This window comes from Triticum dicoccoides, chromosome 5B (genome assembly GCF_002162155.2).
Source record: "Triticum dicoccoides isolate Atlit2015 ecotype Zavitan chromosome 5B, WEW_v2.0, whole genome shotgun sequence".
Lineage (NCBI taxonomy): Eukaryota > Viridiplantae > Streptophyta > Magnoliopsida > Poales > Poaceae > Triticum > Triticum dicoccoides.
The window spans coordinates 688,303,080-688,375,168 of NC_041389.1; the positions used below are offsets into that span (position 1 = coordinate 688,303,080).

The 72,089-nt window shown below is 46.3% G+C and overlaps 2 protein-coding genes across 2 annotated transcripts; both read left to right on the forward strand.

The window, feature by feature from the left end:
- Positions 1-22,357: 22,357 nt before the first annotated feature.
- On the forward strand, positions 22,358-28,014 carry LOC119310533. Its single transcript, XM_037586252.1, has 4 exons — positions 22,358-22,656; positions 24,864-24,953; positions 27,000-27,130; positions 27,626-28,014. The coding sequence occupies exons 1-4, from the start codon at positions 22,358-22,360 to the stop codon at positions 27,796-27,798; spliced, it is 693 nt and encodes a 230-aa protein (XP_037442149.1). The 3' UTR covers positions 27,799-28,014.
- A 1,430-nt stretch (positions 28,015-29,444) lies between these two features.
- On the forward strand, positions 29,445-34,471 carry LOC119312645 (elongation factor 2-like). The gene is made up of 3 exons (XM_037588386.1): positions 29,445-29,561; positions 31,018-31,147; positions 31,826-34,471. The coding sequence occupies exons 2-3, from the start codon at positions 31,057-31,059 to the stop codon at positions 34,264-34,266; spliced, it is 2,532 nt and encodes an 843-aa protein (XP_037444283.1). The 5' UTR covers positions 29,445-29,561; positions 31,018-31,056; the 3' UTR covers positions 34,267-34,471.
- The last annotated feature ends 37,618 nt before the right edge of the window (positions 34,472-72,089 follow it).

The following is a 72,089-nucleotide window of genomic DNA, read 5'->3' on the forward strand; positions in this document are numbered from 1 at the left end:
ATTATGGCATTTCCATAGCCATTCCGAGATATATTGCCATGCAACTTCCATCATCATCATCGTGACATGCATTACTTTTGTCATATTGCCATTGCATGATCTTGTAGTTGACATCATATTTGTGGCAAAGCCACCATGCATTATTTTCCATACATGTCACTCTTGATTCATTGCACCATCCCGGTACACCGCCGAAGGCATTCATAAAGAGTCATATCTTGTTCTAAGTTTCGAGTTGTAATCCTTATGTTGTAATCAATAGAAGTGTGATGATCATCATTATTAGAGAATTGCCCAAAAAAAAGAGAAAGGCCAAAAAAAGGGAAAGGCCCAAAAAAAGAAAATAAAAAAGGGGCAATGCTACTATCTCTTTTTCCACACTTGTGCTTCAAAGTAGCACCTTGTTCTTCATGTAGTGAGTCTCATATATTGTGCTTCAAAGTAGCACCTTGTTCTTCATGTAGTGAGTCTCATAAGTTGTCTTTCTATACTAGTGGGGATTTTTCATTATAGAACTTGGCTTGTATATTCCTACGATGGGCTTCCTCAAATGCCCTAGGTCTTCGTGAGCAAGCAAGTTGGATGCACATCCACTAGTTTTCTTTTGTTGAGCATTCATAGCTCTAGTGCATCCGTTGCATGGCAATCCCTACTCCTCATGTTAACATCAATTGATGGGCATCTCCATAGCCCGTTGATTAGCCTCGTCAACGTGAGACTTTCTCCTTTTTGTCTTCTCCACACAATCCCCATCATCATATTCTATTCCACCCATAGTGCTATATCCATGGCTCACGCTCATGTATTACGTGAAGGTTGAAAAAGTTTGAGATTATTTAAGTATGAAACAATTGCTTGGCTTGTCATCAGGGGTATAGAAGTTGGGAAAATTTTTGTGTGACGAAAATGAAGCATAGCCTAACTATATGATTTTGTAGGGATGAACTTTCTTTTGCCATGTTATTTTGAGAAGACATGATTGCTTTGATTAGTATGCTTGAAGTATTATTATTTCTTTGTCAATATGAACTTTTGTCTTGAATCTTTCGGATCTGAATATTCATATCACAATTAAGAAGATTTACATTGAAATTATGCCAAAGTATCACTCCGCATCAAAAATTCTTTTTTATCATTTACCTACTCGAGGACGAGTAGGAGTTAAGCTTGGGGATGTTTGATACGTCTCCAACGTATCTATAATTTTTTATTGCTCCATGCTACTTTATCTACTGTTTTGGACTATATTGGGCTTTATTTTCAACTTTTATATTATTTTTGGGACTAACCTATTAACCGGAGGCCCAGCCCAGAATTGTTGTTTTTTGCCTTTTTCAGTGTTTCAAAGAAACAGAATATCAAATGAAGTCCAAACGGAATGAAACATTCGGGAACGTGATTTTCTCATCAGATAAGATCCAGGAGACTTGGACCCTCCATCAAGAAAGCCACGAGGCGGTCACGAGGGTGGAGGGCGCGCCCCTCCCCCTGGGCGCGCCCCCCTACCTCGTGGGCCCCTCGGAGCTCCACCGACGTACTCCTTCCTCCTATATATACCTACGTATCCCCGTATGATCCTAGGGGAGCCAAAAACCTAATTCCACGCGGCAACCTTCTGTATCCACGAGATCCCATCTTGGGGCCTGTTCCGGAGCTCCGCCGGAGGAGGCATCCACCACGGAGGGCTTCTACATCATAACCATGGCCCCTCCGATGAAGTGTGAGTAGTTTACTTCAGACCTTCGGGTCCATAGCTAGTAGCTAGATGGCTTCTTCTCTCTTTTTGGATCTCAATACAATGTTCTCCCCCTCTCTTGTGGAGATCTATTCGATGTAATCTTCTTTTTGTGGTGTGTTTGTTGAGACTGGTGAATTGTGGGTTTATGATCCAGTATTATCTATGGAAAATATTTGATTCTTCTCTGAATTCTTTTATGTATGATTGAGTTATCTTTGCAAGTCTCTTCGAATTATCCGTTTGGTTTGGGCAACTAGATTGGTAGTTCTTGCAATGGGAGAAGTGCATGGCTTTGGGTTCAATCTTGCGGTGTCCTTACTCAGCAACAGAAAGAGTTGCAAGGCACGTATTGTATTGTTGCCATCGAGGATAACAAGATGGGGTTTTTATCGTATTGCATGAATTTATCCCTCTACATCATGTCATCTTGCTTAAGGCGTTACTCTGTTTTTACTTAATACTCTAGATGCATGCTGGATAGCGGTCGATGAGTGGAGTAATAGTAGTAGATGCAGAACCATTTCGATCTACTTGTCTCGGACGTGATGCCTATATACATGATCATTGCCTAGATATACTCATAACTATGCTCAATTCTGTCAATTGCTCAACAGTAATTTGTTCATCCACCGTAGAATACTTATGCTCTTGAGAGAAGCCACTAGTGAAACCTATGGCCCCGGGGTCTATTCTCATCATATCAATCTATATCACTTTATTTACTTGCTTTGTTTTTACTTTATCTTTACTTTTTACTTTGCATCTATCTATCAAAAATACCAAAAATATTATCTCTATCAGATCTCACTCTTGTAAGTTACCGTGAAGGGATTGACAACCCCTAAGTGTTGGTTGCGAGTTGCTATCGTGTTGTGCAGGTACGAGGGACTTGCGCGTGACCTCCTACTGGATTGATACCTTGGTTCTCTAAAACTAAGGGAAATACTTATGCTATTGTGCTGCATCATCCTCTCCTCTTAGGGGAAAACCAACGCAAGCTCGAGACATAGCATTATGCTTCACAACGCTCTTTGTGAAGCCTATCCTCCTAACTGCACTGTAGGCCACGACACCTCGTGCTTCAGAATGGATTATGGACAGTGGATGCACCAATCACATGACTGGCGATCGAAGTCTTCTGATGGATTCAACGCTGCGTCCATCAGACAAGAGCCACATCACATTTGCTGACACTGGTAAAAGCAAGGTATTGGGTCTAGGTAGAGTTGCAATCTCAAGGGATCAGCACATGGACAAAGTGATGCTTGTTGAATCCCTTGGTTTCAACTTAATGTCTGTCTCAATGCTTTGTGACTTAAACATGATTGTGCTGTTTGGAAAATATCGCTACCTTGTACTGATGGAATCTGACAAGTCTCTAGTCTTTGAAGGATATCAAAAAGATGATCTGTATATGGTAGATTTCTCAGCAGGTCCATAGATGGCCGTATGTCTTCTTGCAAAAGCTTCAGAATGTTGGCTTTGGCATCGAAGGCTAGGGCATGCTGGCATGAGGAACTTGTACACTCTCGCGAAGAAGAAGCATGTTGTGGGCATCGAAGGCGTCAAGTTCAAGGAGGATCATTTGTGTGGCGCCTGCGAAGCTGGAAAGATGACAAGAGCCAAGAATCCCTCGAAGACTATCATGACCACGTCTCAACCCTTCGAGCTGCTGCATATGGACTTATTTGGCCCCACTCACTATTCCACTCTCAATGCTACTACCTGCCTCTATGGCTTCGTCATTGTTGATGATTACTCTCGATACACTTGGGTGCATATAATCCTCTACAAGACTGAAGTACAGGATGTCTTCAGATGTTTTGCCAACCGTGCCATGACGAACTACGGTGTCAAGATCAAGCACATCAGAAGCGACAACGACACTAAGTTCAAGAACACCGGCCTCGACCTCTACCTGGATACCATGGGTATCACTCATGAGTTCTCTGCTCCTTACACACCTCACCAGAATGGCATCACCAAGCGCAAGAACAGAACTCTTATTGAGATGGCTCAAACGATGCTTGATGAGTATAAGACTCCGCGAAAGTTCTGGCCTGAAGCCATTGACACTGCATGCCACATCATCAACTGTGTTTATCTTCACAAGCTTCTGAAGAAAACTTCCTACGAGCTTCTAACTGGTAAGAAGCCAAATGTAAGCTACTTCAGAGTATTTGGTGCTAGGTGCTGGATCAAGGATCCACATCACACTTCAAAATTTGCACCGAAAGCACATGAAGGTTTTATGCTTGGTTATGGAAAGGACTCGCACTCCTACAGAGTCTTCAACCTCTTTCACTATAAAGTGGTTGAAACTGTGGATGTGCGGTTCGATGAAACTAACGTCTCGCAAAGAGAGCACCTGCCAAATGTGCTAGATGAATTATCCCCTAGTGAGTCAAGCAAGCAAATGGGAACTGGCGAAATCATACCATCTGAGAGTCTGTCTGAAGAGAAACTTGTCATTTCCGCACCTGATCAACCTGAAGACAATGCTCAGCCTGAAGACAATTCCCAAAACAATGACAATGATCAGCAAGAGCAAAATCTTCGACCTGCTCATCCTCGTGTTGCAAATGAAGTATAGATTGAGAAGATGATTGATAGCCTCAATGCACCTGGTCCACTCACTCGTTCAAGAGCCACACAAAGAGCAACACAACTCACCAATTTTTGTGGACACTTTGCATTCGTCTCAATCTCAGAACCCACAAAAGTGACTGAAGCTTTCATGGAACCTGAATGGATTCAAGCCATGCAAGAAGAACTCCAACAGTTTGAGATGAACAATGTGTGGGATCTGGTCAAGCGTCCTGATCCTTGGAAGCATAATATCATTGGCACCAAATGGATATATCGCAACAAGCAAGATGAACATGGTCAAGTGGTCAGAAACAAAGCTCGTCTAGTTGCTCAAGGCTACACTCAAGTGGAAGGGATTGACTTTGATGAAACTTTTGCTCATGTGGCAAGGCTTGAAGCTATTCGCATACTGCTTGCCTATGCAAATCATCACAACATTCTCCTCTATCAAATGGATGTGAAGAGTGCTTTTCTCAATGGAAAGATAGAAGAAGAAGTATATGTTGCACAACCTCCTGGCTTTGAAGATCCAAAACATCCTGATATGGTGTACAAGCTCAACAAGGCACTGTATGGCCTCAAACAAGCCCATCGCGCTTGGTATGATACGCTCAAAGACTTCCTGAAGAGCAAAGGCTTCAAACCTGGTTCACTGGACCCTACTCTCTGTTGGGTAACGTTGCAGAAAACAAAAAAAAATTCCTACTCGTTTCACCAAGATCATCTAGGAGTTCATCTAGCAACGAGTCATTGGATGCATCTACGTACCTTGTAGATCGCGAGCGGAAGCGTTCAAAGAACGGGGATGATGTAGTCGAACACGACGTGATTCGAATCACTGGAGATCCTAGCACCGAACGGACGGCACCTCCGCGTTCAACACACGTACGGAACAGCCACGTCTCCTCCTTCTTGATCCAGCAAGAGAGGGAGGAGAGGTTGAGGGAGATGGCACCAACAGCAGCACGACGGCGTGGTGTTGATGGAGCTGCAGTACTCCGGCAGAGCTTCGCTAAGCAATAAGGAGATGGAGGAGGTGTTGGGGAGGGAGAAGGAGGCAACCAAAGGCCAAGGACTCAAGGTATGAAGTCCCTCCTCTCCCCCACTATATATAGGGGTGCCAAGGGGGGGTGGCCGGCCCTAGGAGATCCAATCTCCTAGGGGGTGCGGCGGCCAAGGGGGGTTTCCCTCCCCCCCAAGGCACCTAGGAGGTGCCTTACCCTCCTAGGACTCTTGCCCCCTTGAACCCTAGGCGCATGGGCCTATGTGGGGCTGGTGCCCTTGGCCCAAGCAGGCCAAGGCGCACCCCCTACAGCCCATGTGGCCCCCGGGGATGGGTGGCCCCACCCGGTGGGCCCCCGGGACCCCTCCGGTGGTCCCGGTACAATACCGATAACCCCGAAACTTGTCCCGATGCCCGAAACAGGACTTCCCATATATAAATCTTTACCTCCGGACCATTCCGGAACTCCTCGTGACATCCGGGATCTCATCCGGGACTCCGAACAACATTCGGGTTACTGCATATACATATCCCTACAACCCTAGCGTAACTGAACCTTAAGTGTGTAGACCCTACGGGTTCGGGAGACATGTAGACATGACCGAGATCGCTCTCCGGTCAATAACCAACAGCGGGATCTGGATACCCATGTTGGCTCCCACATGCTCCACGATGATCTCATCGGATGAACCACGATGTCGAGGATTTAATAACCCCGTATGCAATTCCCTTTGTCAATCGATATGTTACTTGCCCGAGATTCGATCGTCGGTATCCCAATACCTCGTTCAATCTTGTTACCGGCAAGTCACTTTACTCGTACCGTAATGCATGATCCCGTGACCAAACACTTGGTCACTTTGAGCTCATTATGATGATGCATTACTTGAGTGGGCCCAGTGATATCTCTCCGTCATACGGAGTGACAAATCCCAGTCTCGATCCATATAAAACAATAGATACTTTCGGAGATACCTGTAGTGCACCTTTATAGTCACCCAGTTACGTTGTGACGTTTGATACACCCAAAGCACTCCTACGGTATCCAGGAGTTATACGATCTCATGGTCGAAGGAAGAGATACTTTGACATTGCAAAAACTCTAGCAAACGAACTATACGATCTTGTGCTATGTTTAGGATTGGGTCTTGTCCATCACATCATTATCCTAATGATGTGATCCTGTTATCAATGACATCTAATGTCCATAGCCAGGAAACCATGACTATCTATTGATCAACGAGCTAGTCAACTAGAGGCTTACTAGGGACATGTTGGTGTCTGTTATTCACACATGTATTACGATTTCCGGATAACACAATTATAGCATGAATAAAGACAATTATCATGAACAAAGAAATATAATAATAATGCTTTTATTATTGCCTCTAGGGCATATTTCCAACAGTCTCCCACTTGCACTAGAGTCAATAATCTAGTTACATTGTGATGAATCGAACACCCATGGAATTCTGGTGTTGATCATGTTTTGCTCTTGGGAGAGGTTTAGTCAACGGATCTGCTACATTCAGGTCCGTATGTACTTTACAAATCTCTATGTCTCCATCTTGAACATTTTCACGGATGGAGTTGAAGCGACGCTTGATGTGCCTTGTCTTCTTGTGAAACCTGGGCTCCTTGGCAAGTGCAATAGCTCGAGTGTTGTCACAGAAGAGCTTGATCGGCCCCGACGCATTGGGTATGACTCCTAGGTCGGTGATGAACTCCTTCACCCATATTGCTTCATGTGCTGCCTCCGAGGCTGCCATGTACTCCGCTTCACATGTAGATCCCGCCACGACGCTTTGCTTGCAACTGCACCAGCTTACTGCCCCACCATTCAAAATATACACGTATCCGGTTTGTGACTTAGAGTCATCCAGATCTGTGTCGAAGCTAGCGTCGACGTAACCTTTTACGACGAGCTCTTCGTCACCTCCATAAACGAGAAACATTTCCTTAGTCCTTTTCAGGTACTTCAGGATATTCTTGACCGCTGTCCAGTGTTCCTTGCCGGGATTACTTTGGTACCTTCCTACCAAACCTACGGCAAGGTTTACATCAGGTCTGGTACACAGCATGGCATACATAATAGAACCTATGGCTGAGGCATAGGGGATGACACTCATCTCTTCTATCTCTGCTGCCGTGGTCGGACATTGAGCTGAGCTCAATTTCACACCTTGCAAAACAGGCAAGAACCCTTTCTTGGACTGATCCATTTTGAACTTCTTCAAAATCTTATCAAGATATGTGCTTTGTGAAAGACCTATGAGGCGTCTTGATCTATCCCTATAGATCTTGATGCCTAATATATAAGCAGCTTCTCCAAGGTCCTTCATTGAAAAACTCTTATTCAAGTAGGCCTTAATGCTGTCCAAAAGTTCTATATCATTTCCCATCAAAAGTATGTCATCTACATATAGTATGAGAAATGCTATAGAGCTCCCACTCACTTTCTTGTAAACACAGGCTTCTCCATAAGTCTGTGTAAACCCAAACGCTTTGATCATCTCATCAAAACGAATGTTCCAACTCTGAGATGCTTGCACCAGCCCATAAATCGAGCGTTGGAGCTTGCACACCTTGTCAGCATTTTTAGGATCAACAAAACCTTCCGGCTGCATCATATACAATTCTTCCTTAAGGAAACCATTAAGGAATGCCGTTTTGACGTCCATTTGCCAAATTTCATAATCATAAAATGCGGCAATTGCTAACATGATTCGGACGGACTTCAGCTTCGCTACCGGTGAGAAAGTCTCATCATAGTCAATCCCTTGAACTTGTCGATAACCCTTAGCGACAAGCCGAGCTTTATAGATGGTCACATTACCATCCGCGTCTGTCTTCTTCTTAAAGATCCATTTATTTTCTATGGCTCGCCGTTCTACGGGCAAGTCAGTCAAAGTCCATAGTTCGTTTTCATACATGGATCCTATCTCGGATTTCATGGCTTCTAGCCATTTGTCGGAATCCGGACCCGCCATCGCTTCTTCATAGTTCGAAGGTTCACCGTTGTCTAACAACATGATTTCCAAGACAGGGTTGCCATACCACTCTGGTGCGGAACGTGTCCTCGTGGACCTTCGAATTTCAGTAGGAGCTTGATCAGAAGTATCTTGATCATTATCATTAATTTCCTCTCTAGTCGGTGCAGGCACCTCAGGAACATTTTCTTGAGTTGCGCCATTTTCCGGTTCAAGAGGTAATACTTCATCAAGCTCTACTTTCCTCCCACTTACTTCTTTCGAGAGAAACTCTTTCTCCAGAAAGGACCCATTCTTGGCAACAAAGATCTTGCCTTCGGATCTGAGGTAGAAGATATACCCAACAGTTTCTTTAGGGTATCCTATGAAGACGCATTTTTCCGATTTGGGTTCGAGCTTTTCAGGTTGAAGTTTCCTGACATAAGCATCGCATCCCCAAACTTTTAGAAATGACAGCTTAGGTTTCTTCCCAAACCATAATTCATACGGTGTCGTCTCAACGGATTTCGACGGGGCCCTATTTAAAGTGAATGCGGCAGTCTCTAAAGCATAGCCCCAAAAAGATAGTGGTAAATCGGCAAGAGACATCATAGATCGCACCATATCTAATAGAGTGCGATTACGACGTTCGGACACACCATTACGCTGAGGTGTTCCAGGCGGCGTGAGTTGTGAAACTATTCCACATTTTCTTAAGTGTGTACCAAACTCGTGACTCAAGTATTCTCCTCCACGATCTGATCGTAGAAACTTGATTTTCCTGTCACGTTGATTCTTAACTTCACTCTGAAATTCCTTGAACTTTTCAAAGGTCTCAGACTTGTGTTTCATTAAGTAGACATACCCATATCTACTCAAGTCATCAGTGAGGGTGAGAACATAACGATAGCCACCGCGAGCCTCAACACTCATTGGACCGCACACATCAGTATGCATGATTTCCAATAAGTTGGTTGCTCTCTCCATTGTTCCTGAGAATGGAGTCTTGGTCATTTTTCCCATGAGGCATGGTTCGCACGTGTCAAATGATTCGTAATCAAGAGACTCTAAAAGTCCATCAGCATGGAGCTTCTTCATGCGTTTGACACCTATGTGACCGAGGCGGCAGTGCCACAAGTATGTGGGACTATCACTATCAATCTTACATCTTTTGGTACTTACACTATGAATATGTGTAGCATTACGCTCGAGATTCATAAAGAATAAACCATTCACCATCGGAGCATGACCATAAAACATATCTCTCATATAAATAGAACAACCATTATTCTCGGATTTAAATGAGTAGCCATCTCGAATTAAACGAGATCTTGATACAATGTTCATGCTCAAACTTGGCACAAAATAACAATTATTGAGGTTCAAAACTAATCCCGTAGGTAAATGTAGAGGTAGCGTGTCGACGGCGATCACATCGACCTTGGAACCATTCCCGACGCGCATCGTCACCTCGTCCTTCGCCAGTCTCCGTTTATTCCGCAGCTCCTGTTGTGTGTTACAAATATGAGCAACGGCACCGGTATCAAATACCCAGGAGTTACTACGATTACTGGTAAGGTACACATCAATTACATGTATATCAAATATACCTTTGGTTTTGCCGGCCTTCTTGTCTGCTAAGTATTTGGGGCAGTTCCGCTTCCAGTGACCACTTTCCTTGCAATAAAAACACTCAGTCTCGGGCTTGGGTCCATTCTTTGGCTTCTTCCCGGCAGCTTGCTTGCTGGGCGCGGCAACTACCTTGCCGTCCTTCTTGAAGTTCTTTTTACCCTTGCCCTTCTTGAACTTAGTGGTTTTATTGATCATCAACACTTGATGTTCCTTTCTGACTTCTACCTCTGCTGATTTCAGCATAGCAAATACTTCAGGAATGGTCTTTTCCATCCCCTGCATATTGAAGTTCATCACAAAGCTCTTGTAGCTCGGTGGAAGCGACTGGAGGATTCTGTCAATGACCGCATCATCCGGGAGATTAACTCCCAGCTGAGTCAAGCGGTTATGTAACCCAGACATAGTGAGTATGTGCTCACTGACAGAACTATTTTCCTCCATATTACAGCTGAAGAATTTGTCAGAGACTTCATATCTCTCGACCCGGGCATGAGCTTGGAAAACCATTTTCAGCTCTTCGAACATCTCATATGCTCCATGTCTCTCAAAACGCTTTTGGAGCCCCGGCTCTAAGCTGTAAAGCATGCCGCACTGAACGAGGGAGTAGTCATCAGAACGTGCCTGCCAAGCGTTCATAACGTCTTGTTCTGCAGGGAGAACAGGTGCATCACCTAGCGGTGCTTGTAGGACATAATCTTTCTTGGCAGCTATGAGGATGATCCTCAGGTTCCGGACCCAGTCCGTATAGTTGCTGCCATCGTCTTTCAGCTTGGTTTTCTCTAGGAACGCGTTGAAGTTGAGGACTACATTGGCCATTTGATCTACAAGACATATTGTAAAAATTTAGACTAAGTTCATGATAATTAAGTTCATCTAATCAAATTATAATGAACTCCCACTCAGATTTGACATCCCTTTGGTCATCTAAGTGTTACACGATCCGAGTCGACTAGGCCGTGTCCGATCATCACGTGAGACGGACTAGTCATCGTCGGTGAACATTCTCATGTAGATCGTATCTTCCATACGACTCGTGTTCGACCTTTCGGTCTCCATGTTCCGAGGCCATGTCTGTACATGCTAGGCTCGTCAAGTTAACCCTAAGTGTTTTCGTTGTGTAAAACTGTCTTACACCTGTTGTATGTGAACGTAAGAATCTATCACACCCGATCATCACGTGGTGCTTCGAAACGACGAACTGTAGCAACGGTGCACAGTTAGGGGAGAACACTTCTTGAAATTTTGTAAGGGATCATCTTATTTACTACCGTCGTTCTAAGTAAACAAGATGCATAAAACATAATAAACATCGCATGCAATTATATAAAGTAGTGACATGATATGGCCAATATCATATAGCTCCTTTGATCTTCATCTTCGGGGCTCCATGATCATCTTGTCACCGGCACGACACCATGATCTCCATCATCATGATCTCCAGCATCGTGTCTTCATGAAGTTGTCACGCCAACGACTACTTCTACTTCTATGACTAACGCGTTTAGTAATAAAGTAAAGTAGTTTACATGGCGTTCTTTAATGACACGCAGGTCATACAAAAATAAAGACAACTCCTATGGCTCCTGCCGGTTGTCATACTCATCGACATGCAAGTCGTGATTCCTATTACAATAGCATGAACATCTCATACATGACATATAGATCATTCATCATTCATCACAACTTTGGCCATATCATATCACAAAGCACTTGCTGCAAAAACAAGTTAGACGTCCTCTAATTGTTGTTTGCAAGTTTTACGTGGCTGAAGTAGGGTTCTAGCAAGAACGTTTTCTTACCTACGTGAAACCACAACGTGATTTGTCAACTTCTATTTACCCTTCATAAGGACCCTTTTCATCGAATCCGCTTCAACTAAAGTAGAAGAGACAGACACCCGCCAGCCACCTTATGCAACTTGTGCATGTTAGTCGGTGGAACCGGTCTCACGTAAGCGTACGTGTAAGGTTGGTCCGGGCCGCTTCATCCCACAATACCGCTGAAGCAAGATAAGACTAGTAGCGGCAAGAAAGTTGACAAATCTACGCCCACAACCAATTGTGTTCTACTCGTGCAAGAAGAACTACGCATAGACCTAGCTCATGATGCCACTGTTGGGTAACGTTGCAGAAAACAAAAAAAAATTCCTACTCGTTTCACCAAGATCATCTAGGAGTTCATCTAGCAACGAGTCATTGGATGCATCTACGTACCTTGTAGATCGCGAGCGGAAGCGTTCAAAGAACGGGGATGATGTAGTCGAACACGACGTGATTCGAATCACTGGAGATCCTAGCACCGAACGGACGGCACCTCCGCGTTCAACACACGTACGGAACAGCCACGTCTCCTCCTTCTTGATCCAGCAAGAGAGGGAGGAGAGGTTGAGGGAGATGGCACCAGCAGCAGCACGACGGCGTGGTGTTGATGGAGCTGCAGTACTCCGGCAGAGCTTCGCTAAGCAATAAGGAGATGGAGGAGGTGTTGGGGAGGGAGAAGGAGGCAACCAAAGGCCAAGGACTCAAGGTATGAAGTCCCTCCTCTCCCCCACTATATATAGGGGTGCCAAGGGGGGGTGGCCGGCCCTAGGAGATCCAATCTCCTAGGGGGTGCGGCGGCCAAGGGGGGTTTCCCTCCCCCCCAAGGCACCTAGGAGGTGCCTTACCCTCCTAGGACTCTTTCCCCCTTAAACCCTAGGCGCATGGGCCTATGTGGGGCTGGTGCCCTTGGCCCAAGCAGGCCAAGGCGCACCCCCTACAGCCCATGTGGCCCCCGGGGATGGGTGGCCCCACCCGGTGGGCCCCCGGGACCCCTCCGGTGGTCCCGGTACAATACCGATAACCCCGAAACTTGTCCCGATGCCCGAAACAGGACTTCCCATATATAAATCTTTACCTCCGGACCATTCCGGAACTCCTCGTGACGTCCGGGATCTCATCCGGGACTCCGAACAACATTCGGGTTACTGCATATACATATCCCTACAACCCTAGCGTAACTGAACCTTAAGTGTGTAGACCCTACGGGTTCGGGAGACATGTAGACATGACCGAGATCGCTCTCCGGTCAATAACCAACAGCGGGATCTGGATACCCATGTTGGCTCCCACATGCTCCATGATGATCTCATCGGATGAACCACGATGTCGAGGATTTAATAACCCCGTATGCAATTCCCTTTGTCAATCGATATGTTACTTGCCCGAGATTCGATCGTCGGTATCCCAATACCTCGTTCAATCTTGTTACCGGCAAGTCACTTTACTCGTACCGTAATGCATGATCCCGTGACCAAACACTTGGTCACTTTGAGCTCATTATGATGATGCATTACTTGAGTGGGCCCAGTGATATCTCTCCGTCATACGGAGTGACAAATCCCAGTCTCGATCCATATAAAACAATAGATACTTTCGGAGATACCTGTAGTGCACCTTTATAGTCACCCAGTTACGTTGTGACGTTTGATACACCCAAAGCACTCCTACGGTATCCAGGAGTTATACGATCTCATGGTCGAAGGAAGAGATACTTTGACATTGCAAAAACTCTAGCAAACGAACTATACGATCTTGTGCTATGTTTAGGATTGGGTCTTGTCCATCACATCATTATCCTAATGATGTGATCCCGTTATCAATGACATCTAATGTCCATAGCCAGGAAACCATGACTATCTATTGATCAACGAGCTAGTCAACTAGAGGCTTACTAGGGACATGTTGGTGTCTGTTATTCACACATGTATTACGATTTCCGGATAACACAATTATAGCATGAATAAAGACAATTATCATGAACAAAGAAATATAATAATAATGCTTTTATTATTGCCTCTAGGGCATATTTCCAACACTCTCTTCACGAAGACTTATGACGGTGAACTGTTTGTGTGCCAAATATATGTGGATGACATTATCTTTGGTTGCACCAACAAGAAATACAGTGATGAGTTTGGTCATATGATGCAAGAGCAATATCAGATGTCCATGATGGGTGAGTTGAAGTTCTTTCTTGGTCTTCAAATCCGTCAGCAATGCAATGGCATCTTCATATCTCAAGAAAAATATCTCAAAGATTGCCTGAAGAAGTTTGGAATGCAAGACTGCAAAGGATACACGACGCCAATGCCAACCAAAAGTCATCTGGGTCCCGACGACAATGGTAAAGAATTCGACCAAAAGGTATACCGCACCATGATTGGTTCTTTGCTCTATTTATGTGCATCTAGGCCAGATATAATGCTTAGTGTTTGCATGTGTGCCTGATTCCAAGCGGCACCAAAGTAGTCGCATCACTTAGCTGTGAAGCGAATACTTTGATATTTGGCTTACACCCCAACACTAGGATTATGGTATCCAAAGGGCTCAGAGTTTGATCTAGTTGGATTCTCAGATGCTGATTATGCTGGTGACAAGGTTGATCGCAAGTCCACGTCAGCCACATGTCACTTTCTGGGATGATCACTTGTTTGTTGGTCTTCAAAGAAGCAGAACTGTGTATCTCTCTCCACTGCTGAATCCGAATACATTGCTGCTGGATCATGATGTGCTCAGCTTCTCTGGATGAAGCAAACTCTCAAGGACTATGGTATACATCTGAAGAATGTGCCTCTCTACTACGACAATGAGAGTGCCATCAAGATTGCCAACAATCCAGTTCAGCACTCGAAGACAAAGCACATTGAGATTCGTCATCACTTTCTCAGAGACCATGTTATGAAGGAAGACATTGATATCATCCACGTCAAGACAGAAGAGCAGTTGGCTGATATCTTCACTAAGCCCTTGGATGAGAAAAGATTTTGCAAGTTGCGGTGTGAGCTAAATATCTTGGAATCCTCGAATGTCCTGTGATTAGGCACACATCCTAACACTTATGCATTTTGATGACTTAGATGTGCAACACACGAAGTAACGTATATCTTCAATCAATGAAGACATACACTCTTAGTGTGAATACATTAATGCGGAATTTGACTTCGGAGCGCCACAATAATTGTGCGCCGTGTCTGGGTCTAATACTTCCTATACGGTGGGTAATGTCACCACCAAAATTTTGTTTGAAGTGTTTCTCTTGGCGTTATGTTTGCAAAGTCTTCATAATTGATTTGTCTTCATCCCTGACTTGTATTCAAGTTTATCTTCATATGGTTGATTTGGCCTTAAACTAGTTATATACTAGTTGTGTTCTGTCCTCTACAGCATTCACTTATAGCTATGACTTCTTGTTGAATCTTTTGATCTAAGTGAATGTGATCGGACCCTAATCTATCTATGCTTCTACCTCAACTCTATCTATCCAAATCATATGCATTCTATTGAAAACCGTCAATTGTCTTCACTGAACCATGTCAGCTGAAGTCAATCTGACAAACATTTATGTCTACTTTTAATGCCATATCCTTTTTGCCTGAAACTCGGAGAATTTGGAATGACCACCCCAACAATCCAGGCGTGCATGGGAACATGGAACAACTTCCAAGGTGTTGCATGCTTGCCACGTGTTCATCAGATGTGAACCGCCAGGGGCACCTGCGTAATTACACTGTGTTGTCCCTTTCCTTATAAATGCACATCCCATTGCTGTCAAAATCTTTCTTCCACATCACCACCTCTCGAAAACCCTAGCGCCACCGCTAGCACTCAACGACGCCGGCGACGAAGCGCTTAGCTGCCGCGACTTCTCCGACGCCGTCCTCACGCCGACTGCGGACCTCATCTTCTTCGCCGCCGCCGTAGCTGTCTCTCGTCGCCAAGTTAGGGCACGGGAGATCGAACTGCTCGGCATCCATCTTCGCTCCGTCTAGCAGTTCTTCATGTGGTAATAAAAGTTTACTTTTTACCGTCTTTTTGATCTGATAGATTCATCCCTTCCTACCAAAAGTGGTTTCTAGATCTTCGAACATGAATCTATCTCGTTCTGCATCTCGTATTTTGCCTAGTATATCCACTTATGCTTCTTCACAAGTTAGATTCCTCACTTGTACTTATTCTTGGATTTGTACAACTCTGGAACCAACTCTCATCATATAAGTGAATGTCTTCACAATATGAGGTCAATGTCTTCAAACTGATTTATCTTCAAAATCTTCTGAGAATGCATATGACCTCTTCCCCTTCCCTCGCACCTTTAATGCTATCACAGGTACATGTCCGTGGGAGAATCCCTTGGTTCTCATAGTCTGCATTCGTTTGCAGAATTCTTGCAGAGTCACATAAACTCACCTGAAGCGAGTTCCTATCAGTCCAGCCGTTTGAAGCCTTTGAAAGTACTAAAGCCTTTCAGTTTACACTTCATGGCTACTGGAAAATCAGCAAGAAAGGGAGGCAGACAGCATCGTGGTGACACCTCCAAGGACTTACCTCCAGATTTGCATGAGATGTACAAAACTGATCTAGAAGAAACCTACACTGAACGCAAAAATCGAATCCAATGGATTCGAAGATATTGGGCAGAAGAGTGGTTCAGGTACCACTTCATCACCAAGGAATATGCAGAGAAGAATGCCATCAAGGCACCCTAGAGTGATATTCTGTACAGAAATCTTCCACCCAGAAATCAAGCTGAAGCTATTGAGCAAGGCTTCTATCCTTGCATGGTGCGCGGACCATAGCCTGAGAATGCTGATCCGTCCTCACTACTCTGGTGTCGTGACGACAGTCTATTCAAGCGCAACTACCAGTTCGCCAAAGACTCAGCCAAAAAGAACAAGAAGGATCTGGGGCTTGACTTCAACCCTGGTCCCTCCTCTCCTTGGGACAATGGCACCCGTGAAGCCAATGAAAACAGAATTGGCCCCTTCTACAACCTTGCTGGCCTCATCACTCACATTACTGTTCAAGGTGCCAAAGTGGATCATTCTGATGATGATTCTGACACCGACGATGCTCCTGCTCCAAAGCCTAAGAAGCACAAGAAGGGTAAAGCTTCAAAAGCATCTGCTGCTCCAAAGACTTCAAGAGTGAAGCCATTGGAAACTGCCCCTTCTGCTCCCAGCAATAACTCTGAAGATCTCTCTCGCGTCTCCAATAAGCGTGAGAAGCCGCAGAAGAAACATGTTCAGAAACTTAGCCAAGCACTGACGCCTGCAGCCATTCTGAGGAATGAAACTGAACCGATTGACTTGTCTTCTGATGAAGAATTTGGTGAAGATGCTCTGGAACAGCTGATCAAGAGCAAGCAAGAGGCGGAGATCTTCAACGATCTTCCCCTCTTTGATGTAAACATTCTGAAAAACTTCATTGATGAGTGGTTTGATAATCAAGAGCTCAGCTTTGATGACCTTCAGCTTCCCATTGGCGTCAGCGTTGCTTTCCAAGGCGCCATTGCTCCTGAACTTGCTCTGGCTCAGCGCATCATTGAACTGAAGCGAAAGATCGACTTCGAGAAGGAACAGTTCAAGAAGCATGTAGCCAGGCTGAATGTGGCTGATGTGCAAAAGTTCAAGGTGATGCTCAATGAACTCAAGGAGTCATTTCGGAAGAAATGCGAGGAAGCCAAAGGCTCAAGAGAGCGCATGAAAGAACTCGATGACAAATGCATTCAAGCCTACAATGAAGCTGAAAAGCGCAAGGCACTTGGGCGTCCTGGTATTGACCCCAAGATGGCTGCCAAGCAAAAGAAGAAGTCTACTGTGGCCCCCACTGAAGCTCCAAGGCGGGAGGAACCTTGCATTATCTTCCCTGCTAGCATGACCGGCTCGAAGCCTAAGGTCTCCACAGTGGCTTCAGAACAAAAGAAAACCAAGGCAGCTGAAGCCGAAGCCAGGAAGAGGAAAGCCAAGCGCACCACTGATGAAGCACCACCCCCTAAGAAAAGAAAAACCAAGAAGAGAGATCGGGCTGCTCCCAGAGAGCCCCTTGTTGTTGAACCCCTTGCCTTTATTCCCCCTCCGTCTGCAAACCAAGATCGTCAGTTGATTGTACATGAGCCTGCTTCCACAGAGGCTCCTAAAGAACAAGAAGTTCCAGTCGTCAACCCCATCGCGACTGAAGACATTGGTCCCCAAGACAATGTAGAAGATGATGAAGTTCTTCCTTAGATCGAGCACCCGCCGGTATCATCGCTTCTTCAAACGAACAGTGAGCTCATCAGTATTGGTCGTCCCTTGACGCCAATATCACAAGATGCATCATGGGCTGATCGCCCCCAGCAAACTACCCCACATCAAGACTCACCAAGTACACCCCAACCATCATCTGTGCCCGTCATCAGCCCCATGTCCAATGATGACAACTACATGGAGACATCACCATCCCCAAAGGCGTCGCCCGTATTCCAACGACTTCGCAAAGGCCTGAAGTCATCTGTCTCCATGACCACCATCACAGAAGAAGGCTCCAACTTGTCAAGTTCAGTGGCACGTCAAGTGTTCCCTGAAGACAATCCTTCTATGACGGTCCCTGTGTCTGAAGCCAATGCTGCTGAAGACCCTCCAGCTGCATCAGCCGAAGCAACACAAGAAGAAGAGCGTGTCGCTACTCCCCCTGCAACTCAAGATGCAGTTCATGAAGAGAACCAGTCTATGCCAGAACCTCCAGCTCGTCAAGTGGAGGGTGAGAATCCTGAGGCTGCCACAACTGACATTTCTGAAGCCAATGACGTTGTCATGGCCGATACCAATGTGGAGCCTACAGTGGGCAATGTTCCAGTGGCCAATGAAGCCAATGAAACAACTGAATTCAATGCCACACCTGACATAAATCTGCAGCATGAAGTCAATGCCACTGCTCCCGTTCCGCCTCCAAGGCCACATACCATCGAGCAAGCATACAACTATGGCCAACTTGTCACTGTCAGATGGCCAATTCTGATTCCTCCGCCTGCTGCTGGTCCTCAATTTGATTACCATGACGAGCACAAGCCTCAGGTTCAGAAGCCAAAGCCACGACTGCCCAGATTTCCAGGTACTGCCACTTCACCAGGATCTTTTAATGTCAACGGCTTCATTGCACATAACACCTTCTTCGATAGCGACAAGAACCCCTACACCAGGCCCAAGATTTCATCTGGTCGGTTCTGGAGTTATTAGCGGCGCAGCTACTATTCATGCATTCTGTACAACCAAGGCCGCATATTTCCGCATATGCATCTTGATACTGAAGCCATAGCTGGCCTGCCCGGCTTGAAAGAAGCTCTCGTTTGCTTCAGAGAGGCTGGCTTACTGCATTTTGTCACTGACAAGGAGCACTGGAATGAAGAGTTGCTGCTCCAATTCTACGCCACTCTGCAAATCAGAGGCTACAACAGGGATCCGAAGACTTGGGTCCTTGAGTGGATGACAGGAAATGTCCATCATGAAGCAAATGTCCATCATGAAGCCAAAGCATTTGATGCCATTAAGCTTACTGGCCTGCCCACTCCAGGAGATCTCTATGAGCCTGGTTGTTAGCTTCACACTACAGTTGTGGAAAGCATCTTTCACAAGCCTGAACCCGACATGAGCCAGATGCTGAGCATGATGAAGCCATTGCCTCCAGATGCAGAACATCCTAAGGAGTTCTTTGTTGAAGACCTTGAGTATCTGCCACGCACGATCTATCACATCATAAGGCGAACTCTCTGGCCTATCAAAGGACATTCTCCACATGCCAAGCTAGAAGGTGCAATGAAGACATTGGTCTTCCATATTCTTCATGGCAAAAGCTTCAATGCACAAGATTTCTTCATCCGCCAACTTGTTGCATCAGGATCTGATATTTTTGGCTTAAAGTTCTATGCTCCATGGATCATGCGTCTGATCAAGCTTCACTCTGCTTTCAACTATCAACCATCTGCACGCAACCACATTGTCTTCTTGCCAGATGTTGATATGTCTGTTGAAGCCATCTATCCAGAGCCTGACAAAGAGCCACTTTATCTTCATAACGTTGATCGTCAGAGCTTCACTCAGCCCATTGAAGGTGTGCTGGCTGCCACTCGAGTCTATCCGTTGGCTGGTGCTACACGTGCACCTCACCGTGCCCCAACCGAAACCACTAACAGCACAATTGCTCAACGGCCTCGAAAGCGATCTCGTGTTCTCAATGACCGAGAGCTTCTCGGTGGCCTGCATCAGAAATAGGATAGGCATCATGATTGGCTCAAGCGCCAGATGCAAAGCATCATGACTGACGTCAATCGCATTCGCAACCTAGCAACCAAGAATGCCTTTGTCACACATGAAAACTGTCGACGCACATGGAAAGGGTTGATGCTTATGTGTGCTGAGGACAATCTTCAGGACAATGGCTTCTCAGAAAGATTCAAGTTTGATTCCACTCCGCCCAGAAAATGATGTTCTGTGGCGCACTCCATCTCTTGAAGACTCAGAGTACTCCTCTTTTGCTGCAACTGTGAATGCTCGTGTGATCGATGATCAAGATGATGCTACTTCGCCACCTCCAACGCGTATCGACACTGCTCCAAGTTCGTCTGCACTGCCAAACCTCGACACCAACCCTACACTCTCTCCTACTCCTTCTGGGAACAAGTAGAGGCTCACTGTCTTCAAACCTTTTTGGTCCTTACTGACAAAAGGGGGAGAAGCTATGAGTTGATAGTCTTCAGGTGGGTTCATATGGGCGGTTGCATTATATTTTGCCTAGTGTTTACAACTCTTGCTTTTGAAACATTTGGTTCTCTGAGTTGTAACACTTAAACTCGATGGTCATCTGCTACTTATTTGCTATTTTGTGATGCGATGATAAATTCCGCATGTGCGACGATAACTTCCGCGCTTAAATCATTTTTGCAGACGTCCATTTTTCATTATGCATGTCATTATCTTCGTTACATCAGATCATGCATGATGAATTGTCTTCATAAGTTAAAGAGGATCTCCACAAGTAGAACCTGCCATGTGCATTTGCATTCCAAAAGCAAATCATTTATATGCACATCTTCAGGGGGAGCCTTTTGCTACTTACAAAGACAATACCTCATCCTTTACAATTTCACATATTTATATCCCCGTTGAAAACTTCAACCAGTTTGTCATCAATCACCAAAAAGGGGGAGATTGTAAGTGCATCTAGTGCCACCCCTAGTTTGGTTTTGGAGTATTGACGACAAACGTGGTTGAGGGACTAATGTGTTTGTGTGAATTGCAGGATAACACATGTAGTAGTCCCTCCTTGATTCAGTTTACCTACCGGAGATGACCCCTAAAAATGTATGAAGACGTTGAAGATAATGGCGGTACGTGAAGACATTCACACTGAAGACTATGACATAAGAAGACATCGAGTGAAGACTATGGAGCGCGAAGACTTAGTAGTTTCGTTGTTTCTTTTCTTCTTTGTTGAGTCATAGGAACCACCGCACTGTTAAGTGGGGTCCAAGTGAACAAAGTCAGAGTGACTGAAGTGATGCTCAACCAAATCCTATGTCTTCGAGCGAAGACAATGAGAACAAACCTTATCCAGAGTCGGATAAGTCAGCTTTACTTGTAGCCCAAGTCAAGTTGTCGCGTGTGTTTGAGATATGACCGTTGTGACACGTGTCAGTTCCTTAGTGACCCAGGGTCATTTCGGACAAATCAGGTCGGGTTGCCCAGTGGCTATAAATAGCCCACCCCCTACACCATAAATTGGTGGCTGCTCAGAGTTAGATACGGCTTTTGTCGTTTGAGAGCAACCCACCTCCGAAGCCTTTGAGAGAGAGAATCCTTGCGAGGACAAAGCCCAAACCACCTAGAGCCTAGAGAGTGTTTGGCATCACTAAAGTCTTTCTGTCCGCGTGATCTAAAGACTTGTTACACTTCAGGACTGTGAATCCTCCAGCCGGTTAGGCGTCACGTTATGAGCATCCAAGAGTCATTGTAGATTGCCGGTGAACGAAGTCTGTGAAGGTTTGGAAGTCTACCTTGAAGACTTACCACAGTGATTGGGCGAGGACTATGTGTCCTTAGCTCAAGGGGAATAAGGTGAAGACGCGGTCTTCTGAGTTGAATCTCAGCCTCCCTAACCAGACGTACAATTGTCACAGCAACTGGAACTGGTCGAACAAATCCTTGTCTTCACAACACACTGGTTCTATCTCTTACTCTCCTTACTTACAGTTTGTCTTTGTGAAGTCATTGCCTGATTACTCTGCCTGTTTGACTTCACTGTGTGACTACTTGTTCTGATTGGCTTCATACTATCTTCCACCCTGATCCTTTCTACCTAGCTGCTAATAGTCTTCGTGCTTTCACTTCATTGAATACTTGACTATGGCTTGTCTAGTGTAGTCCTTCCGCTGCATACGAATAGTGTTGTTTCTCCTGTTAATCTTCGAAACTCCCATGTTTTGAAGACTTTCATAAAAATCGCCTATTCACCCCCCTCTAGTCGATAACTAGCACTTTCAAAGGCACTTGAGCACTTTCATAGAGAAGATATGTGTGGTTTGGGGGCAGTGAACAAAGCCCTTGTCTCCCTTCTACCAAAGAAGGCCGGGGCCATGGATATCAAGGATTTTTGCTCGGTCAGCCTTATCAGTGGCCCAATCAAAATCTTCGACAAGATACTGGCCAATAGACTTGTGGAGGACTTGCCAAAGCTAGTTGGGCAGCACCAGAGCGCTTTTGTCAAGGGTCGATCCCTCCATGATAACTTTATGCTTGTCCAATGCATGGCCAGGAGATTACATGCTCTCAAGTCCCTGACGGTTATGCTTAAGTTGGATATTACCAAAGCTTTCGACTCCATCAGCTGGCCTTTCCTGCTCGAGGTCTTAAGGAGATTTGGCTTTGGCAAAAAGTGGATAGCGTGGATATGTGGACTGCTAGCCACCTCCTCCACACGGATCATGATCAATGGATGCCCTGGAAAACCAATTCTTGCTTGTCAAGGCTTAAGGCAAGGAGACCCCCTCTCGCCCATGATCTTCATTCTCTGCATGGAGCCCTTATTTGCTTTGTTTAAGCATGCCACGGAGCGAGGGTTGCTTGCACCCTTGACTCGGACTCGGTTGCACCATAGGGTGTCAATGTTTGCGGATGATGTGATTGTGTTCTTCAAACCCAACGAGGTGGAAACAAACAATTGTGGAGCAATTCTTCATCTTTTTGGGCAAGCTTCGGGATTAGTTGTCAACATGAGCAAAAGTGCAGCACTGCCAATTCGCTGCTCCGAGGAAGAGATACAGTGGGTGTCCACCACCCTTGGATGCTCGAGCTCGCTATTTCCGTGCAAGTATTTGGGCATACCCCTCACGATAAGGAAGGCCACGGCAGCTCAACTTCAGGACTTGATGGATCATGTTGTGGATTGCCTCCCACTTTGGAAGGCGGCCATGTTGCCTAAGAGTGGCCGATTACTGCTGGTCCAATCAGTTCTTTGTGTTATACCTATTCACACTATGATGGCACTTGATCTCCCGGCAAAGACGTTGGCGGCTCTAGTCAAAATATGTAGAGGTTTCCTATGGTGCGGTAAAAAGGAGGCTGATGGGGGAAGCTATCCTGTTGCTTGGGAGGAAGTTTGCACGCCCAAGTGGGCTGGTGGACTAGGGTTGCCAAATCTACATTGGCTTAACAAAGCGCTTCGGGTGGGCTGGGCTTGGCTGAAGAAATCTGATAAGGAAAGACCTTGGGCTGACTTCCTGATTACTATACCGGTTGAGTCACAGGCCCTGGTGGATGCGGCTGCGTGGACGACGATTGGAGATGGGAAATCCACTCTTTTCTGGGAAGATAGATGGATCCAGGGCTCGCGGGTCAGAGATATAGCTTCGGTAATATACGGTCGGGTTCCAAAACGAGTGAGACAGTCTAAGTTGGTGGCCGAGGTATTGCGGGATGGTAGTTGGGCACTACATATTGGCATGGAGCTGTCACCGGAGGGATCAGTACCTCCTCCTATGGACAAGAGTTTCGGCCATTGCACTCGACGATGAAACTCCGAACGTTGTGTGCTGGGCATGGGAGAGCAGTGGATGTTTTTCAACCCGTTCGGCCTATGCAGCAAGGTTCTCCGGCGGCAGGTATCACCAACTGCGGGCTTCATATGGCAATCCAAGGCACCTCTGCGATGTCGTTTTTTCAGTTGGCTGGCTCTGAAGAATAGGTGCTGGACTTCGGATAGGCTTACTCGGCGCGGACTACCTCACCAGGCAGCCTGCCCCATGTGTGATCAGTAACAGGAGACTATGCAGCACCTGATGATGGAGTGTAGCTTTGCGAAGCAGATTTGGCTTGCGGTGAGCAGACTTACTGACAAGGTGGAGCTCCAGCCCAGACACGGGGAATCTCTTGAGCAATGGTGTTTGCGTCAGGAGGATGCCTCGGCTAACCGCAAAGCACACAGAGCTAAATGCCTTCTGGTCATGTGGATAATCTGGAAACATAGAAACGATGTGGTATTTAATGGAGCAACGCCATCATTTCAACGCTCCATGCAGCGGATTCACGAGGAAGGACAGCTTTGGGCGAAGGCGGGGCTCTTTAAGGAGGATAACCTAGGGTTTGATGTAGATCTTGTAGCGTGGAATGAGAGCAAGTAGTTGCTTTTTGTAATCGGAGGGTAGGCGATAAATCCGCATGTAAATAAGCTTGTAAAGGTGGACATGGGTTTCGTACCCTTTCTTCTATAATGAATGATACGCACTCTTCTCATGCGTATTTGAGAAAAAAAGTCTAAAAAAAGATAACCCAAACAGGCCCTAAAAATCCAATATTACAACGCTCGGTGCTTGAGCTTAAAGTGCGACCGGTTCAACACTTTGATCGGTCGTTCGTCCGTGTGCGCACAAGTTCATGATAACATCGATCCAGCTAAGGTAGTACACGGCGTGGAATGCATCGCGTGTACGCATCCATCGCGTCGTGGCAGAAGCCAAAATGAAAACACTCCACTCTTTCTTATAGAGGAAAATGAAAACACTACACTTTGGGCCAGGCCGTCATTCCATCTGGCCGGTCTCCTTCACGGCCCTAGTCCAAGATAGCACCCGTCCTATAAAGCAGACCTTCGGCCGTCGTCGTCGCCGCCGCCGCCGCCGCCTCCTCAAAGTCCTCATTTTCTCATCTCTCGGATCGGGAGAGCGAAACCCCAAGGTGAGCCAGCCCTCGTTTGACTGCTTCTTCTTCGTTGGCATATCATTCTGAACATAGTAGATCTGCCATCGTTAGTCCTGCTGCTACGTACTCCCTATGTACTCCCTTCGTTCGCATATCTAGAATTAAAATACGTCAAGATACATTCATCTTCGCGACAAGTAATTTCGAACGGAAGGAGTAGATATATAGACGCTCGTCGTTCATCCTCGTGCATTGGTCGCTAAGTTGTCGCAGATGTTCAAGACATGCCTGGATCCGTCGTTCTAGTATGGTGTTCTTTACTTTTTTTTCCTGTATATATTGCCGGTAGACTGTTCACAGTTCATTCACTTGTTCTGCCAGAATGTTCATGCCGTAGGAATATAAGAGCATCTCCAACAGGCGCTGAACACGCGGCGCGCTAAAAACTTATTTGCAGCGCGCCCATCGTCAGGTCTGGCGTGACGCGCAGCGCTGGCACCAGCAGCCGCGCTAAACTGTAGCGCGCGCTAAAATGCAGCGCGCGCTAAAATGCAGCGCGCGCTCTCTCGCACGAACATTTTTTTCGATAATTTTGTTCATAGATAAAAAATGATACATAGTTCATAGCATAGATAAAAAAACGATGCAAAGATATTTTACATAGTTCATAACATAGATAGATAGAATTACGGTGCAACTAGATAAAAAAAACTACGGTGCAACTTGATAAAACTACGGTGCAACTAAAACCTACACCCAGTCATTCTCATCATCACCATCATCCTCGGTGGTGTTGTTCGAGGTATCGAGCCACATGTCATCCCAACGATCATCGTCGGGGGAGAAGATCGACGTCCCGCCTGCCTCGACAATATCGCTCTAAAATATGGCCAGGGCCTTACGCCGACGCCTGTCGGCACGCTCCGCGCGGCGCCTTGCCGTCCTCTCCGCCCAGAAGGCGTTCTCGGCGGCAACGTCCTCCGAATGGCGCCAACGCCACTCCGCCATGGCTGCCTCGTCCTCCTCGGCGATGAGGAGGCGGTGCTGCCGCCGACGGTGGTCCTCATGGTCCTGGTCTGTAATCAAACGAGGCGGAGGGGCGACGCGCTGCGCCTGCTCGCGCGTGTAGACGTTGTGGAAGTTCAACTGCGGGCGAGGCCTCCCTAGGCGCCACGCCGCCGCGTCGTACGCGCGGGCGGCCTCGTGCGCGGTCTCAAATGTGCCGAGACCGGGGCGGACGTCGCCGGACCGAATCTCGGCGTAGTAGGCGCCGGAGGGGCGCTCGCGGACGCCGCGGTAGCCCGAAGATCCCCGGCGGCGCGGCGGCATGGTGTCGCGGTGGTGGCGGGGCGCTGAGCGGCGACGAAGCGGCGAGAAAGCGGTGAAAGCGGCGAGGAGGCGGGGGGGAAATGGGCGCGTGGCAGTGTGGTGGAGCGCGTGGCGAGCGCCGTATTTTCTAGGCGCGCGCGAAGCGGCGCGCCAAATCTACCGCGTGCCCGCCAGCTTTCTCCGCGCGCGTGCAAACGTTTACCGCGCGTGATTGTTCCCGCCGTCGCTGGAGAGCGTGAAACCTTGCCGCGCGCGCTAAATGCGCATATTACCTCGCGTGCGTGTCTTTTGGCGCGGCCGTTGAAGATGCTCTAATATAGTGTCGCTCACTTGCTTGCCTTGACCTGCTCGGTTCTGCTCTCTGTTCGTTCTCTTCTCATCGGATGCTTAGTGTAATCAAATTTTATTTTTCAAAGGGTAGATATATGCATATGGTGCGTGTTAGTACTATTCTATGTAATTTCAATTCAGGCTTTCTGCATGAATGGATTTCTGATCTGATCATTTCGTTTAAATTATTACGTGTTTTCTTTCAGTGTATGGTTGGTTGCATGTTGCATCTCTTTCAGAGTTTGACTCTGACGTCCAGTGCATCGATCGCACTGCTTGTTTTTTACCGTGGTAGTTACACGATAATAATGCTGTCAGCACTTGTGCATGCTAATACGATTCTGCTACAAAGCATGCAGCCCTCTACACCGTCTTGCCATTCGAACATTACTTACAAAAAGAATTCTGCTATTCTTTGAGTAGGAACTTATCTTACCACCGTGATAGTCAAGATGGTGAAGTGGACAGCGGCGGAGCTCCGGCGGAGCTCCGTGCAATTATGGACAAGAAGGACAACATCCGTAGTAGCTCTGTTATTGCTCATGCAGACCATGGTATGTGCCTAAACAGTGCGCAGTGGCCTCGTACTTTAAGTTTAAATTGTAGATTCTCGTTGATTGATGTCTTCATAGCATGTTCTTAATTATATTGCATTAAATCTAAAAAGTGCGTAAATTTTCAAATTTGTTATTATGAAGTACTTAATTCCATCCCTGAAAGTATCAATCCATCGTATTTTGTTTTCTTGTCATATGATTGATTTAAGGTTTAGTAAGCTAAAATTAATATAACTGCTACATATGTGCCAAGGGCTGAAATCTACCAAATTTGGAGTGTACTCACGATCATGTTTTTATTACAATTTGTAAGCTCTGCTATTTGATATGAGTAGTCAACTTATTTTGTTTCAATGTACTTCACTATTGCGCCTACTAAATTTTCAATCGTCTCTTCATATAAATTGTGTTCAGTTGTTCAAACCTGATGCTTTCATTTTGTTGAATAACAAAATTTAGCACCGTTCTTACATTTTGTTTACATATTTGCAGGCAAGTCTACGCTTACGAATACACTTGTAGAAGCTGCTCAGACTATTGCCCAGGAAGTTGCTAGCGATGTTCGCATGACCGGTACCCCTGCAGACAAGGCCGAGGGCGAGAAGGTTGTTGCTTCACCACCCCCTCAGTCAGGGTCACACGCTCACACCAAAGATCTCAAATAAGATGCTCAGCCACCGTACTAGTGTCTTCTTCTCTATTGTTGGTGTCTTGGTCCTGATGGGAGATAATAACGATTCACTAAACTAGGATCGTCCCAATGTGTCAAGAGTTACCAGACTTGTTCTTGTGATTCTTCTATGTCTTATAGACTCTATTTTTTAATGTGGTGACTTACATCTCTTGTTGCTTGTCATGCTTATCTCCTGTGTATGTGTGCATGTCATCTTTCTGGCCATCATTCGTTTCTTCATGTGTGGTGTTTGTTTTCTACCATAAACACATAACTGGCTCTCGTGGAATATATCACATTTTTTTTTGCTAACCACGTGTACCACGCGGTAATATATCACATTTATTGCATCCTCCTTTACTTATGGGATGAGTGTTTTTGAATTTTTCTCTTCGGTGGGGGTGATGAAAGAGAAAAGGGTAGGGGAAGTAGATTTAGAGACCTTTTAAAAAAATCCTGCTTGCCATGGACATATTATCTGCAATATCATTGAAAACTAAGTATATATTGAGGGAGGTTTAAAGGTATTGCTGCCTTGTGCTATTTCCTATTATCCTATATGTGTACATATTAACTCTATCCAAGTCCAAGTTGGGAGCCAACTCCAAGCGCCAAGATGACAGTTGGAGGCGAGAGGGCCAAAAATTCTCTGGCGGCGGCAGTAGCACCTTAATGAAACCCCCGCTCTAACAATGTGCAACAAAGAATATCAGATATTTTTTAGTTCGCAAAAAAATGAATATCGGATTTTTTTTTTGAGACACACCAAGAATATCATATGCAAGGGCCAACGCTTCATCACTGGGCCCGGGCAGTAGGTATTTTTTAGCCGTGTGTAGGGCGGTAGGTGGGTGGTAATAATTTTTTTCTTAGAAGAACAACGTGCTTTATTTCATTTACTCAAGTTTAGGGGGATACAAAGATAATCCGGAGGATCGATTCCATTTCCCCGCCTCTCGCTGATGAATAGGGCATGTGAGATCCACCAATGGCCACCCAAGAGGAAGAAGGGTCAGAGGGGATGCGTTGCCCACCGTCGTCGGGTTGGCACTCAGCCGCTCCAAACCCAACGCCTACGTCCTCCGGTGGGCGTTCACCAATTTCGCTAAGGATGCCGACATACCCGCGACTCCCGCCTTCAAGCTCATCCATTTCCTCACCCCGGACTGGGCGTACCACACCACATACGCTACAACTCTTTCTTCCTCATCGCTTCCACCCACTTCACTTGCTTTCGGGAGATGCTCACTATGTATTTGTGTTTGTGCTTATGCATGGCTTGGCTTCGGTGGAGAGAGGAGAAGGACGCCTCATCTCGCAAAACCACCTAAATTAATAAAACCACTCAAGGGGCAAATTTACCTGGTTTCAGATATTTCAGGGTTAAAATTGTACCAAAATCGGCTTCAGGGTGGGATTTGTCTATTGGGGAACATTTTGAGTGTGAAAAATGGACATTTTCTTTTGAGCAAGAAATTGACTTTTTTTTTGAGGTGAAAATGGACTTCTTTCTAATAAGAAAGTTCTCACACATCTGGGCCATTCATTGGGCCGGGCCTTGAGTCCACGCAGCCGCTTTCATCACTCCTGGGCCGTGGTCGCAGTCCACGCAGTCTCCCCCATTCGCACCTCACGCAGTATATCCGCAAGCAGGTCCCTTGCACCCCTCCCCTGTCCCCTAAACCCGAAGGCCCTCTCCGCCGCCGCTTCCTCATCTCATCCTCCCGGATCGGGAGGCGGAAGCCAAGCCCCAAGGTGAGACCCCCCTCTCCTCCTCCCCCGCCCTCCCCGCTCCTCCGATCGCCTCTCCCCGGACCTCCCCGCCGCGTCCGCGCCTGCTAGCTGCTGCCCAGTCGACCGGCTTCACTGGGTTCTAGGCTCTGGTTCGCCGGATTCGTCGTCGTTAGGGTTCTATACCCATCAATCCCGTGGTAGATCTGTTCCTCTCTTCGCCCCGGGGCCGATCTGTTCTCGCGTGGATGGATGCCCGTCGTTTCTCCTCCTGCGTGCGGCCACTAGTTATCGGCGGTCGCTTAGGTGGTAGGCGCCCGTGGTTTCCTATGTGGTCGACGCCGACCTGTGTTTCTTGTGCTCTTCCAGAGAGCAGTTCGTGTTCTGTTATCGTGTACTTTTGGGTTTTGGCTACTTCGCTCGGCTGTTCGTCCACGGGGATTCGTTGGAAATCGTTCGGGCTGCACGGTTCTGCTCGCTCGCTTGCTTACTTTGCTGCCTGTCTGTAACCTGGTCGATTTTGTTTTCTGCTATCATGTTCAGCGTGGGACAAAATGGAGATAAATGTCACTACCTCGCATGCTTAATCTAATTCAATGTGTAAAATGGGAGATGCCTATGTCGGTGTGTTTTGCTACTTCTCTATGTAATTTTAGTTCTGGAGTTCTGCATGAATTTTTCTCTGATCTGACCATTTCGTCTAAACTATTATGTGTGGGCATCTTCTGCGTTTTTTCTCGGTGCTCACCATGTACAATTTGTGTTTTGTCAGTGCTCCCCATGTATTAGTTTCTTTCTGATCTGATCATTTATCTGGCTTGTTTTGGGCTCTACTTGTGCACTGGTTGGCCACTCAATACTCATACATTGCTTGCAAAAGAAGTTGTTACATGTGTGCTTGCTTCCCTGTGTAATTAGGCGTCAAGCTATGCATATTGAGGAGTACTCGGTTCTGTGCTTCCGTATTTGATTATTATCATTGTGGTATAATGAAATTTAAATTACATGGCTTACTGGTCACTTAATGGTCAGCGGATACATCCTTGCTTATTCATGTACAGATCACTTTTAATAGTATCTGTACTTATTAAGCCTTTCTAACTTGATTAGATCAATTCCTGAGAAGCTTTACTATTATTCACCCCTTCGTTAGTTGTACAGATCTGGAAGTATTTTGCTTAGTTGGTGAAATCCATGCCTGTTTCTTCCTCGTAGTTTTACAGACCCTTCAATTGTGGAGGACCAGCTTTTGCAAGGACACTTTTCATGGTCGATTGCTTTTCTTGCCGTGATGTGTGTTTCTGCATTACGTGTTTGTTCTTGATTGTTTTTTAATACTAAGCACTTTTGAGTAGACAATTGTGGTTGCAGTTACTTGACATAATCATTAATTCATTATATTACATTGCTGGATATTCATGTTTAGTCATTCACATCTGATTCTTGTTCAATTCTAATAGCTTTGCCATTCTCTGAACAGAAACTTAAATTCTCGGTGTGATATTCAAAAGCAGTCAAGATGGTGAAGTTTACCGCGGAGGAGCTCCGTGGAATTATGGACAAAAAGAATAATATCCGTAACATGTCTGTTATTGCTCATGTTGACCATGGTATGTGCATGTGCCTGAACAGTGAACATTGGTTTTTGACTGCTGAGCTCATAATCTAGAAACTTGTTGATTGTTGTTTTTATAGTCTGTTCTTAATTCTGTAAACTGTTTATTTCTATAAATTGGTTTAGTTAGCTGTCAGCTTTGTTCTAATTAATTAGTTCCATCTCGTGTGTCATAGAGCTTCAGTTACCTCATTGTCCCAGGACTCAAAATAATTACGTAATAACCTTAAAATGTACTCTCTCTGTAAACTAATATAAGACGTTTAACTGTTAACTTGGGGTCCTAGGTTTCAAAATCTACCCAGTTTGGTGTATGATCATGTTAATGACTGTATTTATTACAATTTATAAGCTCAGAAATTGGCACCATTGTGCTTAATAACTTTGATTTGATGATCTTATACATGTGCTGTTTTTTTTTTTTGCTTTGTCCCAGACTCCCAGTAGATTGTGTTTAGCCATGTTACTGTACCTTGTTTGTTTTATTTTCATCTTCTCTTGTTTCTGGATTGTCTCAGTGTACTGTGCTGTTGTGTACTACTTAATTCTTAAGAAGTTAATATGTTCAGTTCTCAGTTCATATAAATTGTGTTCTACTGTTTAAAGCTGATCCTTTTTGTTTTGTTGAATACTAAAATTGTGCACTGTCCTTGTATCTTTTACATTTGTGCAGGCAAATCTACGCTTACGGATTCCCTTGTGGCAGCAGCTGGGATTATTGCCCAGGAAGTAGCTGGTGATGTTCGCATGACCGATACCCGTGCAGATGAGGCAGAACGTGGTATTACAATCAAATCCACGGGTATCTCTCTTTTCTATCAGATGACTCCTGAATCACTTGAGATGTACAAGGGCGACAGGGATGGTGATGAGTACCTGATCAACCTTATTGATTCACCTGGCCACGTTGACTTCTCTTCAGAAGTCACAGCTGCTCTTCGTATCACCGATGGTGCTTTGGTTGTTGTTGACTGTATTGAGGGTGTCTGTGTGCAGACTGAAACTGTGCTGCGCCAAGCTCTTGGTGAGAGGATTCGGCCTGTCCTCACCGTGAACAAGATGGACAGATGCTTCCTTGAGCTTCAAGTGGAAGGTGAGGAAGCATATCAGACTTTCTCCCGTGTCATTGAAAATGCCAATGTCATCATGGCAACATATGAAGATGTGCTCCTTGGTGATGTCCAAGTGTACCCAGAGAAGGGGACTGTTGCATTCTCCGCTGGTTTGCATGGGTGGGCTTTCACCCTTACAAACTTTGCTAAGATGTATGCCTCCAAGTTTGGAGTTGATGAGGCGAAGATGATGGAGAGGCTTTGGGGTGAGAACTTCTTTGACCCAGCCACAAAGAAATGGACCTCCAAGAACACTGGGACAGCTACCTGCAAGAGAGGTTTCGTTCAGTTCTGCTACGAGCCAATCAAGCAAATCATAGCCACCTGCATGAATGATCAGAAGGATAAGTTGTGGCCAATGTTGAAGAAGCTTGGTGTGACGATGAAGAATGATGAGAAGGACTTGATGGGCAAGGCTCTCATGAAGCGTGTGATGCAAACTTGGCTGCCTGCCAGTCGTGCTCTGCTTGAGATGATGATATTTCACCTTCCCTCTCCCTCAAAGGCACAGAGGTATCGTGTGGAGAACTTGTACGAGGGTCCCCTTGATGATATATATGCTAATGCTATCAGAAACTGTGACCCTGATGGTCCTCTTATGCTGTATGTCTCCAAGATGATTCCAGCATCTGACAAGGGTAGATTCTTTGCCTTTGGACGTGTTTTTGCCGGGAGGGTTGCAACTGGCATGAAGGTCCGTATCATGGGTCCCAACTTTGTTCCTGGCCAGAAGAAGGATCTGTATGTGAAGAGTGTCCAGCGTACTGTTATCTGGATGGGAAAGAAGCAAGAGTCTGTTGAGGATGTTCCTTGTGGTAACACTGTTGCTTTGGTTGGTTTGGATCAGTTCATCACCAAGAATGCAACCCTGACAAATGAGAAGGAAGTTGATGCCTGCCCAATCAGGGCAATGAAGTTCTCTGTGTCCCCTGTTGTGCGTGTTGCCGTTCAGTGCAAGGTGGCATCTGATCTTCCTAAGCTTGTTGAGGGTTTGAAGCGGCTGGCGAAGTCTGACCCTATGGTTCTCTGTAGCATTGAAGAGTCTGGTGAGCATATCATTGCTGGAGCTGGAGAGCTTCACCTTGAAATCTGTTTGAAGGATCTGCAGGAGGACTTCATGGGTGGTGCTGAAATTATTGTTTCCCCTCCCGTCGTCTCCTTCCGTGAGACTGTTCTTGAGAAGTCCTGTCGCACTGTCATGAGCAAGTCCCCCAACAAGCATAACCGTCTTTACATGGAAGCTCGCCCATTGGAGGAGGGATTGGCTGAGGCTATTGATGATGGCCGCATTGGCCCACGTGATGATCCTAAGGTGCGCTCTAAGATCCTATCTGAGGAGTTTGGTTGGGACAAGGATCTCGCCAAGAAGATTTGGTGCTTTGGACCTGAGACGACTGGGCCCAACATGGTTGTCGACATGTGTAAGGGAGTGCAGTATCTGAATGAAATCAAGGACTCTGTTGTGGCTGGGTTCCAGTGGGCATCGAAGGAAGGTGCATTGGCTGAGGAGAACATGCGTGGCATCTGCTTTGAGGTCTGTGATGTTGTTCTGCACACTGATGCTATTCACAGGGGTGGTGGTCAGGTCATCCCAACAGCCCGGAGGGTCATTTATGCTTCTCAGCTCACTGCTAAGCCAAGGCTGCTGGAGCCTGTGTACCTGGTTGAGATCCAGGCCCCAGAGAATGCACTCGGCGGTATCTATGGTGTTCTGAATCAGAAGAGAGGGCACGTGTTTGAGGAGATGCAGAGGCCTGGTACCCCGCTGTACAACATCAAGGCTTACCTCCCGGTCATTGAGTCGTTCGGGTTCTCAAGTACCCTCAGGGCTGCGACATCTGGCCAGGCTTTCCCCCAGTGTGTGTTCGACCACTGGGACATCATGTCTTCGGATCCTTTGGAGGCCGGCTCCCAGTCTGCGACCCTTGTCACGGAGATCCGCAAGCGCAAGGGTCTGAAGGAACAGATGACCCCTCTATCTGATTTCGAGGACAAGCTCTAAACTTTTAGTTCTGTTATCATATGGTCTAGTTTGCTTTTGCTGCTAAGAGAGCTGCACTATTATTTTCTGTCTATTGAGTCGTGGCTGTATTGCTATTGGAATGTACTCCTATCTGTCGTGATACTGGCACTTTGTTGTGATGTCTATCGATGTTAAAACTTAGATTATATATCTGTTATCCACTGGTAGTTCGTTGTTTGTGTTAGATCCTGCTCTGCCTGATTATTTATTGCTATTTTCTTGCTCTATATTTTTCATGTTTGTCCAGCAATCGCATCAGTGTTTTTCTTATTCATTGCATTGGTTTTCTCCCTGCTCTTATCATCATTTTACATTGATTGATGCACTCGTCCAGGTTTTATGCCCATCATAATGTGTTCCCTCCTCTAGCAGTTGTATCTTTCAATTTATCCTCAAACTTGCTTGTTTAAGCTGCAGTTTGTGTCAGTTTTTTAGTACAGTACATAATTCTCCAGTTCATACTCTACAATTTCATAGACACAAACTGATGATGAGAAATTACTCTGCAACTAATGCTATACATCAGTAGAGTTACTTGAGAATATTCTGTAGTAGAAGCATCTGTTGAGAATATTCTGTAGTAGAAGCATCTGTTGCCTGTTGGTGCTGACAATATCTGAACTTGGCATCTATTCTTTGGAATAATGAAGGGTGCATGAGAGCAAAAGTTCCCTTCTCGATTCACTTTTGGGTGTTTGGTAGAGTATATAAAGGGTGCATGAGTCCATACTAGTTTAACATAAATACACTAAGAACGCGTTTGGTTGCCTGCATTAGGCCCAACCAGACCCGCGCGGGATGAAAATAGGTTGTTTGGTAGCCTGCATTCACTTGCTGGGAACAGCCAAATCGGCTGTTTTTTACGAGCCAGGCTGAGACGAGGCACATCGAGCGCAAGGAGTGGACCCCGAGCTACTGTACGATTGTACATGATATCTTCTCCTACCTTCATTAACCTCCTCCCTAATCCCCTTCTTCCTCCTCCCTTCAAATCTATATAACGAAGCTTCGATTCAAGATAAGTTCTACACAAAAAAATGCACATCAATCTTATGGTTCTATTCAGACGATCGGTTTGTAGTTTCATCGATCGTAGATGATTAATTTTGTGTTCATGTTTGCACCTATTTTAGGCGCTCGGAAGAGCTCCACATCGTTGAGGAACGTGAGGGAGCGCGAGCGCGGCTAGACGCGGAGGCGCAATAGGCCGTGCGCCTCCCCCGCGGTGCGGCAGCAGGTGCTTGGTTGGGGGCGCGGAGAGACGCGGAGGCGCAACATGCCGACGTACAGGAGGAGATCGAGCTTCCTGAGGAGTGCTCGTTGTCGATCCGTCTCCTGCCCGTGCAAGGCAGCACATACTAGTGATGGGTGCTTGCCAAGCAGCCGGAAGCGACGGTCCGAGTGGCGTGCATCGAGTTTGACCCGAGCGAGCTCACCGATGACCGCGGCGACCTCGACATGACCGTGAAGAAGCTGACTCGGTCGGAGGCCGGTAACGACGCGTTCCCGGCGGTGACGCCGTGCGGGCGGTGGGTGGTGTTCTGGTCGGGTCGGGCGGGCCATAAGAACCTCTACATAGTCGACGCAGCGCCATGGGAAGAGATGGTATGGAGGGTCACAGACGACCAGTGGATCAACACGATGCCGAGCTGGTCGCTGGACGGGAAGCTGGCCGCACCCATCTCGGGGCCGACGGGGAGGGTCTTGAGCTTCTTGACATCCCAGTAGTCGAGCAACGAGTGGAGGTGGAGCGCGTCCGACGGTGGCCGCGGTGAACTAGTCTGACGCCAGTGTGCCGAACTAGTCCGAGTAACTATGTGTGATGTGTAAATGTTATCTCTTAATCATATCCCATGTATACAACCAAACACCGTGTAGTTGCATGTGCCGAGCCAATGCAGGACACCAAACATCGTGCAAAAACCGATCCCCTAATGCAGGCAGTCTCGATGCAAGTAACCAAACTATGTGTAGAGATTGGTTTTTTGCCTGTTTACGCTCAGTCAGGCTGAGGTGGGACAAGTATGCAATGCAGGCATTTTCGGAGATGTCAACCAAACGCGCCCTAAGAGCATGCATGAAGAGAGCATCCATGAAGAGGGATGGTGAGATGAGCATGCATGAAAAGGGAACAACTATGCTGAGATGAGAATGCAACCAAACACACTCTTACAGATTGAACCTTTGTAGGCTTGAAAGAACTTGGCATCTCTTATTTGAAATATTACAAATTGAACCTTTGTAGGCTTGAAAGAATATTTGCATGATTCTCAAGCTCAGTTACTTCTCTTGGGCCTTTTCCAATGCACCGGTGCTAACATGAGGTGCTAAGCACATTAAAAAGTTTAGAAACTAAAGCCTCCAATGCATAGGTGCTTAAGTTGTCGTAGCTAAGTATCATTTATTTAATGATTCAGCAACTAAATTTCTTCATGCATTGGTGGGCTTCTTTCATTTAAATGTTTTTCCTAGGTTCGCGCGCTTGGCATTGTTTCTTCTGGGTCACCACACTCATCTTTCTCATCTTAATTATCTCGTCACATCAGATTTTTTGCCTACACGGTACCCTTAGCACCTGTACAAGGTGGAGCATCGGGAGGGGCCTTATTCCAGGGTTATAGAAATATTGAGTTGTGAAGTTGTTCATGATAAATTGTGAAGTTATTCGTGGCAAATAACTGTTGAAGAGATTGGTAAACAGTAGCTGCTCGGTTGGTTAGCAAGTAGGGGGTTAAAAGGCTAATCAACAAGTAAATCAGCTAATTTAACAGTTTACCAGCTACTCCCTCCGTCCCAAAATAGGTGTTTTGAATTTAGTACAACTTTGTACTAAAGTTAGTACGAAGTTAAAACACTTATTTTGAGACAGAGGGAGTACTTGGTAACCGTACGAATAAAAGATCTACAAGTTAACTGGTTAATCGGCCGAGGAAATTTTAGGCATATACTTGATTTATCTAATATTTTCTTATGACTGTTACTAGATGCACATAGTTATACACATAGGCTCTATGTAATTATGACTCCTGCAAGTAAGCTACAACCTTTTAATATTTGCTAAAACAGGCGCTTAGGTAAAGTGTGGTTAATAGAACACTACATGATTCAACATATTTGTTGTCTGCCATGGCAGACGGCAAAGGCACCAAAAGCGGACGACAAAGCCCTTTGCCCTTTGCCACCGGTGGCAAACCTGCCCGACAAAGAGGGTGACGGTAAATGGGTTCTTTGTCTTCTGCTTCTTCAAAGCGGACGAGAAAGGCACTTTGTCATACGTGGCGGACGACAAAGAACATGGACGGTAACAAATAGGGCTAACGGCAGCCTTTGTTGTCTATCAGCGGGAGGCAAACACCCACATCCTTTGCTGTCTGCCACAGACGGCAAAGTAACCAAATGGTATAGCTCCCAGATTGCACAAGCTGCTGCCACGTGGCCTCTTTGCCGTTTGTGGTAGACGACAAAGGCCCCTTTGCCGTCGGTGGCAGACGGCAAAGAGGCTGCATTGCCTCTTTTTTCTGTTTTTTCCTACATTCAAGCATTTTCACAACAAATAGATGATATATATATTTCACAGGGCAAATTTAGAGCAATCATATGAGATATCCAACACATATAATTTCATCATACATGCATGGTTCCATCCAACCATACATAGCAAGTTCCACATACAGGCATCCAACCATACATATTACAATAGTTTCATCCAACCATACATGCATAGTTCATTGATACAAAAGAAACAGAGAAAGGAATAAGAAGCACTCCATCAATGCAAGCTTCTGTGAAGTGAATGAAATCTGCAAAATGGGAAATAAGAAAGTTAGAAGAAGAAGATTAGAAGAAGAAGAAGAAGAAGAAGAAGAAGAAGAAGAAGAAGAAGAAGAAGAAAATGAAGAAGAAGAAGATGTATATGACATTTATGAGCTAACTTAGGTAACAATGATATTTATGAGCTAAATTAGGTTAAAAAAAGGACATTTATGAGCTAACTTAGCTAAACTGGATCATTTCAAAACTAACCTAGTTAAAATGGATCATTTTGGAGCTAACCTAGGTATAATGGATCATTTTGGAGCTAACCTAGGTAAAATTGATCATTTATAAGCTAATTTAGCTAAAATGGATCATTTTATAGCTAACTAGGTAAAATGGATCATTTTGGAGCTAACCTAAGTAAAATGCATCATTTATGAGCTAACCTAGCTAATATGGATCATTTTGGAGCTAACCAAGCTAAACTGGATCATTTTGTAACTAACTTAGGTAAAATGGATCATTTTGGAGCTAACCTAGGTAAAATGGATCATTATTGAGCTAACCTAGGTAATTATGCCATTTTTGAGTTAACTAAGCATATTATGCCATTTTTGACATTAGTAAGCTAAGTATAGGTATTTATTGAGCTAACCTAGGTAATCATGCATATTAGAGCTAACTTAGCATATTAGAGCTAACTTAGGTCATTTTGGAGCTAACTTAGGTAAAATTGATCATTTTAGAGCTAATTAAGCTTATTATGTCATTTTTGAGGAAAATAAGGTAACTATATGACATATATGAGGTTACCAAGGTTGTTATGCCATTTCAAACCTAGGTAAGCTAATTATGCCATCTTTTACATAAGTAAGCTAAGTGTATGTCATTATTGAGCAAACCTAGGTAACTAAGCATATTAGAGATAACTTAGCATATTAGAGCTAACTTCAGTTATTTTGGAGGAAACAAAGCTAAGTATAGATCATTTTGGAGCTAAGTAATCTAATTATGTCATTTTGGAGGAAGATAAGCTAAGTCTAGGTGAGGGAGTCCTGACTAGGGGGTGTCCGGATAGCCGAACTATCATCATCGGCCGGACTCCAAGACTATGAAGATACAAGATTGAAGACTTCGTCCCGTGTCCGGATGGGACTTTCCTTGGCGTGGAAGGCAAGCTTGGCAATATGGATATGTAGATCTCCTACTATTGTAACCGACTCTGTGTAACCCTAGCCCTCTCCGGTGTCTATATAAACCGGATGGCTTTAGTCCATAGGACGAACAACAATCATACCATAGGCTAGCTTCTAGGGTTTAGCCTCCTTGATCTCGTGGTAGATCTACTCTTGTAATACCCACATCATCAATATCAATCAAGCAGGACGTAGGGTTTTACCTCCATCAAGAGGGCCCGAACCTGGGTAAAACATTGTGTCCCTTGTCTCCTGTTACCATCCGCCTAGACGCACAGTTCGGGACCCCCTACCCGAGATCCGCCGGTTTTGACACCGACATTGGTGCTTTCATTGAGAGTTCCTCTGTGTCGTCACCGATAGGCTCGATGGCTTCTTCGATCATCAACAACAACACAGTCCAGGGTGAGACCTTTCTCCCCGGACAGATCTTCGTATTCGGCGGCTTTGCACTGCGGGCCAATTCGCTTGGCCATCTGGAGCAGATCGAAAGCTACGCCCCTGACCATCAGGTCAGATTTGGAAGTTTGAACTTCACGGCTGACATCCGCGGGGACTTGATCTTCGATGGATTCGAGCCACAGCCGAGCGCGCCGCACTGTCACGACGGTCATGATTTAGCTCTGCAGCCGGACAGTACCCTGGAGGCCGCACACGAGTCCGCTCCAATCTTCAATTCGGAGCCGGCTGCGCAGATCGAGGACAGGTGGCTAGACACCGCCTCGGGGGTTGCAACCTCTACGGCGATAGAGCCGAGCACTGACCTTGTCCCTCATGCAGCTCGTGACTCCGAGGTGCCGGACTCCTCGCCGGACTCTGAACCTCCCGCGCCCCCTCCAATGGAATCCGATTGGGCGCCAATCATGGAGTTCACCGTTGAGGACATCTTTCAACACTCACCTTTCGGCGACATCTTGAGTTCGCTAAAGTATCTCTTGTTATCAGGAGAGCCCTGGCCGGACTGCGGTCAGGACGGTTGGGATGCGGACAACGAAGAAATTCAAAGCCCACCCACCACCCACTTAGTAGCCACTGTCGATGATCTAACCGACATGCTAGACTTCGACTCCGAAGACATCGACGGTATGGACGACGATGCCGGAGACGACCAAGAACCAGCGCCTACCGGGCACTGGAAAGCCACCTCATCATATGACATATACATGGTGGATATCCCAAAGGATGGGAACGGCGGAGGAACAGAGGAGGATGACCCCTCCAAGAAACAGCCCAAACGCCGGCGTCAGCGGCGCCGCTCTAAATCCCGCCAAAGGAAGAATGGAGATTCCGGCACCGGAGATAATAACACCCCAGACAGTGCCGAAGACAACCCCCTGCAGCAAGATTCAGCACAGGAGGACGGAGACACCAACCCTCACGAGAGAGCGACAGACGAAGAGGTAGAGGATGATAATTACATGCCTCCCTCCGGAGACGAGGAAAGCCTCGACGACGACGAATTTGTCGTGCTTGAGGATCCCGCCAAACAAGAGCGTTTTAAACGCAGGCTTATGGCCACGGCAAACAGCCTCAAGAAAAAGCAGCAACAACTTAGAGCTGATCAAGATCTGCTAGCCGACAGATGGACTGAAGTCCTTGCGGCCGAAGAGCATGAGCTCGAACGCCCCTCCAAAAGCTACCCCAAACGCAAGCTGCTACCCCGATTAGAGGAGGAGGCATATAAACCCGCATCACCAGAGCACGATACGGCTGACCGGCCACCCCGTGGCCGCGACAGAGAGGCCTCTAGGCCCTCCATTAGAACCGTACCCCGGCGTCGCTCGAAAAGCACAAGACCACAGGGGAACGCTTCGGACTTGCAAGACATATTGGAGGATAAGGCAAGACAATCAAGATCGATCTACGGATCGCGGGGGAGCCCCATGATACGTGACGACAACCGTCGCGCCGGACACAACAAGTCCGGCCGGGCCGAACACAGTAGACAAAACTCTTTTGAGCTTCGTCGTGATATAGCCCAATACAGAGGCGCCGCACACCCACTATGCTTCACAGATGAAGTAATGGATCATCAAATCCCCGAAGGGTTTAAACCCGTGAATATTGAATCTTATGATGGCACAACGGACCCCGCGGTTTGGATCGAAGACTATCTCCTTCATATCCACATGGCCCGCGGTGATGATCTCCACGCCATCAAATACCTCCCACTCAAGCTTAAAGGACTAGCTCGGCATTGGCTTAACAGTTTACCAGCAGAATCAATTGGGAGTTGGGAGGACCTGGAAGCCGCATTCCTTGATAACTTCCAGGGCACGTATATGCGACCACCAGACGCTGACGACCTAAGCCACATAATTCAGCAGCCAGACGATTCAGCCAGACAATTCTGGACACGGTTCTTAGCTAAGAAAAATCAAATCGTCGACTGTCCGGATGCAGAGGCCCTCGCGGCCTTCAGACATAACATCCGTGACGAGTGGCTTGCCCGGCACCTGGGACAGGAAAAGCCGAAATCCATGGCAGCCCTCACATCACTCATGACCCGCTTCTGCGCGGGAGAAGACAGCTGGCTAGCCCGCAGCAACAACCTCAGCAAAAATTCTGGCAGTTCGGATATCAAGGACCACAATGGCAGGTCGCATCGCAACAAGAACAAACACCGCATTAACGACGACAATAACGAGGATACGACAGTTAATGCCGGATTCAGAGGCTCTAAATCCGGTCAGCGGAAAAAGCCATTCAAAAGAACTACTCCGGGTCCGTCCAATTTGGACCGAATACTCGATCGCTCGTGCCAGATACACGGCACCCCCGACAAACCAGCTAATCACACCAACAGGGACTGTTGGGTATTCAAGCAGGCAGGCAAGTTAATTGCCGAAAACAACGACAAGGGGCTGCATAGCGATGACGAGGAAGAGACCCGACCGCCGAACAATAGAGGACAGAAGGATTTCCCCCCACAAGTGCGGACGGTGAACATGATATACGCAACCCACATACCCAAGAGGGAGCAGAAGCGTGCACTTAGGGATGTATACGCGATGGAGCCAGTCGCCCCGAAGTTCAACCCATGGTCCTCTTGCCCGATCACTTTTGACCGAAGGGACCACCCCACCAGTATCCGCCACGGCGGATTCGCCGCATTGGTTTTAGACCCAATCGTCGATGGATTTCACCTCACCAGAGTCCTGATGGACGGCGGCAGCAGCCTGAACCTGCTTTATCAGGATACAATGCGCAAAATGGGCATAGACCCCTCAAGGATTAAACCTACCAAGACGACCTTTAAAGGCGTCATACCAGGTGTAGAAGCCAATTGTACAGGCTCAGTTACACTGGAAGTGCTCTTTGGATCCCCGGATAACTTCTGAAGCGAGGAGTTAATCTTCGACATAGTTCCGTTCCGCAGCGGCTATCACGCTCTGCTCGGACGTACCGCGTTTGCAAACTTCAATGCGGTGCCGCACTACGCATACCTCAAGCTCAAGATGCCAGGCCCTCGAGGAGTCATCACGGTCAACGGAAACACTGAACGCTCTCTCCAAACGGAGGAACATACAGCGGCTCTCGCGGCAGAAGTACAGTGCAGCCTCCTAAGGCAATTCTCGACTCCGGCCGTTAAGCGACCGGACACGGCTAAACGCGCCCGGAGTAACCTACAACAAGACCACCTGGCATGTTCCGAGCACGCGTAGCAGTGCGGCCCCAACCCCAGCCCCTGCAAAATTTCAAGACAGGTCCTTCGCGTACATCATTACGCTCTGAAGATACCATGGGCATGGGGGGAGGGGCACGACCACGATAGGCCCAGAATGCGGCTTAACCACACCAGGGGCTCTCAAGTGTGTGGTTCTTTTTTTCTTTCTTTCTTTTTCTTATTTTTACCCACAGGACTCCGTTCATCAGAGGCCCTGTCCGGCAGCAGACCTGCCGAACTCACGATGCAACAGCCAGGGAAGGAGAAAGGCTACGACGAATATCTAGGTGGTCTCCATTACGAGCATTAAATCTGTTTTATACACCATTCCGCAGCCTACCCCTAGAGGGGGACATGTTTAATAGTCCCATCCCTTGCTTATCGCACCATTTGTATCGCTCTGCATTCACAGCAGTATCTCTTGAATAAACAATGCAGCACCTTTTTGCTTACAATTGCATTTCTTTCTTATACATATGTTCATTTATGACATGTTGCATCCGTACACTTTGGTACGGCTAAATACACCAGGGGCTTATGTTTCCCGCATCATGGTGTGGTAAGTCCGAACACTTTCACCAGTGCGGCACCCCAAACTTATAGCATTATATGCATCGGCTCCGAATCATGTCTTGGGTCAATAGTTGGGTTTTCCCGGCTCCCATGTTTTGGTACCTTATGTTCCGTTGTATCGGCTAAGGTAGCACTGGGAGAACCACTGCGATTGCTCCCCAGTTGAGCTGGGCGAGCACCTCAGTGGAGAAAGCTAAAACTGACCGTCATGATGAGGCGAGAGCCGGTCGCTGTTCGAGAGGTTTTTTGCGAGTCCCTAAAGACTTATGCCGCTTAGAGCGAGGAGCCGGCTTTGTCCGGCCCAAGCATGGATAGTGCCCCAAATTAGGCCTTCCGAACACTAGGGGCTTCGCCGAAATTTAAAATTATAGAATTCTATGGCTAAGTGAGAGTGTTCAAGCATTATAAGTCCGGTTGCCTTGTTCGTTGTGTTGAGCGCCTCCCTAGATGGACCCAAAAATGGGAACAAGAGTGCTCAAATTTATCCCGAACACCCCAGCACTCGTGGCATGGGGGCTGAAGCCGACGACTTGCCATCTCTCAGATTTGATAAACAGTCGCACAGAAGGTAATATTTTAAATTAACAAGTGTTGCTTAGCGCATATGAACAAAGTTTTTAGCGCACAGGATAACAAAATGCGAGTCTACTCAAATATTACATCTTTGGAGCACTCACCCGCAATAATGCGGGGCACCCTTCAGGACACTCTTATAATACATCTCGGGCGTGCGATACTCCTTGCCCAGTGGTGGCGCGTCCGTCACAAGCTTCTGAGCATCCATCTTGCCCCAGTGCACCTTAGCGCGGGCAAGGGCCCGACGGGCACCTTCAATGCAGGCGGAGTGCTTGATGACTTCAACCCATGGACACGAATCCACCAGCCGCCGCACCAGGCCGAAGTAGCTCCCAGGCATGGCCTCCTTAGGCCACAGCCGAACTATGAGGCCCTTCATGGCCTGTTTGGCGACCTTGTGGAGCTCGACCAGCTGCTTCAGCTGGTCGCTAAGGGGCACCAGATGTCCGGCCTCAGCATACTGAGACCAGAAAACCTTCTCCGTCGAGCTCCCCTCCTCGGCCCTGTAGAAAGCGGCAGCATCGGACATGCTGCGGAGCAGATCTGCGAACGCTCCTGGAGAGCTCCGAATTCGGGTAAGTGACAGGTAATTCACACTCACATGCTTACTCTGCATGAAAAATGCCTTACCCGCCGCTATTTTCTTCAATGCCTCGATTTCCTGGAGGGCCTTGTAGGCTTCGGCCTTAGCGGCTTTGGCACTCTCAAGAGCTGATGCAAGCTCGGACTCTCGAGTCTTCGAGTCACGCTCCAAACTCTCATGTTTTTCCACAAGAGCCTGGAGCTCTTGCTGTACCTCCGCCAGTCGCGCCTCCTGCTTCTCTCGCTCGGTGCGCTCCGCGGCCGCATTACGTTCGGCCACGGACACTGCCTCCTTCAGGGTCGCCACCTCGTTCGTGGCCCCTGCAATACCCACGTTATCCTTGTCATTTTCCTTGCAACCAAATCCTTTTGTGTAAGGTACAATTTTAATAAGGTGTTACTCACCTTCCTTGTCCTCGAGCTGCTTCTTGGCATGGCCGAGTTCGTTCTCGAACCGCTCGAGGCTTTGCTTCAAAGTATTGACCTCCGCAGTCAGTGCGGCAGAGGTCAGCAGCGCAGCCTGCAATCCCATATTGACATAATTTTTATGACTCCTGCGTATATCTTTTTAGATCCTCAGTCCGGTTTTTCTTTCCGAACACCGAACCGAGCATCAGGGGCTACTGTCTATGCGGTACTATTTTACACATATCACAATTCTTACCTCAAAGCCTGTTAGAAGGCTGCTGCAGGCTTCGGTCAGCCCGCTCTTGGCAAGCTAAACCTTCTGAATCACCGTACCCATGACGGTGCGGTGTTCCTCTTCAATGGAAGCACCGTTGAGCGCCTCCAGCAAGCTATCCGGCACCTCCGGTTGGACGAAGGCCACCGGCGTCACGGTCTTGCCCTTCTTACGAAGGGGCCGCCCGCCGGACTCCGGAGCCACTACAGGTTCCGGTGTGGAGTCCGGTGCAAAGTCCGGGAGGTTGCCCTGCGGCACCTCCGGGGCCTCCTCCTCCTGGCGGGTCCCTTCCCGGGATCCCACCTCGGCATCGTCCGCATCATGAGGGGAGGAGGCGGTCGGAAGGGAATCCATATCCGACGCACCCAAGGACCCGCTCGACAAAGCGGGAAGATCCTCCTTGGGTAGACTGCAGGGTTGTATGCGGCATTAGAAAGACTCCATGTGGCGAAAATAAAAATCATGAAGTTATTCGGAAGTCCGGATACTTACGATCTCGCCAGGGGCTTGGCCCTTGGAGGCCAATCCTCGTCGTCATCGCTGGCGTGGGCAGAGCAGTCCGGGGGAAGAGTCCTTCCCTTCTTGGACCCTTCGGCCTCCCTCGTTGGGGAGGCCTTCCTTTTCTTCCCTCCCCCTGCTGGGGGAGAGGCCTCTTTCTTCTCCTCCTCGACTTCGTGGGAGGAGTCCGCCTCGGTGTCATCATCCGATGACACCTGAAAACGGGAACTCTTTCAAGTGCCCGTGGCCTTCTTCTTGGCCTTCTTCTCCGACACCACATGGGGTGCTGGAGCCAGCAGCCCCGTTAAGCGGGCATCCGCTGGGTCTTCTGGCAAATGGGCCGGACAGATAGTCTGCTCGGCCTTCTTCATCCAGTCCTGTCAAAGGATAGGGAGTTTAGATTTCGCATAGAGTCAAATTATGGAAAACAAGCGTCCCGTAAAGGGAAAAATCACTTACCTCGCTAGCCGGACGCTGCGAGCTGAATCCGCGATCTTCGGTAGCGGATGCGGGGGCCTCGGCGCCCTTAAACAGCACCCTCTAGGCATCTTCGTACGTAGTGTCGAAGAGCCCGCTCAAAGTCTGGTGCTGCGCCGGATCGAACTCCCACATATTGAAGTCTCGTTGTTGGCATGGGAGAATCCGGCGGATGAGCATGACCTGGACTACGTTGACAAGGTTGAGCTTCCTTTTCACTAGCTTTTGGATGCAGGCTTGAAGTCCGGTCAGCTCCTCCGAATCGCCCCATATCCGGCCACTCTCCTTCCAGGAGGTGAGCCGTATGGGGATGCCAGATCTGAATTCGGGGGCCGCTGCCCATTCAGGGTCACGCGGCTCGGTGATGTAGAGCCACCCCGATTGCCACCCCTTAATGGTTTCCACGAAAGTGCCCTCAAGCCAAGTAACGTTGGGCATCTTTCCCACAATGGCGCCTCCGCACTCCGCTTGGCTGCCCTTCACAACCTTCGGCTTGATACTGAAGGTCTTGAGCCACAAGCCGAAGTGGGGCTGGATGCAGAGGAAGGCCTCACACACGACGATAAACGCCGAGATGTTGAGGATGAAATTCGGGGCCAGATCATGGAAATCCAGCCCGTAGTAGAACATGAGCCCCCGGACAAAGGGATGGAGTAGGAAGCCCAGTCCGCGGAGGAAATGGGAAAGAAATACTACCCTCTCATGGGGCCTGGGGGTGGGGATGAGCTCCCCCTCGTCGGGGAGCCATTGCGCAATGTCGCTGGACAGGTATCCGGCGCTGCGCAGCTTCTGGATGTGCCCCTCCGTAACGGAGGAGGCCATCCACTTGCCTCCCGCTCCGGACATAGTTGGAGAAGGTTGAGGTGAGATGTGCGGACTTGGGTGCTGGAGCTCGAGTTCGCAGAGATGGATAGGCAAAGGAGGAAGAAGGCGTAGGTAAAAGGGTATATCTTTATCCCCTTATATGGGCGGACGAAACCATGCGTCCCCACCGGCCTGATAAAACTCGCTTATCTCCCAAGCGCTGCAATCAATGGCGTGGTTGGGTTACCCACGTCCGTATTGATGAGAATCCCGGGATAAGGGGAACACGATCTCTGCTTCGACAAGACGTGCCAAGGAAACCGCTTCGCTAGACGCGTAGAGGTGGTATAATAAAAACGATTCGAGTAAAGGCTTGGTTGTGGTGTGACGTCACGCCACAAAATACGTCAGCAGATTGAACTTGTGTAAATATTATTCTCTCTACGGTGGTATGTGGAATTTATTTTGCAGAGCCGGACACTATCCTGGTGTTCACAATCTTCTATAAATTATTCGGAGGAGGAACCCGCCTTGCAACGCCGAAGACAATATGCGCGCCGGACTCGTCGTCATTGAAGCCTGGTTCAGGGGCTACTGAGGGAGTCCTGGACTATGGGGTGTCCGGATAGCCGAACTATCATCATCGGCCGGACTCCAAGACTATGAAGATACAAGATTGAAGACTTCGTCCCGTGTCCGGATGGGACTTTCCTTGGCGTGGAAGGCAAGCTTGGCAATACGGATATGTAGATCTCCTACTATTGTAACCGACTTTGTGTAACCCTAGCCCTCTCTGGTGTCTATATAAACCGGATGGCTTTAGTCCATAGGACGAACAACAATCATACCATAGGCTAGATTCTAGGGTTTAGCCTCCTTGATCTCGTGGTAGATCTACTCTTGTAATACCCACATCATCAATATCAATCAAGCAGGACGTAGGGTTTTACCTCCATCAAGAGGGCCCGAACCTGGGTAAAACATTGTGTCCCTTGTCTCCTGTTACCATCCGCCTAGACGCACAGTTCGGGACCCCCTACCCGAGATCCGCCGGTTTTGACACCGACACTAGGTCATTATGGTAAGTATTTTGGAGGAAATAAAGCTAAGTCTAGGTCTTTATGCATTTGGTAAGCAAAACACTAGAGAAAACTTACCGTCATCACGGAGGTGAAGCACTATGGTGGCTCGTGCCGGTACCACCACCTGGAGAAGGATTGTGTGATGCTTGTCTGGAGGAACACTGCACCAAAGATCATTTGCAATGTCTCGTTAGCATGACGACACTCAAATGTTAATATTAGTAACTAATGACCATTCAAATTAAACTCACCGTGGTCCCCGGAGCAATCTCTGGCATCGGCGGAGGGGTCTGACCGGCCTTCTAGCACACAGACTTCACATTTGATTTTCACGGGTCAGTCATACTAGTTAGTAATGAAAAGAACATTAAGTGAATGATTTGTCTAATATGCAGAAGAAACTTACCACGAGGAGCTTGTACATGGCCCGGTTCTGCATGTCAATTCGTGCCCTCTCCTCCTCCATCAATCTTGCCGTCCTCTCCTCCAACTCCCGCTGCTTGTCCTCCGCCTCCTGGTCCCTCTCTGCTAGAAGCGCCTGGGTTCTATCTCTCTCACTCTGAAGAGCAGCCTGCAACACCACTCCTCGTTAGCATTGTAATTATCGATGGCTGCACACACAATGTAATGCTTGAAAGAAATCTGAGTCTGTAGAACTAACCTGGAAGGCAAGCTCGATTGGCCATGGACGAGGCCTTATCTCAGAATCTGAGCTTGTTTGGCGCGCCTTGATCTCTGGGAGAGTGCAAGGACAACAGACAAGTCCATCTCCAATGGCTATCGAGCCATGGGACCTCCCACCACCAGATATCATCACCAGCTCCAGATCAAACTGCCCGCTCGGGTTAAAGTCCTCCCCTTTCCTCGCCTTCCCCACATCTCTGTACCTCACGAGCTTGTTGTGGGAGGAGATGTTGGTGAAGTTCTCTGGATGATCAAGGTCAGACGCAGAGAATGCCTTGGCCTTCTTGTACGGGGCAGTATGGTCCATGGCATAGAGGTCGAACACCTCTGGCACCGGTGCCATATTGTATCCCGCCTAAAAGAGAGGCACATAGTATTAGTAATTAAAGGGCTCAAGCTAGCATGATAGAATGAATTGCATGAATCATGAAACAAACCACATGCCCAGTTCCGCTCGTATTGATATAAGTTGGCGCTGCCTTGATGGTGTGGCACACCTATCATTTGGGCACGCTTGTCCTTGGCATCTTTGTGGATGGCCCTCCATGTGTCCGAGCTCCACTCATCAATCAATGCCTCCCCAACAATCCATCTTATCGGCACACCATGTCTGGGGCACCTAAGTCAGTAAAGAGAAACTTGAGCGCTACGCCTACGAATCAAATCAACAAAAATAAGAACAAGGGCTTAAGAATATAGGAAATTACCGTCATGTACTCCTCCTCCTTCAGAAACTTTCCGCGACACTTCTTCCTGGGCTTCCGAACACCATGCGAGGCAAAGTAGTCTTGAACAGCCTGCACCCGAGCCTCGTGCCATAAGTTTTGTAGTAGGCGCCTGCACTCGGCATCGATAACCCATGCACAGGCCTCCTCACACCAGTAGAAGGTCTATAATCAAACGAGACAACATTGATTAGTACAATAACTAAGCTTATTCGAAGATTTTTAATTGTATAAAGAAGAAATTACCAAAAACCTTCTGATCACCATGTCGGCTCTCGTGTGGCACAAGACACCGTCGATCATCTCCTCCGGCGGGGTCGGGGCAGCCAAGTAGTGCTCCGAGGTCAATCCTAGCTCTGGAAGTTGACCCTCATCGGGCAACATGACCCACCCCGGGAAGTTTTGTGAGCAAATCACACCAAGGACTTGGATGGGCCTGCAGACATCCTGAGGGTGGTCCCAACCCCTGTAGTATGACAAGGCCAACACATTATATATTTGAGAAAACATGATGGCAAAAGGTACAAAAAGAGTAAATGCACATACCTCTTCCCATTAGGCCAAATCATCACGGGTCGCCGGCACGGACGGGAGCCGTGTACTGCCACGCTAGTAGATGGTGCCCCCTCAACCACCTCGTCCTTGTTGCTGTTATCACAAATCTGATGCCCGCCACCATCAACATGGCCAGCCGACCCCTCAGGCGGATCCTGCCAGGTACCCCATCCGGACGTCTCTTGGGACGTAGCCTGGGCCGGAGTCACGTGGGCCCAAGTGTCCTGGCCCAAAGTCTCATGGGATGAAGGCCCGTTGACCCGAGGCTCGTGGACCGGAGTCTCGTGGGCCGACGTCTCATGGGCCGAAGGCCCATCGGCCTGAGGCTCCTTGACCGGAGTCCGCCTAGCCTCCTCCTCAGACATGCCCCCTTAGCAGTCGTGTGCTCGGGTGACTCAGCTGGGGATGGCGACGAGGAAGGCGTAGGAGCCTGCCTACCTCTCCCGCGGCCACGTCCTCCCCGACCTCCTCTCTTCCTCCCTCCCCGACTCCTCTCCCGGTGGGCATCGACACCGACAAAGAAGCGCCCACCGGTGAAGCCATACCCTCGTGCAACGCTCTCCGGAGAGGTACGTGTGGAATGGAAGTACCACTTGTTGGGGAACATAGCATGCAATTTCAAAAAAATTCCTACGCTCAAGCAAGATCTATCTAGGAGATGCATAGCAACGAGAGGGGGAGATTGTGTCCACGTACCCTCATAGACCGAAAGCGGAAGCGTTAGGTTAACGCGGTTGATGTAGGATTCGCCCTACCCCCCTTTTCCTTTCTTCCACCGGAGGGAAAAGGAAGGAGAGGGAGAATGAGAGGGAAAGGGGGGCGCCGCCCCCTCCCCTAGTCCAATTCAGACTGCCATGGGGGGCACGTGGCCACCCCTTGCGGCCCTCCTCTCTCTCCACTAAGGCCCATGTAGGCCCAATACTTCCCCCGGGGGGTTCCGTAACCCCTCGGTACTCTGGTAAAATACCCAAACCACTCGAAACCATTCCGATGTCCGAATACTAACTTCCAATATATGAATCTTTACCTCTTGACCATTTCAAGACTCCTCATCATGTCCGTCAACTCATTCGGGACTCCAAACAAACTTCGGTCACCAAAACACATAACTCATAATACCAAGCGTCGTAACCGTATTTATTAGATATGGTGTGTTCTTTGATGTCTCTTGCCGATTTACTACTATCATTTTGGGGTTATGCATTAGAGAAAGCCGCATTCATGTTAAATAGGGCACCATCTAAATCAGTTGAGACGACATCGTATGAACCGTGGTTTGGCAAGAAACCTAAGCTATCGTTTCTTAAAGTTTGGGGTTGCGACACTTATGTCAAAAGGCTTCAGCCTGATAAGCTCGAACCCAAATCGGAGAAGTGCGTATTCATAGGATACCCTAAGGAAACAATTGGGTATACCTTCTACCACAGATCCGAAAGCAAGATCTTTGTTGCCAAAAATGGAACCTTTCTAGAGAAGGAGTTTCTCTCGAAAGAAGTGAGTGGGAGGAAAGTAGAACTTGATTTGGTAATTATACCTTCTCTCAATTTGGAAAGTAGTACATCAGAGAAATCCGTTCCCATGATGCCTACACCAACTAGAGAGGAAGTTAATGATGATGATCATGAAACTTCAGATCAAGGTGCTACTGAACCTTGTAGGTCAACCAGAGCACGATCTGCACGAGAGTGGTACAGTAATCTTGTTCTGGAAGTCATGTTATTAGACCAAGGCAAACCTACGAACTATGAAGAAGCTATGATGAGCCCAGATTCTGATAAATGGCTTGAGGCCATGAAATCTGAGATAGGATCCATGTATGAGAACAAAGTATGGACTTTGATGGACTTGCCCGATGATCAGCAAGCCACAGAAAATAAATGGATCTTCAAGAAGAAGACCGATGCTGATGGTAATGTTACTATCTACAAAGCTCGACTTGTCGCGAAAGGTTTTTGACAAGTTCAAGGAGTTGACTACGATGAGACTTTCCGACCCGTAGCGATGCTTAAGTCTGTCCAAATCATGTTAGCAATTGCCGCATTTTATGATTATGAAATCTGGCAAATGGACGTCAAAACTGCATTCCTTAATTGATTTCTTAAAGAAGAGTTGTATATGATGCAACCAGAAGGTTTTGTCGATCCTAAAGGTGCTAACAAAGTGTGCAAGCTCCAACGATCCATCTATGGACCGGTGCAAGCATCTCGGAGTTGGAATATACGCTTTGATGAGGTGATCAAAGCATATGGTTTTATACAGACTTCTGGTGAAGCCTGTATTTACAAGAAAGTGAGTGGGAGCTGTGTAGCATTTATGATATTATATGTGGATGACATATTATTGATCGGAAATGATATAGAATTTCTGGATAGCATAAAAGAATAGATACTTGAATAATAATTTTTCAATGAGAAACGTTGGCGAAGTTGCTTATATATTGGGCATCAAGATCTATAGGGATATATCGAGACGCTTAATAGGACTTCCACAAAGCACATACCTTGATAAAGTTTTGAAGAAGTTCAAAATGGATTAGTCAAAGAAAGGGTTCTTGCCTGTGTTACAAGGTGTGAAATTGAGTCAGACTCAAAGCCCGACCACTGCAGAAGATAGAGAGAAAATGAAAGTCATTCCCTATGCCTCAGTCATAGGTTCTATCATGTATTCTATGCTGTGTACCAGACCTGATCTTTGCCTTGCCATAAGTTTGGCAGGGAGGTACCAAAGTAATCCAGGAGTGGATCACTGGACAACGGTCAAGAACATCCTGAAGTACCTGAAAAGGACCAAGGATATATTTCTCGTTTACGGAGGTGACAAAGAGCTCGTTGTAAATGGTTACGTCGATGCTAGCTTCGACACAGATCCGGATGACTCTAAGTCACATACGGATACGTATTTATATTGAATGGTGGAGTTGTCAGTTGGTGCAGTTCCAAGCAGAGTATCATGATGGGATCTACGTGTGAAGCGGAGAACATAGCTGCTTCGAAAGCAGCTCATGAAGGAGTCCGGATGAAGGAGTTCATATCCGATCTAGGTGTAAAACCCAATGCATCGGGTCCAGTGAAAATCTTTTTGTGACAACACCGGAGCAATTGCCTTGGTGAAGGAATCCAGGTTTCACAAGAAAACCAAACACATCAAGAGACGCTTCAACTCCATTCGTGAAAAGGTCAAGGAAGGAGATATAGAAATTTGCAAAGTACATACGGACCTGAATGTGGCAGACCCATTGACTGAGCCTCTTCCGCGAGCAAAACATGATCAGCACCAAGACTCCATGGGTCTTAGATTCATTACAATGTAATCTAGATCATTGACTCTAGTGCAAGTAGGATACTGAAGGAAATATGCCCTAGAGGCAATAATAAAGTTGTTATTTTATATTTCCTTATTCATGATAAAGGTTTATTATTCATGCTAGAATTGTATTGATCAGAAACTAAAATACATTGAATACATAAACAAATACCGTGTCCCTAGTAAGTCTCTACTATACTATCTCATTAATCAACGATGGTTAAGGTTTCCTAACCATGGACATGTGTTGTCATTTCATAACGGGATCACATCATTAGGAGAATGATGTGATGGACAAGACCCATCCATTAGCTTAGCATATTGATCGTTTAGTTTATTGCTATTGCTTTCTTCATGTCAAATACATATTCCTTCGACTATGAGATTATGCAACTCCCGGATACCGTAGGAATACCTTGTGTGCTATCAAATGTCACAACATAACCGGGTGATCATAAAGATGCTCTACAGGTATCTCCAAAGGTGTTTGTTGAGTTGGCATAGATCGAGATTAGGATTTGTCACTCCGAGTATCAGAGAGGTATCTCTGGGCCCTCTCGGTAATACACATCATAAGAAGCCTTGCAAGCAAAGTGACTAAAGAGTTAGTTGCAAGATGATGAATTGCGGGACGAGTAAAGAGACTTTCCGGTAATGAGATTGAACTAGGTATGAAGATGTCGACGATCGAATCTCGGGCAAGTAACATACCGATGGACAAAGGGAATTAAGTATGTTGTCATAACGGTTCGACCAGTAAAGATCTTCATAGAATATGTAGGATCCAATATGGGCATCCAGGTTCCACTATTGGTTATTGACCGGAGAGGTGTCTCGGTCATGTCTACATAGTTCTCGAACCCGTAGGGTCCACACGCTTAACGTTCATTGACGATATAGTGTTATATGAGTTGGATGTTTTGGTGGCCGAATGTTGTTCGGAGTCCCTAATGAGATCACGGGCATGACGAGGAGCCTCAAAATTGTCGAGAGGTAAAGATTGATATATAGGACGATGCTATTTGGACATCGGAAGTGTTTCGGGAAATACCGAGAAGTAATTGGGTCACCGGAAGGGGTTCCAGGCACCCCCCCCGGGGGAAGATATGGACCTTATGAGCCAAAGGAGGGGACATACCAGCCCACAAGGGGGCTAGCGTGCCCCTCCCTTGGCTAGCTGGCCCTATGGGGTAGGAAAAGAGATGGGTGGCCCCTCCTGCCTTTCCCTCCTCAGGAGATAAAGGAAAAGGGGGCGCCACCTCCTCCTTCCTTCCTCCCGCACTCCAAATAGGGAAGGGGGTGCCACTTGGGGGAGGTCCCCAAGTAGGATTCGGCCTACTTGGGGCACCTCCTGGCAGCCTCCCCTCTCCCCCACCTACATATATATATATGTGGGAGGGGGGCGCCTAGCACAACACAACATTGTCTTAGCCATGTGCGGCGCCCCCTCCACCATACGTTTACACCCCCGGTCATATTTTCGTAGTGCTTAGGCGAAGCCCTGTGGAGATAGCTTCACCATCACCATCATCACACCGTTGTGCTCCCGGAACTCATCCACTACCATGCCGTCTTGCTGGATCAACAAGGTGGACAACGTCATCGAGCTGTACGTGTGCTGAACATGGAGGTGTCATACGTTCGGTGCTTGAATGGTTGGAACGCGAAGAAGTTCGACTACATTTCCGCTTACAGTCTACGAGGGTACGTAGACACACTCTCCCCCTCGTAGCTATGCATCTCCATGGATAGATCATTGCGTGTGCGTATATATTTTTTTTGTTTTCCCTGCAACGTTTCCCAACATCTGGTACCTCTGCAAATCTCTGCTTCCCTCTGTGAAGGGACTATTTATTTAATTTTATGCAAAAAAATTATCGAGTCTCCATATTCTCTTATAAAGCACCAACTATGGAACACTATTATCATACTTGTGCATTGGATGTAGCTAATATTTGAGTGTGTTTCATGCATGGATCAATGATTGAGCATAATGGGCTAGGGATAGCTTCTTTAGCATTGATATTTTGAAAGACATGGTTGCTTGTTAGTATGCTTGAATAGTGATGTCTTCTTGTCAAATTATAGACTGTTGCTTTGAATCATTCAAGTCCAAATGTCCATGCTACAAAAGGAAAGACTATATGATGAATTGATAGGTAGCATTCCACATCAAAAATTCCATTTTCAATTGCTACTTTATCATGATGAGTTTTACGAGAAAGAGTTGCTATTATGATGCTAGGAAAAGTGATTGAACTTATCATTGATCAAACTTATGCACTTTGCTAGCATTCACACTTCATAAATTATTTCTTTTATCATTTACCTACTCGAGGACGAGTAGGAATTAAGCTTGGGTATGCTGATACGTCTCCAACGTATCTATAATTTATGAAGTATTCATGCCATGTTTACAACCACTTTATATGGTTTTGGTATGATTTGCATGGAACTAACCCGAACTGACGCTATTTTCAGCAGAACTACCGTGATGTTGTTTTTTGTGCAGAAATGAAAGTTCTCCAAATGAGCTGAAACTTTTTGACAATTTTTTTGGAACAAAAGAGGCACTAGAAGCTTCGTGGGAGGGCCAGAAGAGCCACGAGGTGGGCACAACCCACTGGGGCACGCCTGGAGCCCAACTCGTGCCCCGTTGTCTTGTGCTCACCTCGAGGCCCATCTTCGCGTGAAACCGACGCCAAAAATCCTATAAATAGAGAAACCATCAGAAAATAACCCTGGATGAGAAGTTCCGCCATCGCAAGCCTCTATAGCCATGAAAAACCAATCTAGACCCTGTTCTGGCACTCTGCCAGAGGGGGAAATCATCATCGATGGCCACCTTCATCATCCTGGTGGCTACCATGATGAGGAGGGAGTAGTCCACCCTCGGGGCTGATGGTTTGTACCAGTAGCTATGTGTTTAATCTCTCTCTCTCTCTCTCTCTCTCTCTCTCTTGTTTTCTTGAGATGGCACGATCTTGATGTATCGCGGGCTTTGTTAATATAGTTGAATCATATGGTGTTTTCCCCTCTCTATCTTGTTGTGATAAATTGAGCTTTCCCTTTGAGATTTCTTATCTGATTGAATACTTTTATGGATTTGAGAACATTTGATGTATATCTTGCTATGAATATCCATGGTGACAATGGGGTATCATATTGGTTCACTTGATGTGCGTTTTGGCACTCAACTCGCGGATTCCCGAGGTGACATTGGGGTAATCTATGCATAGGGATTGATGCACGTTCTTGTCTTTGTTTCTCTGGGAGAAATATTGGGGCACTCTTTGTGGTTCTTTGTGTTGGATTGAGTATTATGAATCTGAAATTGTTTGATGTGTATCCTATAATCAACTCGCAAATACTTGCAGTGACATTGGAGTATCTAGGTGACACTAGAGTTGGTTGATGTGTATCATATGGTGTTATTTTAGTATGAACTCTTGAATAGATTGATCGGAAATGATAACTTGTTGTTATTTTAGTACGAACTCTTGGATAGATTGATCAAAAAGGATAACTTGGTGTTATTATTAGTAGAAACTCTTGGATAGATCGATCGGAAAGGATAACTTGTTGTTATTCTAGTACGAACTCTTGGATAGATCGACCGAAAAGGATAATGCTGAGGTGGTTTCATACTTGTCTTATGTTTTCTGCTACATAAGAACTTTGGGGTGATTCTTTATCGCATGCTAAGAGATTTCCATATGATCTAACTATGTTAGCATTGTTGAGAGATTGCACTACCGAAAGTATGGACCCTAGGCCTCATTTTCAAGCATTGCGATAGCGTTTGTGCTCACTTTTGTTACTCGTTACCTTGTTGTTTTTTATTATTACTTTTACAAAAATCAATATCTACTATCATTACTACACTTGTATCACCATCTGACGAGGACATCTTGGTCATTGAAACAACACTAATCATCCCTGAACAAACTCTAAGTTGTGACAAACAGGTACATGATCAGATGCAACACAATTCAAAGGTGAAAGCTACAAATGAGGTTTCCATTATTCCTTTCCATGGATATTATCTAATTCCCTTCTACTTATCTTTTGTAGATCAAAGAGAGTCAAGTACGACACTTCATCAAGGGAGGGAGGATGATGAGCACATGGGAACATCATAATATGACATTTTAGAAAAGTGCACAATTTTGTTGGAAACAATTACTAAGCCGAATCAAGCAAACACATGACCAGGTGAATGCTAACTTAACTTTACCTTGTAACCTTGATGACACAACTATGATTTCATCACCATTGTTGATGGTTGAACATATGTATCATGTGGAATAAATCAAACAACCTATGAGACCTTGAAGCAACCGGTCTGGAGGAACAAGTTTGGAGAAAACAAGTTTCAAGTGAAGTTGATGCTGTCAGATTTTACGTCTAATGTTTCATTGTGCCACACCCATGTGGTGCAGAGACAGGGCCATAGGGGTACATCACCTGAAGCTCCATCAAATTATATTTCCAATGCAAAAAACCTCACATCATTTGGAGTTGTGAGTCAAAAGTTGTAGTCATTCTCATGGAAGGTGTCCAGGCTGTCAAGGCTTCGCCGAATTTCCGAGGAGCTCTCCAACAACTCCCAAAGTTGACTGCTTGTTCCCCCAAGGAAGCCATGCAAACCTGCTTACTTTTGAAACCATTTTCACACCTAGCTAAGGGGGTTGTCCCTGCTATAAAACCCCATATCCCCAATCCTCTTAAAAACCTTTTGTCAAACCATTCAGCTACAAGCTTATGCAGCAAGACTGCTATAGAGATCCGAGAGATCCTTGCTACCTTTGCTCTTGTGAGTTCATCCGGATTTGTGAGAAGGAGCCTCTGGTTTCCCCTAATTCGTGCTCTACGGTTTCGGCCGTTTTGTGTAGGTTAGTCTCGGCACTACAAAAAAAAGACACATCTGTGACATTTTGGGCCGAATGAATTTTTTTCCTATCATACTTATGACACTTCTATGACAATAATTGTGACAAAACCTGGTATCATCATACATGTGGTGGGCTCCTACTTCTATGACAAAAAATCATGATAGAAAATGGGATTTTTGTCCTAGGCGGGCCAGAGACGCAACTGCATGATATTCTTTGGGTCGTCCATGACGGAAAAAACCGTGGTAGAAGCGAGGGGTGAGGAAAATATCGGGGTGTTCCCGGTTACGGTGGGTGATCGGGCCGAGCGATGCACGGAGGTTTGCGCGTTTCTCTCGTACATGCACGCACATAGGTACGAGACATTGGGCTCTAACTGAACCCGAGCGAGGCGTTCGCCTACTTAATCCGAGCGATTGCCCTGCAGGCTACGCATTACTGAACCCGAGTGATCGATCGATGGCTATTAACTGGACCCGATCGAGCGATTCCTTCGCTACTGCTGCTAACTGAAGCCGATCGATGCTGCCTCTGGATGAACAATGAGTGTTGTTGGGGGGTTTGGATGAACAGTTCCCGGTGGGGGTTGGATGAACAGGACCCCGTGGTGTTGCTGCTAGATGAACAGGACCCCGATCGATCGAGCCGGTTGGGCGTGGATGAACAGGACCCCGTGGAGGGCTGGATGAACAGGACCCCATGGAGGGAAGGTTGAACAGTTGCTGGTGGAGGGCTGGTTGTGAAGGAAATATGCCCTAGAGGCAATAATAAAGTTATTATTTATTTCCTTATATCATGATAAATGTTTATTATTCATGCTAGAATTGTATTAACCGGAAACTTAGTACATGTGTGAATACATAGACAAAACTTAGTGTCACTAGTATGCCTCTACTTGACTAGCTCATTAATCAAAGATGGTTATGTTTCCTAGCCATGGACAAAGAGTTGTCATTTGACTAACGGGATCACATCATTAGCAGAATGATGTGATTGACCTGACCCATTCCGTTAGCTTAGCACTTGATCATTTAGTATGTTGCTATTGCTTTCTTTATGACTTATACATGTTCCTATGACTATGAGATTATGCAACTCCCGTTTACCGGAGGAACACTTTGTGTGCTACCAAACATCACAACGTAACTGGGTGATTATAAAGGTGCTCTACAGGTGTCACCGAAGGTACTTGTTGGGATGGCATATTTCAAGATTAGGATTTGTCACTCCGATTGTCTGAGAGGTATCTCTGGGCCCTCGGTAATGCACATCACTATAAGCCTTGCAAGCATTGTAACTAATGAGTTAGTTGCAGGATGATGTATTATGGAACGAGTAAAGAGACTTGCCGGTAACGAGATTGAACTAGGTATTGAGATACTGACGATCGAATCTCGAGCAAGTAACATACCGATGACAAAGGGAACAACGTATGTTGTTATGCGGTCTGACCGATAAAGATCTTTCTAGAATATGTGGGAGCCAATATGAGCATCCAGGTTCCGCTATTGGTTATTGCCCGGAGACGTGTCTCGGTCATGTCTACATAGTTCTCGAACCCGTAGGGTCCGCACGCTTAAGGTTTCGATGATAGTTATATTATGAGTTTATGTGTTTTGATGTACCGAAGGAGTTCGGAGTCCCGGATGAGATCGGGGACATGACGAGGAGTCTCGAAATGGTCGAGACGTAAAGATTGATATATTGGAAGCCTATGTTTGGATATCAGAAGTGTTCCGGGTGAAATCGGGATTTTGCTGGAGTACCGGGAGGTTACCGGAACCCCCTGAGAGGTTAATGGGCCTTAGTGGGCCTTTACGGAGAAGAGGAGAGGTGGCCATGGCTGGGGCGCGCGCCCCCCCTAGTCTGAATAGGACAAGGAGAAGGAGGCGGCGGCCCCTTCCTTCCTCTCTCCCTCCTCTTTCCCCCTCCCAAGTCCTAATCCAACTAGGAAAGGGGGGGAGTCCTACTCCCGGTGGGAGTGGTGTTGGGGAACGTAGCAGAAATTCAAAATTTTCTACGCATCACCAAGATCAATCTATGGAGTAATCTAGCAACGAGGGGAAGGGGAGTGCATCCACATACCCTTGTAGATTGCTAAGCGGAAGCGTTACAAGAATGCGGATGAAGGAGTCATACTCGTAGCGATTCAGATCGCGGTTGATTCCGATCTAAGTGCCGAACAACGGCGCCTCCGCGTTCAACACACGTGCAGCCCGGTGACGTCTCCCATGCATTGATCCAGCAAGGAGAGAGGGAGAGGTTGGGGAAGACTCCGTCCAGCAGCAGCACGACGGCATGGTGGTGGTGGAGGAGCGCGGTACTCCAGCAGGGCTTCGCCAAGCACTATGAGAGACGAGGAGGGAGAGAGGTAGGGCTGCGCCTTGGGAGAGAGAGACTCATGTGTTGTGCAGCCCCAAAACCTCCACTATATATAGGGGGAGGGAGAGGGTGAGGCGCCCTAGGGTTTCCCCTAGGGGGGGCGGTGGCCAGGGCAGATGGAATCTCCCCTTTGGGTGACTTGGCCCCCAAGCCAGGAGGTGGGAACCCTAGATGGGGCGCCCCAAACCCCCTGGTCACATGGGAATAGGTGAGGGGGGCGCACATCCCCTTAGTGGGCTGCTTTGCCCCCTCCCCTTGGCCCATGAAGCCCCCCCAACACTTGCCGGGGCTCCCGAAACACCTTTCGGTCATGCTGGTCATCACCCGGTACCTCCAAAACACTTCCGGACACCTCGTGACGTCCAGGATCTCATCCGGGACTCCGAACAACATTCGGTAACCGCGTACATATCTTCCCTATAACCCTAGCGTCATCGAACCTTAAGTGTGTAGACCCTACGGGTTTGGGAACCATGCAGACATGACCGAGACAACTCTCCGGCCAATAACCAACAACGGGATCTGGATACCCATGTTGGCTCCCACATGTTCCACGATGATCTCATCGGATGAACCACGATGTCAAGGATTCAATCAATCTCGTATACAATTCCCTTTGTCTACCGGTATAGTACTTGCCCGAGATTCGATCGTCGGTATGCCGATACCTTGTTCAATCTCGTTACCGGTAAGTCTCTTTACTCGTTCCATAACACATCATCCCGTGATCAACTCCTTGATCACATTGTGCACATTATGATGATGTCCTACCGAGTGGGCCTAGAGATACCTCTCCGTCACACGAAGTGACAAATCCCAGTCTCGATTCATGCCAACCCAACAGACACTTTCGGAGATACCTGTAGTGCACCTTTATAGCCACCCAGTTACGTTGTGACGTTTGGTACACCCAAAGCATTCCTATGGTATCCGGGAGTTGCACAATCTCATGGTCTAAGGAAAAGATACTTGACATTTAGAAAATCTTTAGCATACGAACTACACGATCTTGTGCTAGGCTTAGGATTGGGTCTTGTCCATCACATCATTCTCCTAATGATGTGATCCCGTTATCAATGACATCCAATGTCCATGGTCAGGAAACCATGACCATCTGTTGATCAATGAGCTAGTCAACTAGAGGCTCACTAGGGACATGTTGTGGTCTATGTATTCACACATGTATTGCGGTTTCCGGTCAATACAATTATAGCATGAATAATTGACAATTATCATGAAGAAGGAAATACAATAATAACCATTTTATTATTGCCTCTTGGGCATATTTCCAACAGTCTCCCACTTGCACTAGAGTCAATAATCTAGTTCACATCACTATGTGATTGTAATGAATCGACACCCATGGGGTTTGATCATATCTCGCTTGTGAGAGAGGTTATTAGTCAATGGGTCTGAACCTTTCAGATCCGTGTGTGTTTTGCAAATCTCTATGTCATCTCCTAGATGCAGCTACCACGCTCTATTTGGAACTATTCCAAACAACTGTTCTACTATATGAATCTGGTTTACTACTCAGAGTAATCCGGACTAGTGTCAAAGTTTGCATCGGCATAACCCTTTACGACGAACTCTTTTACCACCTCCATAATCGAGAAAATTCCTTAGTCCACTAGTTACTAAGGATAAGTTTGACCGCTGTCCTGTGATCCATTCCTGGATCACTCTTGTACCCCTTGACTGACTCATGGCAAGGCACACTTCCGGTGCGATACACAGGATAGCATACTATAGAGCCTACGTCTGAAGCATAGGGGGCGACCTTCGTCCTTTCTCTCTCTTCTGTCGTGGTCATGTCTTGAGTCTTACTCAATACTCAGACCATATAACACAGCCAAGAACTCCTTCTTTGCCGATCTATTTTGAACTCCTTCAAAATCTTGTCACAGTATGCATTCATTTGAAAGTACTATTAAGCGTTTTGATCTATCCTTATAGATCTTGATGCTCAATGTTCAAGTATCTTAATCCAGGTTTTCCATTGAAAAACACTTTTCAAATAACCGTATATGCTTTCCAGAAATTCTACATCATTTCCGATCAACAATATGTCAACAACATATACTCATCAGAAATGCTATAGTGCTCCCACTCACTTCTTTGGAAATACAAGTTTCTCATAAACTTTGTATAAACCCAAAATCTTTGATCATCTCATCAAAGCGTATATTCCAACTCCGAGATGCTTACTCCAGTCCTTAGAAGGATTGCTGGAGCTTTGCACACTTGTTAGCATCTTTCAGGATTGACAAAACCTTCTGGTTGTATCACATACAACCTTTCCTCAAGAATATCGTCGAGGAAACAATATTTTGACATCCTATCTGCAAGATTTCATAAATCATGCAGTAACTGCTAATATAATTCCAACAGACTCTTAGCATCACTACGAGTGAGAAAGTATCATCGTAGTCAACTCCTTGAACTTGTCGGAAAACATCTTAGCGACAAGTCGAGCTTTCTTAATGGTGACACTGACCATCATTGTCTGTCTTCCTTTTAAAATCCATCTGTACCCAACAGCCTTACGACCATCAAGTAGTTCTTCCAAAGTCTACACTTTGTTTTCATACATGGATCCTCTCTCGGATTTTATGGCCTCAAGCCATTTGTCAGAATCCGGGCCCACCATCGCTTCTTCATAGCTCATAGGTTCATTGTTGTCTAGCAACATGACCTCCAAGACAGGATTACGTACCACTCTGAAGTAGTATGTATCCTTGTCAACCTATGAGTTTTGGTAGTGACTTGATCCGAAGTTTCATGATCAATATCATCAACTTCCACTTCAATTGGTGTAGGCGCCACAGGAACAACTTCCTGTGCCCTACTACACACTAGTTGAAGTGACTGTTCAATAACCTCATCAAGACTCCACCATCCTCCCACTCAATTCTTTCAAGAGAAACTTTTCCTCGAGAAAGGACCCGTTTCTAGAAACAATCACTTTTGCTTCCGGATCTGAAATAGGAGGTATACCCAACTGTTTTTGGGTGTCCTATGAAGATGTATTTATCCGCTTTGGGTTCGAGCTTATCTGGCTGAAACCTTTTCACATAAGCGTCGCAGCCCCAAACTTTTAAGAAACGACAGCTTAGGTTTCTCTAAACCATAGTTCATACGCTGTCATCTCAACAGAATTACGTGGTGCCCTATTTAAAGTGAATGCGGTTGTATCTAATGCCTAACCCATGAACGATAGTGGTAATTTGATGAGAGACATCATGGTATGCCCCATATCCAATAGGGTTCATCTACGATGTTTGGACACACCATCACACTATGGTGTTCTAGGCGGTGTTAGTTGTGAAACAATTTCCACAATGTCTTAATTGTGTACCAAACTCGCAACTCAGATATTCATCTCTATGATCATATCATAGACATTTTATCCTCTTGTCACGACGATCTTCAACTTCACTCTGAAATTACTTGAACCTTTCAATAATTTAGACTTGTGTTTCATCAAGTAAATATCCTCAGCATCTACTCAAATCATCTGTGAAGTAAGAACACAACGATATCCACTGCGTGCCTCGACACTCATTGGACATCACGCATCAAAATGTATTACTTCCAACAAGTTGCTCTCTTGTTCCATCTTACTGGAAAAACGAGGCTTTTCAGTCATCTTGCCCATGTGGTATGATCTGCATGTCTCAAGTGATTTAGAATCAAGTGAGTCCAAATGATCCATCTGCATGGAGTTTCTTCATGCGCACATACCAACAGACATGGTTCGCATGTCTCAGACTTTTTCAAAAACGAGTGAGTCCAAATATCCATCAATATGGAGCTTCTTCATGCGTTTTATACCAATATGACTCAAATGGCAGTGCCACAAGTATGTGGTACTATCATCACTATCTTATATCTTTTGGCATGAACATGTGTATCACTACGATCGAGATTCAATAAACCATTCATTTTAGGTGCAAGACCATTGAAGGTATTATTCAAATAAATAGAGTAACCATTATTCTTCTTAAATGAATAACCGTATTGCGATAGACATAATCCAATCATGTCTATGCTCAACGCAAACACCAAATAACAATTATTTAGGTTTAACACCAATCTCGATGGTAGAGGGAGCAGGTGATGCTTGATCTCATCAACCTTTGGAAACACTTCCAACACACATCGTTATCTCACCTTTAGCTAGTCTCCATTTATTCCATAGCTCTTTTATTTCGAGTTACTAACACTTAGCAACCGAACCGGTATCTTAATACCCTAGTGCTACTAGGAGTACTAGTAAAGTACACATTTAATGCAATGTATATCCAATATACTTTTGTCAACCTTGCCAGCCTTCTCATCTACCGAGTATCTAGGGTAGTTATGCTTCAGTGACCGTTCCCTCATTACAGAAGCACTTAGTCTCAGGTTTGGGTTCAACCTTGGGTTTCTTCACTAGAGCAGCAACTGATTTTCCATTTCGTGAAGTATCCCTCCTTGCCCTTCTTGAAACTAGTGGTTTCACTAACCATCAACAATTGATGCCCCTTCTTGATTTCTACTTTCACGGCGTCAAACATCACGAATATTTCAAGGATCATCATATCTATCCCTGATATGTTATAGTTCATCATGAAGCTCTAGCAGCTTGGTGGCAATGACTTTGGAGAAACATCACTATCTCATCTGGAAGATCAACTCCCACTCGATTCAAGTGATTGTTGTACTCAGACAAACTGAGCACAAGCTCAACGATTGAGCTTTTCTCCCTTAGTTTGCACGCAAAGAAACTCGTCGGAGGTCTCATACCTCTTGACATGGGCACGAGCCTGAAATCCCAATTTCAGCCCTTGAAACATCTCATATGTTCCGTGACGTTTCAAAAACGTCTTCGGTGCCTCAATTCTAAACCGTTTAATATTACTGAACTATCACATACTTATCAAAACGTGTATGTCAGATGTTCGCAACATCCACAGACGACGTTCAAGGTTCAGCACACCGAGCGGTGCATTAAGGACATAAGCCTTCTACGCAGCAATGAGGACAATACTCAGTTTACGGACCCAGTCCGCATAATTGCTACTATCAACTTTCAACTATATTTTCTCTAGGAACATATCTAAACAGTAGAACGAAAACACGAGGTACGACATAATTTGCAAAAACCTTTTGACTATGTTCAGGATAATTAAGTTCATCTTATGAACTCCCACTCAGATAGACATCCCTCTAGTCATCTAAGTGATACATGATCCGAGTCAACTAGGCCGTGTCCGATCATCACGTGAGACGGACTAGTCATCATCGGTGAACATCTTCATGTTGATTGTATCTACTATACGACTCATGCTCGACCTTTCGGTCTCTTGTGTTCCGAGGCCATGTCTGTACATGCTAGGCTCGTCAAGTCAACCTAAGTGTTTCGCGTGTGTAAATCTGGCTTACACCCGTTGTATGTGAACATTAGAATCTATCACACCCGATCATCACGTGGTGCTTCGAAACAACGAACTTTCGCAACGGTGCATAGTTAGGGGGAACACTTTCTTGAAATTTTAATGAGGGATCATCTTATTTACTACCGTCGTTCTAAGCAAATAAGATGCATAAATATGATAAACATCACATGCAATCAAAAAGTGGCATGATATGGCCAATATCATTTTGCTCCTTTTGATCTCCATCTTCAGGGCTCCATGATCATCATCGTCACCGGCATGACACAATGATCTCCATCATCATTATCTCCATCATCATGTCTCCATGAAGTTGTCTCGCCAACTATTACTTCTACTACTATGGCTAACGGTTTAGCAATAAAGTAAAGTAATTACATGGCGTTTGTTCAATGACACGCAGGTCATACAGTAAATTAAGACAACTCCTATGGCTCCTGCCGGTTGTCATACTCATTGACATGCAAGTCGTGATTCCTATTACAAGAACATGATCAAAATCATACATCACATATCATTCATCACATTCCTTTGGCCATATCACATCACATAGCATACCCTGCAAAAACAAGTTAGACGTGCTCTAATTGTTGTTTGCATGTTTTACGTGGCTGCTATGGGTTTCTAGCAAGAACGTTTCTTACCTACGCAAAAGCCACAACGTCATATGCCAATTGCTATGTACCCTTCATAAGGATCCTTTTCATCGAATTCGATCCGACTAAAGTGGGAGAGACTAGCACCCGCTAGCCACCTTATGCAACAAGTGCATGTCAGTCGGTGGAACCTGTCTCACGTAAGTGTACGTGTAAGGTCGGTCCGGGCCGCTTCATCCCACAATACCCTTGAAACAAGATTGGACTAGTAACGGTAAGCATATTGAACAAAATCAACGCCCACAACAACTTGTGTTCTACTCGTGCATAGAAACTACACATAGACCTAGCTCATGATGCCACTGTTGGGGAACGTAGCAGAAATTCAAAATTTTCTACGCATTACCAAGATCAATCTATGGATTAATCTAGCAACGAGGGGAAGGGGAGTGCATCTACATAACCTTGTAGATCGCTAAGCGGAAGCGTTACAAGAACGCGGATGAAGGAGTCGTACTCGTAGCGATTCAGATCGCGGTTGATTCCGATCTAAGCGCCAAACAACGGCGCCTCCACGTTCAACACACGTGCAGCCCGGTGACGTCTCCCATGACTTGATCCAGCAAGGAGAGAGGGAGAGGTTGGGGAAGACTTCGTCCAGCAGTAGCACGACGGCGTGGTGGTGGTGGAGGAGCGCAGTACTCCAGCAGGGCTTCGCCAAGCACTACGAGAGACGAGGAGGGAGAGAGGTAGGGCTGCGCCTTGGGAGAGAGAGACTCATGTGTTGGGCAACCCCAAAACCTCCACTATATATAGGGGGAAGGGAGAGGGGGAGGCGCCCTAGGGTTTCCCCTAGGGGGGGGGGGGCGGCCGCCAGGGCAGATGGGATCTCCCCTTTGGGTGACTTTGCCCCCAAGCGAGGAGGTGGGAACCCTAGATGGGGCGCCCCAAACCCCCTGGTCACGTGGGAATAGGTGAGGGGGGCGCACAGCCCCTTAGTGGGCTGGTTTGCCCCCTCCCCTTGGCCCATGAAGCCCCCCCAACACTTGCCCGGGCTCCCGAAACACCTTTTGGTCATGCTGGTCATCACCCGGTACCTCCGGAACACTTCCGGACTCCTCGTGACGTCCGGGATCTCAACCGGGACTCCGAACGACATTTGGTAACCGCGTACATACCTTCCCTATAACCGTAGCGTCATCGAACCTTAAGTGTGTAGACCCTACGGGTTCGGGAACCATGCAGACATGACCGAGACAACTCTCCGGCCAATAACCAACAACGGGATCTGGATACCCATGTTGGCTCCCACATGTTCCACGATGATCTCATCGGATGAACCACGATGTCAAGGATTCAATCAATTCCGTATACAATTCCCTTTGTCTACCGGTATAGTACTTGCCCGAGATTCGATCGTCGGTATGCCGATACCTTGTTCAATCTCGTTACCGGCAAGTCTCTTTACTCATTCTGTAACACATCATCCCGTGATCAACTCCTTGATCACATTGTGCACATTATGATGCTGTTCTAACGAGTGGGCCTAGAGATACCTCTCCATCACACGGAGTGACAAATCCCAGTCTCGATTCGTGCCAACCCAACAGACACTTTCGGAGATACCCGTAGTGCACCTTTATAGCCACCCAGTTACGTTGTGACGTTTGGTACACCCAAAGCATTCCTACGGTATCCGGGAGTTGCACAATCTCATGGTCTAAGGAAAAGATACTTGACATTTAGAAAAGCTTTAGCTTACGAACTACACAATCTTGTGCTAGGCTTAGGATTGGGTCTTGTCCATCACATCATTCTCCTAATGATGTGATCCCGTTATCAATGACATCCAATGTCCATGGTCAGGAAACCATGACCATCTGTTGATCAACGAGCTAGTCAACTAGAGGCTCACTAGGGACATGTTGTGGTCTATGTATTCACACATGTATTGTGGTTTCCGGTCAATACAATTATAGCATGAATAATAGACAATTATCATGAAGAAGGAAATACAATAATAACCATTTTATTATTGCCTCTAGGGCATATTTCCAACACCCCCCTTGCTCCTTTATATATTCACATATTGTAATGTTGTGGTCTATGTATCACATATTGTAGGACTCCTCCCGGCGCGCCTCTCCCCTTGGCCGGCCGCACACCCCCTTTCTCCTTTATATACAGAGGCAGGGGCGCACCCTAGAGACACAACAATTGATCATTGATCTCTTAGCCGTGTGCGGTGCCCCCCTCCACCATAGTCCACCTCGATAATACTGTAGCGGTGCTTAGGCGAAGCCCTGCATCGGTAGAACATCAACATCGTCACCACGTCGTTGTGCTAATGAAACTCTCCCTTAACACTCGGCTGGATCGGAGTTCGAGGGACGTCATTGGGCTGAATGTGTGCTGAACTCGGAGGTGTTGTACGTTCGGTACTTGATCGGTCGGATCGTGAAGACGTACGACTACATCAACGACGTTGTGCTAACGCTTCCGCTTACGGTCTATGAGGGTACGTAGACAACACTCTCCCTTCTCGTTGCTATGCATCACCATGATCTTGCGTGTGTGTAGGATTTTTTTTGAAATTACTACATTCCCCAACAGTGGCATCCGAGCCAGGTTTTATGCGTAGATGTCATATGCACGAGTAGAACACAAGTGAGTTGTGGGCGATATAAGTCATACTGCTTACCAGCATGTCATACTTTGGTTCAGCGGTATTGTGAGATGAAGCGGCCCGGACCAACATTACACGTACGCTTACACGGGACTGGTTTCACCGCCACGAGCACTAGTTGCTTAAAGGTGACCGGCGGGTGTCTGTCTCTCTCACTTTAGTTGAACCGAATGTGACTACGCCCGGTCCTTGCGAAGGTTAAAACAACACCAACTTGACAAACTATCGTTGTGGTTTTGATGCGTAGGTAAGAACGGTTCTTGCTAAGCCTGTAGCAGCCACGTAAAACTTGCAACAACACAGTAGAGGACGTCTAACTTGTTTTCGCAGGGCATGTTGTGATGTGATATGGTCAAAACGTGATGCTATATTTTATTGTATGAGATGATCATGTTTTGTAACCGAGTCATCGGCAACTGGCAGGAGCCATATGGTTGTCGCTTTATTGTATGCAATGCAATCGCCCTGTAATGCTTTACTTTATCACTAAGCGGTAGTGATAGTCGTAGAAGCATAAGATTGGCGAGACGACAACGATGCTACGATGGAGATCAAGGTGTCGCGCCGGTGACGATGGTGATCATGGAGGTTCTTCGAAGATGGATATCACAAGCACAAGATGATGATGGCCATATCATATCACTTATATTGATTGCATGTGATGTTTATGTTTTATGCATCTTATCTTGCTTTGATTGACGATAGCATTATAAGATGATCTCTCACTAAATTTCAAGATAAAAGTGTTCTCCTTGAGTATGCACCGTTGCCAAAGTTCGTCGTGCCCAGACACCACGTGATGATCGGGTGTGATAAGCTCTACGTCCATCTACAACAGGTGCAAGCCAGTTTTGCACACGCAGAATACTCATGTTAAACTTGACGAGCCTAGCATATGCAGATATGGCCTCAGAACACTGAGACCGAAAGGTCGAGCATGAATCATATAGTAGATATGATCAACATAATGATGTTCACCATTGAAAACTACTCCATTTCACGTGATGATCGGTTATGGTTTAGTTGATTTGGATCACGTGATCACTTAGAGGATTAGAGGGATGTCTATCTAAGTGGGAGTTCTTAAGTAATATGATTAAATGAACTTTAATTTATCATGAACTTCGTACTATTAGTATTTTGCAAATTATGTTGTAGATCAATAGCCCGCGTTGTTGCTTCCCTATGTTTTATATGTGTTCCTAGAGAAAATTATGTTGAAAGATGTTAGTAGCAATGATGCGGATTGGATCCATGATCTGAGGATTGTCCTCATTGCTGCACAGAAGAATTATGTCCTTGATGCACCGCTAGGTGACAGACCTATTGCAGGAGCAGATATAGACGTTATGAACGTTTGGCTAGCTCAATATGATGACTACTTGATAGTTAAGTGCACCATGCTTAACGGCTTAGAATCGGGACTTCAAAGACATTTTGAATGTCATGGGCCATATGAGATGTTCCAGGAGTTGAAGTTAATATTTCAAGCAAATACCCGAGTTGAGAGATATGAAATCTCCAACAAGTTCTATAGCTAAAAGATGGAGGAGAATTGCTCAACTAGTGAGCAAGTACTTAGATTGTTTGAGTACTACAATCGCTTGAATCAAGTGGGAGTTAATCTTCCAGATAAGATAGTGATTGGCATAGTTCTCTAGTCACCATCACCAAGTTACTAGAACTCCGTGATGAACTATAATGCAAGGGATGATGAAAACGATTCCCGAGCTCTTCGTGATGCTGAAATCGACGAAGGTAGAAATCAAGAAAAGAGCATCAAGTGTTGAGGATTGACAAGACCACTAGTTTCAAGAAAAGGGCAAAGGGAAAGAAAGGGAACTTCAAGCAGAATGGCAAGCAAGTTGCCACTCCCGCGAAGAATCCCAAAGCTGGATCAAAGCCTGAAACTGAGTGATTATACTGCAAAGGAAATGGTCACTAGAAGCAGAAATGCCCTGAATATTTGGTGGATAAGAAGGATGGCAAAGTGAACAAGGTTATATTTGATATACAGGTTATTGATGTGTACCTTACTAGTGTTTATAGTAGCCCCTGGGTATTTGATACTTGTTCGATTGCTAAAAATTAGTAACTCGAAACAGGAGTTACAGAATAAACAGAGACTAGTTAAGAGTGAAGTGACGATGTGTGTTGGAAGTGGTTCCAAGATTGATATAATCATCATCGCACACTCCCTATACTTTCGGGATTAGTGTTAAACCTAAATAAATGTTATTTGGCGTTTGTGTTGAGCATGAATATGATTTGATCATGTTTATTGCAATACAGTTATTCATTTAAAGTCAGAGAATAATTGTTGTTCTGTTTACATGAATAAAACCTTCAATGGTCATACACCCAATGAAAATAGTTTGTTGGATCTCGATCGTACTGATACACATATTCATAATATTGATGCCAAAAGATGCAAAGTTGATAATGACAGTGCAACATGTTTGTGGCACTGCCGTTTGGGTCATATCGGTGTAAAGCGCATGAAGAAACTCCATAAAGATGGATTTTTGGAATCACTTGGTTATGAATCATTTGATGCTTGCGAACCGTGCCTTTTGGGCAAGATGACTAAAACTCCGTTCTCCAGAACAATGGAACGAGCTAGTGACTTATTGGAAATAATACAT

Coding starts and splice junctions, on each gene's coding strand:
- LOC119310533 (XM_037586252.1), top strand. CDS start 22,358: ATGGATATCAAGGATTTTTGCTCGGTCAGCCTTATCAGTGGCCCAATC. Junction 22,657..24,863: donor AGATTTGGCTTTGGCAAAAA/GTGGATAGCGTG, acceptor CCTATAAAGCAG/ACCTTCGGCCGTCGTCGTCG. Junction 27,131..27,625: donor TATTGCTCATGCAGACCATG/GTATGTGCCTAA, acceptor ACATATTTGCAG/GCAAGTCTACGCTTACGAAT.
- LOC119312645 (XM_037588386.1), top strand. CDS start 31,057: ATGGTGAAGTTTACCGCGGAGGAGCTCCGTGGAATTATGGACAAAAAG. Junction 31,148..31,825: donor TATTGCTCATGTTGACCATG/GTATGTGCATGT, acceptor ACATTTGTGCAG/GCAAATCTACGCTTACGGAT.